We start from the raw sequence: 72089 nt of genomic DNA, 5'->3' as shown, positions 1-72089 counted from the left end.
AGCATCAATAGGGTTTGTATGCTTTCTATGCAGCTTGAGATGTCTATAGGAATTTACGGCTCGTTAGACAGAGTCCGAGTTGATGAGATGATATGGCTTGAGGCCGTTGTAAGTTGCCAGCACTGCTGAGCTGGATAATTTTGGCATCATCTAAGAAGCTAATACAAGCAACAAACAACTGAGTGCGAAGGGAATGCCTTCTAGAAAATGGAATCACATGTACTTGCATCTCAAGGGAAGAGGCATTGTCCAAGATTCGGGCAAGTAAATTCACGATGATATTGTCAGCTAGGAGCTGCTAAAATTAAATGTCGTGCTTAGCACTAAATTGGCCGAAATGTATACCGAATGTTGTGCTTAGCCATGCTTTGGGCGATGTGAATGCCAAATGTGATGCCTTCTATTGTGAAGCAATGCCTTGGACAAAGTGCGAATTCCAAATATGGCGTGTTCATAAGGTCGTCCAAAGGCAAGGCCGCCCATAAGCCCATAAACTAAAGGCTGCCCGCCCATGACCTAAAGAGGGGTTGCCACCCAATTAAGGGGGGGGTAAGTGTGTGTGAAGGGAAAATAAATCAATGGAGAAAGCGTGCAGGCAGCGGGAGAAGAGCGCAGAGGGAAGAGAGTAGCTCGCATTGGGCAGCTCGGGCTTTAGATGGGGTCGTCGTAGAGAAGAAAAGTTATCAGTAGGTCATCGCGGTCCTATTCGATGCCCTCAATGACCACCCTTGTGCACCTTTACATGCAACTGCCACATCATCAAGCACGTTGTCACGCCGTCGTGGCAAGTAATTGAGCGGAGCCATTAAAAAAAAGGAGGAAATTATTTTTAGCAAAAAGAGGAGATCTTTTGAGAAAAAACGAGCAGCAGGACATGAGGAAGGCATGAACGAGTTGCTTGTTGCATGTAAATGAAGGAGAGGAGAAGGAGGAAGGACTGAGCTCTCTTGTGGGCTCGCCAGCTCTCTCTCTCTCTCTCTCTCTCTCTCTCTCTCTCTCTCACACACACACACACACACACACACACACACACACACACAGACATAGAGTGGAGGCACAAGGAAACAAGAGAGGAGTCATAAGAAGGAGAATTATGGCGTGAACAAGGGAACGAGGAGAAGTGATTGTTGAATGAACAAAGGAAAGAGGACGCCAAGACTCAAAGGACCAAGGGATCTTAGAAGGAAGTAAGGGGAACGAACAACCTAGGCGGGAAGCAAGAAGCTCTTGAAGGTGGGCTCTCGAAGCGGCGCTCTGACAACCAAAGCAAGAAGAAGTACTCGAAGCAAGAAGAGGCTCTTGAAGCGGAGCTCTGATGACCAAGAGAGGAAGGATAAATTGACGGCCAAGCAAGAGGATCTTGCTCTCTCTCATGGATCATAAGTAAGAGGAAAGCACAAAGACCAACACAGAGGAGTTCTTCATCATAATCATTAGCTCAAGCTTATTTATCATGTTGATCAATTTTGGAGCCGTTAACGACCCACGTAATCATGTAAAGGGAGCTTAAACTCCTATTTGTCACAAGTGTCGATGTTGCTAACAACTCACCTTGGCTACCGATTAAAATGTACTCAGAGCTTGAATTGATTAATTGAAGATTAAGGTGATTGCCAAAGCCATATGCATTTGTTTTTCTTGTTCTATCTCACCCTCTCATAGCCAGAGGCCCGGCGCCTTCTCGGCTCATGTTTTGAACACATATCCCCCGACAGCGTGAGGGTGATGTACTTCTCATTGTGGTTCTTTATGTAGATGATTTGCTGATCACTGGACCAGATGAGAGACATATTGTTGAATTTAAGGCTAATCGGAATGCTACTTTCAAGATGAAAGATTTGGGGCTGTTGCATTATTACTTGGGTATACAGTTTAAGCAGTATGATGGTGGTATTGCCTTGTGTCAGAAAAGTTACATAGAGACATTGCTATGTATGTTTGGACTTGAGGATTGCAAACCTATTGCCACTCCCATGGAAACAGGTTTGAAATTGAGTCTTCATGATGCTGGAGATCCTGCAGATGTCAATCTTTACCAATATTGCTATTGGATGCCTCATTTATGTATGCAAGACGAGGTAAGATATTTAGTTTGCAGTCTCACAGGTAAGTAGATTTATGCTTAGCCCAGGGTCTAAGCATTGGCAGGCTGTCAAGAGGATTTTTCGAAGCTTCCCACAATTTGGAGGATAAGGCTGTCAAGGGGGGATCATTGCCGCCAGACTTACATGCTTTTTCAGACTCCGATTGGGCTGGTTGTTTTGACACGTGAGTGTCCACAAGTGGTTTTTGTTTCATGCTTGTCAATTCATGTATATCATGGTTGAGCAAGAAGCAACCTACTGTGGCCACTTCGAGTTGTGAGGCTGAGTACAGCGCTGTATTCACAGCTACGGTTGATTGTGTATGGCTCAGACGCCTTATGGCTGATTTGGGTGTTGGATAGGACATTGCCAACACTATCTACACTGACAGTCAGAGCACATTGGCAGTTGCGAGGAACCCAATTTTTCATGCTTGCACAAAGCACATTGAGGTACATTACCACTATGTCACGGAGAGACTCTCAGCAGGAGAGATCAGCTTGGCTTATGTGCCAACACATGACAACCTAGCAGATCTTTTCACAAAGGCATTGTCTTGTGAGAAGTTCGAAGCTTCCCACAAAGTTGTGGGCTTACTCCCCTTTGTGGATTGATCATGTCCTCAGGGCATGGTACTTCCCTTTACTCGTGTGCCAGCTCTCGTTCACCGCATCACTCCATGGGGGATTCGTTACCATATACATGTGGTAGGGCATTTTTTCCCTCACTAGGAGATTTGTTCCCCCGTGCATTGTATATACGTCCATCATTCTAGGGCTATCTATCTTTCCATTGCACACTAAGTAATACACTCTCTGTTGTGTGCCTTGAGCTTCCTTCGTCTTCTCTAAGCTGTGTGTGTTTCCCTGCAACCCTAATTCCAACATTAAAACCACCATGTTATGAAAGATTTGGAAAAAAGAGAAGCTTATCCTAAATAAGCATGAAAAAGTACGATCCTTTTTTGATAACACTGATGTATCTCTCTCATATTTTAGTTGCTTGATTAATCCTCACAATGCTTCCTATGTAAGTCCATCACAACCTTTCTAAGAACAGGGAAGAGCCATTCCACTCCCTTGTCATTTGATCAACCGGATTGAGAACAAACTCTATGTGAGGTTGTGTTACTAGCATACCCAAGATATTGAATCGTAGTACTCTACTGTGAGGTTTTTATGTACGAATAAAAGAGTGTATCTAGTAACAATGTGTATTCTTCATACCATTGGTACTTTCTTATTTGAATTGAGTTTGAGGAATGATTGTATGCAACATTGCATCTCTGTGTACCTAGTGCATGTGAGGTGTTCGGATGAGTTTGACGTGAATTGCCAAACTAGGATGTGATGAATAGTTTTGACACATGGATAAGTTCACTCTCCATAGTGAACTGTTGGACAAAATTGTGAAATATTCGACTAGGTTGTGTTTGGTAATGCTATCTGAATTTTATATAATGCGTGAGAATTCGTGCATAAAGTCGATATCTGATAATTCGTAGTATCTACCGATTTGTATAGTGAGTTGTTTTGACCCATGAATTTGGGGAGGAATACACTTTTTTATTAATTGTTTCAAAGAATTTTTCAAGCATCACAAGGAACAAAGGGCATCTACCTTAAGTGCAAACACTTCTGCAAGGGGAACTCCACCACTCCCGTTGTGCAAGTGACCGTGTATTGCCTCTCTCTCTCTCTCTCTCTCTCTCTCTCTCTCTCTCTCTCTCTCTCTCACACACACACACACACACACACACACACACACACACACACACACACACACACACCTTTGTAAATGTAGCTTGACTAATTTTCATTAACTTTTACACACCCTTATCCAAATCAAATAAGTAATTGAATTAACAAAGAAAACTCTAGAACAATTAGCAAATATTTCGTATTTTCTTTCCTTTTCTTGAAGGGGTGGGGAGGCCTCGTTGCTATGTGACATGGGTGAAGTGAAGGGATCGACGACGGAGATTTGATCCGCCATTGATCAAATCTGATAAAGAAAAATTTTAGGGTTTTCCCCTGAAAGTCCACCTCACGGAGCTCCATCCTGACCATCTGAGCTAGCGCATATTGCTGTGCAGAATGTGAGTCCATGTGTATAAAAGTCTTGCCTCGTCCCCCTCTCGAGAGATCCATCATCCCAAATTCCTTGCACTCCGCCGATCAATCACCCGCCATTGATCCATCCACTCTCATCCTGTGTCACTTATAGGGGGGGGGTGGGTTTGTAAATATTGGATTAAAGGTTTGAAGAGTCCAGTTGCACGTCAGACCATCAAAATCAAAGATCCCTGTTTGGCATGATTGACGTACTTTGCCATCTCCCTCCTCTAGCATAAATTCTCTATAATCTAGATCTCCTCTCAAGAAAGCTGGATTAGAGCACACCCCCACTGCTAACATTACAAAAATCCCAATCTTGACATTAATGAGATGGAACGAGCAGGGGTATTGAAAAGGAACCACGTCATTTTCAACATGATTGGACTGTCAATGTTATACTAGATGCCCACACACACACAAAGAGAGAGAGAGAGAGAGAGAGAGAGAGAGAGAGAGAGAGAGAGAGAGAGAGAGAGAGAGAGAGAGAGAGAGAGAGAGAGAGAGAGAAGAAGAAGAAGAAGAAGAAGAAGAGGATTTTAACGTTGTAGGAAACTATCCCAAGAGACCTCAAAGATCTATCCGATGAGAGTTGAACTCAAGACTTGTTATTCAAGAGGGAAATGGTATAACCAATCTACCACGCTTAGGTGATAAAAAGGTTATACCGTTTTCCTCTTTTTATTACTCTCTCTCTCTCTCTCTCACACACACACACACACACACACACACACACACACACAAAAGAAGAAGAGGATTTTAACTTCGTAGGAAACCATCCCAAGAGACCTCAAAGATCTATCCGACGAGAGTTGAACTCAAGACTTGTTATTCAAGAGGGAAATGGTATAATCATCTACCACACTTGGATGATAGAAAGGTTATACCGTTTTCCTCTTTTTATTACTCTCGCTCTCTCTCTCTCTCTCTCTCTCTCTCTCTCACACACACACACACACACACACACACACACACACACACACACACACACACACAAGAAGAAGAGGATTTTAATGTCGTAGGAAACTATCCCAAGAGACCTCAAAGATCTATCCGACGAGAGTTGAACTAAAGACTTGTTATTCAAGAGGGAAATGGTATAATCAATCTACCACACTTGGGTGATAGAAAAATTATACCGTTTTCCTCTTTTTATTAAACCCCCACCACCCCCCCCCCCCCCCCCCCCCCCCCCCCCCCCCCCCCCCCCCCCAACACACACACACACACAAGAAGAAGAGGATTTTAATGTCATAGGAAACTAACCCAAGAGACCTCAAAGATCTATCAGTTGAACTCAAGACTTGTTATTCAAGAGGGAAATGGTATAACAATTGAACTCAAGACTTGTTATTCAAGAGGGAAATGGTATAACCAATCTGCCACAGTTGGGTAATAGAAAGGTTTTACTGTTTTCCTCTTTTTATTACTCACATCCACACCCACACACACACACACACAAGAAGAAGAGGATTTCAACGTCGCAGGAAACTATCCCAAGAGACCTCAAAGATCTATCCGACGAGAGTTGAACTGAAGACTTGTTATTCAAGAGGGAAATGGTATAACCAATCTACCACACTTGGGTGATAGAAAGGTTATACCATTATACTCTTTTTATTACTCACACACACACACACATACAAGAAGAAGAGGATTTTAACGTCGTAGGAAACTATCCCAAGAGACCTCAAAGATCTATCCGACGAGAGTTGAACTAAAGACTTGTTATTCAAGAGGGAAATGGTATAATCAATCTACTACACTTGGGTGATAGAAAAATTATACCGTTTTCATCTTTTTATTACGCACACCCCCCCCTCCCCCCCACATACACACACACACACACACACACACAAGAAGAAGAGGATTTTAATGTCATAGGAAACTAACCCAAGAGACCTCAAAGATCTATCAGTTGAACTCAAGACTTGTTATTCAAGAGAGAAATGGTATAACCAATCTGCCACAGTTGGGTAATAGAAAGGTTTTACCGTTTTCCTCTTTTTATTACTCACACCCACACACACACACACACACACACACACACACACACACACACACACACACACACACAAAAGAAAAAGAGGATTTCAACGTCGCAAGAAACTATCGCAAGAGATGTCAAAGATCTATCCGACGAGAGTTGAACTCAAGACTTGTTATTCACGAGGGAAATGGTATAACCAATTTACCACACTTGGGTGATAGAAAGGTTATACCGTTATACTCTTTTTATTACTCTCTCTCTCTCTCTCTCACACACACACACACACACACAAGAAGAAGAGGATTTTAACGTCGTAGGAAACTATCCCAAGAGACCTCAAAGGTCTATCCGACGAGAGTTGAACTCAAGACTTGTTATTCAAGAAGGAAATGGTATAATCAATCTACCACACTTGGGTGATAGAAAAATTATACCGTTTTCCTCTTTTTATTACTCACACACCCATCCACCCACACACACACACACACACACACACACACACACACACACACACACACACACACACACACACACACACACAAAGAAGAAGAGGATTTTAACGTCGTAGGAAACTATCCCAAGAGACCTCAAAGATCTATCCAATGAGAGTTGAACTCAAGACTTTTTATTCAAGAGGGAAATGGTATAACCAATCTGCCACGGTTGGGTTATAGAAAGGTTATACCGTTCTCCTCTTTTTATCACTCGCACCCACACACTTTTTTTTTTTTGTAAATCAATTTGATTTAACTATCTGTGGGAAACCTCAAAGAGAGGAAAACCCACCAAAAAGATGTACAAGGAAAGGAACACAACAATGTCCGCCTGTACAAAATATCTAAAAGCATTCATAAGAAAGCTGATGTATCTCTATCGTGATATCACCAACTTCCAAGGCAAACCGCAAAGACTGTCGAAGGGAAATCTTGAAGAAAGGTAGGGGATCCGTATGAATGCTATGGAACATATAGCCATTACGCTGTCGCCACAGGCTCCAGTATGCCCAAAACCTGACCCACATGAAGAAGGCTGCAAAGCACTGCAACGCTGGTGAGAAGATACCAAAAACCCAAAACCGCTTATGGAAGACCGTCGTGGGAAAACGTAGCTGCATACACGCAGATACCCGACGAAGGAATTCTCGAGTAACACAGCAATCCCACAAGAGGTGACAAACATCCTCCTCAGCAGAGAAACAACGGACACATGACGAAGGACGTATACGGCGCTTCCTAAGAAAGGTACCCATTGGGAGCACACCAAGTAAACACCGCCAAAGAAACAAACGCTCTTTCAATGGCAAACGGCTTTCCCATATTACAGATATAATCCTGCGCCACCAAATATCTGATTTATGCATGTGCCAAATAGCGTTGCAATGACCAGCAATCCATGGACGAGGGAGAAGAAGAGCATATGCCCGGCCAGCAGAAATATCTTGAAATGGCATTTCCCCAAGCTTCCAGTCAGACATTCGATCACCATCAGCCAAAGGTGAAACGTGCAAAAAACCTGTCAACATTTGATGTAATTCTCTCCAAAACTGGCCATAGTGCATGCCCAATCCAAAGCGGCGAGCGGCAAATGGAAACTAGAAAGTAAAACCAGCTGCATCCACTACATCCTCAACCACTCGAATTCCATGGCAAGAGAGGAAATACGCCTGGCGAGGCGAGCGGTCGACCAAAGTAAGAGAAAAAGCCCGACTCCAATGAAGGCTCTCCGCACGAAGTGAGTTTCCTTTCCTTCGAGCATTCCATGAGAGATGAATCATAACCTGTTTCCATGCAAAAAGCAAGGTGGAAGAAGGCGAGCATCCAGGAATATGACAATCCATCTTACCAAATACTGCCTCCCACATGGATGATTGCCAGTGACCAAATGAGGATGTAACCACATGCTGACTCAAGTGTGCAAACATAAGAGTCCAAGGCTGAGATTGATGCACAAGTGTAGGCAAAAGCATAGCCTTCCTAGCAATGACATTCCTACGCAGGTCCAAAATATTCAAACCACCAAAGCGCTTTGGTTTTTCCATCGATATCAAGCGCAAACCTTTTTTGTGAGCACGCGTTCGCCACAAATGAGACAAAATGGCCGACATGAGAGAGTCAAGACAATGACGGGGCCAATGCAACAATGGCAAAAAGAACTGAACATATGCCAGGAGGATACTCTGAACAATTCGCAGGCGACATGTAGCGGCAAGGTAGAAAGCTTCCAGTAATGCAATTTAACATTCAAGCGATTCATAACCCAATCCACTTTCTACGTGTGAGGAACATTCCATCCAATTGGATAACCCAAATGCCTAGTGATTACATTTGGAAGAACAATCTCTCCTGGCCACAATAGAGCATGCCAATCTCAAGAACGAAGCGGCAGAAGCTTTGATTTACAAAAATTGACTTTAAGACCAGCCGCAAGCGCAAACAACTCCAAAGCGTTCATAATCTCTTGAACATCGTTTTGCTGATTGCGGGGCATAAATAGCGAGTCATCTGCATAAGCTTGCCCAATAAAAGTATGACCCGACGGTAGCTGCAAACCATGAAGACGCTGCGCAGAGGTCAAGTGATCAAGATACATCAACAAAGGATGAGAAGCAATTGTATATAGCAAAGCACTAATAGGGCAACCTTGCCTAACCGAACAACCAAGCGGCCACGATTCTGTCAATTCCCCGTCCAGGATTCCCGAAGACGTACTACAATCATACAAGAAATAAACCACATTGGCCAACTTAGGACCAAACCCTAGACTTCTCATTGTGGCAGCAATGAAGTCCCAGTGCATAGTGTCAAAGGCCTTTTCAATATCAACTTGCATGACCGACACATCTTGTTGTGCATACTTAGCATATTCCATGCCAATCATAAGATTGGCCAAATTGTCCATGATTTGACAACAAGGAATGAAACCATACTGAGCCTGATGAAGTCCTGTAAACAAATAGTCCTTGATGCAATGGACCAACATTCTAGCCAAAATCTTGTATATCACCGGCATCAAAGTTATGGGCCGCCAATGAGAGAACTGCTCGCAAAGTGCTTGCTTGGGCAACAACTTAAGTAAGCCCTCTTTCCATGAAATTGGTAGATCCTACTTTTCCAATGCCACATTTATCATGAAGATCAGGGGTTGTTTAAGAGAATCCCAAAAAGAGAGGAAAAATTCCATAGTAAGTCCGTCCCAACCAGGAGATCTCCACCGGCCCAATACAAGCAAGGCACCATGCAATTCGGCGACAGAGAAAGGATCCTCAAGGCAGTGTGCCTCCTGCGAAGTCGGGATCGACCGAACATAAGAAAGCAACAATTTACGCACTCAAAAAGTTGTCGAAGACGGCCGAGATGGAGAAGCAAACACCTTACGGTAATGTGAAACCATAACCTCAGCAAGTTCCCGCTTCGAAGAAGTCCAAGTACCCGAGGGAAGCATAACCTGTTTAATTGACTGTGAGACTCTCGAATGATGAAAATGCTTAAAAAATTTCTTCGAAGCACAACCTTTATCCATAAAGGCCTGTTGACGTGCACGCGTCTGCCACTTAGCAAGCTTCCTCTTATCATTTTGCTGAATACACACTTTAGCTTCACATAACTCCGTCATTTCAAAGTCAGACAATGGGCGAAAACCAGCCAACTGTTGTAATCGTTGACTAACCTATTTCGCATCACCGACATTCTCCTGAATGCGGTGCATATGCTGCCTACCATAGTCAGAAATCACATTTTGTACTCTCATGACAAAACGATACCAAGCAACATCCAAATCAATATGCATTTGAGCCAACAGCAGCAGAGGAATAATATCGGCAACCATGTGACGAAAAGCTTCATGAGTAAGATAGGCATTATTAACATGCAACAAACGTTTCCTGTGAAGAGGCTGATCACAAATAGACTGTCCAAAATACAATGACAGCAAAAGAGGATAATGATTCGATAGCTGCAGAGCATAATCTATCCTCATGTCACATACAAATTCTTCATAATGTTGCCCATTAAGCAAATACCAACGATCCAATCGTGCTCTATAAGAGGAATGAGCAGCATGCTGAAAGGTAAAACCAAAGGCATCAGGATGCAAAGAACGCCATATATCAATCATTTGAGCAGAGGCAACAAAAAGATCCCGGTTGTGTTTCTCCGCAAGCAGCATATGCGAATTTCTTGTGGTGCTGTCAAGCAAATCAGGAGTATTATTGAAATCTCCACACAAAAATGCATTCAATGTCCATGGGCGAGACGAGATTTCCCGCCACAAAGCAGCTCTTTGCCCAAAGGCCGTATATGCATATATACCTCCAAATTCATGAACTCGACCATTCAACAAACACTGTACAACCATCCACTGACCATGCGGATCATTGTATAACAAAACAGGCTGAAGCTCATGTCTAATCAGCATCAATACACCAGAGAAATCTTGCGAACCAACATACGCTATCCAATATCCGGCAAAATAGGAACATTGACCAGCAAAATCGTGCTTATTATGCTCTTGCAATACAACTATGTCTGCCCTACATGTATGTACATAGTGCCAGGTCAGCCGCCATTTGTCAAGGTTGCATAACTCACGCACATTATATGAGATGCATTTAATATGACTTTGCATTGGAAACATATTTTCAAAAAGCAACAAGTATCAAAATCAAGTGGAGGTGCCCATACACGTCTCCATCCACTGCATCCGTACGAGGACCCATCCTCTGAGTCAGGACAAGAAACGTATCCACAGTGTTCACATGCAATGTGGAAGCCTCACCAAGGAGTACATCTTTGTAAGAGTGCATCGCTTTGTCCCATGCATCAATCAGCGTGCGATTGTCATCGCATGGAAGTTGCTTAAACAATGCATTCTTGTAAGAATTAACAGAAGGAACGTAATTACGAGAAGAAAGTGACGTGCGAATCTTCAGTGCTTTTTTCGGCACCATTCATGTATTGGCATCAGCAGGTCCAACATTTTTGCCTTTAGCAGCAGTCCCATTCCCAAGATCAGTAACTTGTTGTGCCTTACCTTTCCCTTTGTCCACATTTGAAGCCACTTTAGCAGTAGAAACTCCACTTTGCTTGGCTTCACTTGTGGGTTTTCCAATAGGGATAGAGGTGGACAAAGGAACAGCAGATGGAGGGGGTTGCAAGAGCGGCTCTGGACATTCGAATTGCATATAAACAAACTTACCGCATCGACAACATGAATTCGCAAATTTTTCCCATTTAAGTTTAAAGGGGCGCTTGCCTACCCATGGATCACCTGAGTCAACCATAATACCATCAGGGGTAATCTTATTCGTGTCCCATAGAATACAAAACCTGTTGGTATTCGCCTCTAATTTTGGAGGACAGATAACCTTTCCAAGCTGCGCATCCAACAACGGCAGGAAATGTCTCCACGTGCAGTGGAAATCAACAATTTCCACCCACACCGGGCATTTGTGACGAATAAGACTCTGGTAGTCTTTAGTGAGTGCCCATGGGAGAACATATGTCATCTGTGTATTAAAAAAGAGGGGAGACATCTCAAGCAAAAGATTTCGAACTTCCATATATGCGAGCAAAACTTCCTAAAAGCCACGTGCCCCAAAGTAGACACCTCGGACAGCTTGTTGCTTAAGGAGAAAATCGACCCATTGGCCGACATCTTGCACAGTAGGCATTTTCCCCGGGAAAAACAGAATAACTACATTCATAGCGTACTGCGCAACTGGGTCCATGAGATCCTGTACCGGAATGCGCACCTCAAGGGCAGGCGCCTGACCATTCCACGTTTGTCGAGCCTCCTCAAAGTCCTCATACAAGCATGCCTTGATCTCAGAAGCTGCCTCCGACGTGGGTTCCATCTCTTTCCGACGCTTAAAGACGCACAGTGAGTCAAACATAAATTAAAAGAAACCCCTTCTTCAAACAAAATCGATTGGCGAGAAAATTCCGCAATCTACTGTGAAGAAAACCTTGCAAATAACAAACTAACCACAGCTCTGTAAATACTTCACAGAAAGCAGCAACCAAAACCCATAGCAATATACATCTGCTGAATTCTGCCCAAAGAACTGAGACTCTGACCTGTATACAAACTGCCCTGCTAGTCCTGCACAACGAGACCCGACAGAACAGCACTGGCCACCACTAGGCGTGCAAAACCTGTTGCACTGTCACTAACAGACTTGCTGGGCAATATTGCAGTTCTCAGCAATGATGAGCAGGAGGGCGCGTTGGGTAAAAAACACGCAGCGACAACAATCACTCGAGCTGGCGAGACGAGAGAGGGTTGCTGCGCGCACAGCTTGCAGGAGAACTTCACGACAGAGGAGCAGTTCGCACGCAGAGGAGTAGTCCCACACACACGCACACCCAAAGGCGCTGGCACAGCAAGCTGTAGCAACGTGCAGGAGAATACCGTGACAAAACAGCAAGAGGGTTCGCGCGCAGGCTCCCACACACACACACACTCTCTCTCTCTCTCTCTCTCTCTCTCTCTTGCGCGCACATTCTCAGGAGGGGTGATGGAAGTGTTGTTAGAGGAGCCACTCGCACCCACACCCACACACACACACACACACACACACACACACACACACACACACACACACACACACACACACAAAAGAAGAAGAGGATTTTAACGTCACAAGAAATTATCCCAAGAGACCTCAAAGATCTATCCGACGAAAGTTGAATTCAAGACTTGTTATTCAAGAGGGAAATGGTATAACCAATCTACCACACTTGGGTGATAGAAAAGTTATACCGTTTTCCTCTTTTTATTACTCACACCCACACCCACACACACAAGAAGAAGAGGATTTTAACGTTGTAGGAAAGGGGGGGAGAGAGAGAGAGAGAAATGAAATGTTATATTAACGTCTTCAAAAGGCCAAAGTGACCTATGAGACCAGGAAGTTACAATGCGGTGTATCTGATATCAAGTCAGATTAACAAAATAAATTAAACTAGGGATAACAAGATATAAATACTGCGGAATCCTAAACTAAGCGGATAGGTGTGAAAGGCGAAAGGCGTGAATCGTGTGAACTGAGCTATACAATGTGTAGACAATTTGGGAGGGAAGTAGAAATCTATATGCATAGAGATCCATCTTCATCTGCACTCTGGATGACGAAAAAGTATGGCTCGAATCTTTTGCTGTAGCCTCCTTCGAAACTGTGTAGCTCCTCTCCTCCATCGGGGTCGTCTAGATCTCCCTAGCTCCAATGCACGGTCTATTAGAATGCCAGTAGTGCGGGTAGACCTCTCTACTGTTGGTTGCTCCTCTGTCTGTTCTTCTGGGTGTACAGTATCTAGTGTAAAGAAATCTGTGATCTGTCTCTGGGGTTGTCTCTCTTCAGCTCTCCTCAGTAAAGTTTCTCTATGCCTGTGTAGCTCAAGTAGATATAGCCCAAGACATCTCTGATCCTCATAACTCATGACCCTAGATAGTGGCCCGAAACCTTCTCTAAATAGACAATGAAAACGGCCTCGTATCTCATAGTACACTGTGCAATGACATATGTAGTGTACCTCTGTCTCTGGCTCTAGATGGCATAAGCGGCATATCGTGCTATCTGCTGGTGTCCCTCTGAATCTGCCAGTCTCAATCTCGAGCTGATGTGAGGACGTGCGTATCTGGCCAATGGCACATCGGACACCATGAGAAAGATGCCTATCCATATAGCTAGGTCGAATCACAAACCCATCCTCCGTGAGGTGGAGAAAATGCTCTCTATAGAAAGCCGTCTTTATGCCCAACTCCTGTATCGGCTCTATCCATGTCCTCCTCATGTCCAGGTGAATCAGATCCTGATGAATGAGTCTATTAATCTCTACCCGCGTCAAAGACCTCAAGGGTGCTTGTAGAGAGTATTGAAAAGGAGGCAACTTGTCCATGGTGAAACCATGTGTCTGAAACCATGATGCCATCTGTGCATACCAGCATGATGTATCCCCATTAAGAGCTAATGTCACAAACGGGAGCGCATAACAATATAAAATACATTCGGATAAATAGGATTTATCACTTATTACTGAAGCTAGAGGATATAGAGAGAAATAAATAGAGAGAGAGAGAGAGTGAGAAGATCGACACAGTACTGGGGACCAGAAGATGGGCTGGTCCCTCCCCGTAATAGTATCTTTATTACTGAGGAGAAGTCTATACAAGCACTTGAACCGAACGTATTACCACGTTCGTTCTAGAATAAGACTTGATGGTTCCCGGAAGCCTCAACTTCCGATTCCTAGGGCAAAACCCTATTCCAAGGAACTTCCGTTCCTTATTCCAATTCCTCGAGAATCAAGGTTCTCGCCTCTGGATCTCACCTTCCAGACTCAGGGCATGGCATCCCTGCAACTCTCTTTCCAGAGTCCTCTTCCCACAGAACAACTCTGCTTTCCCGGACACGAAGTCCTTACTTGGGAATCCCAACTTCCATATCACAACTTGAGAGACTACCTCTCTCCGATCCATGGATCTACTTCCCAAACTCGGGTACGAAACCCTTGGGCTGATCTGGCTCTAGTTCCTCAGAGCGCTTTTCTCCTGCAGAGGCTCATGCCTTCCTCTGCTCCTACTCCGTCACGAAGAGGAAGTACACCTGCAATCAAAGACTCAAAGATCAGAACATGAAAATCGTTACCTTCAAAGTCTCGATGCTCGAAATGCAACTCGATTCTCGAAAAGCAATTCCTCGGAAGAGATCTCTCCATAGAAAATCCTCTCTTCCAATCCTACACACAAAAGAGGTGTGTTCTCGGGTTCCTTCTCGTACATCAGCCCCGTCTACGACGTTTATGGGCTGAAAACAGAGAAAAAAAGCAACTTGTTGCGATGGAAACACGCTTCGTAGGCACTTCTTCGCGAGGGAACTCGCGCATTGGGTCTTGGCGACATCTGGTACACTTGGGGCAGCCATGGGCATCACCGGCAACGTCTTCTTTATGGCTGAAATCTGCAGTAGCATCTCCTCCTTGCAAAGATTGGTCCTCCCCTCTGAGTGAGGGCATGTGATGCTTTTATAGCTCCTAGCCACGGGCACGAATAGCTGCTCGCGTAGAGATCGCGGCCGTTTTTTTAATTTTAATTTTATATATATATATATATATATATATATATATATATATATATATATATATATATTTTCCCCCCCGTTCTGCCAGAAAAAGAGAGAGAGAAAACGCTGGCTGATCTGTTGCCTTATTTATCAGATGATTGCCCACTTATTAAGTGGGCGGCCGGCGTATTTTAAAAATAGTATGAACCTGCCCAAAAACTCAATAAAACCTTATAAGTTAAAAACAATGCTTTTACAGCACTTCCCAGGCGTCCCTGGATGCAATCACACGCACAATTGCAATGCAAACATAAACTTCCTCGCGGGAAAGCATCTGCTTTCCCGAAAAGCAATCCCGCTTTCTCAGAAAGCATATGTTTTTCCTCAAAGTTTCCTCTGAACCCATCTTCATTCAAGTGCTTGCTTTTCCTTGTGCACAATTCTAACACAGTTCGGAATTTCCTCCCGAGTATGGATATTCCCTTTCCGATGCACCCGTCACCCACCTTGTGACGCATCAGGAATACCCATCACCTAGTCCTTTCCTACCGAACTTACGGTACAATCTCCTTCACGATGCTCTATGTCACCCATCCTATGACGCATCAGAGATGTCCGTTCCCGGATGGTCGGATACTTCTTTCCGATGCTCCCTGTCACCCATCCGATGTGACGCATCAGAAGTACCCGTTCTTGGTGGCCTTACAGATGTTCCCGTTCACAGTGCTCCCGTCATTACTTTGAATGACGCACCAGGAATACTCTGTACTCGGATGTCTCCAGTGAGAAAAACCCTCACTTAAAATTCCAATAATTCATTTAGAATTATTTTCCCTTTTGTTCCAAGCGAGAAAACCCACTCACTTATAAATCCAATAATTCGTTTAGAATTATTTTTCTGTTAGATAAAGCCAATTTAGCAATAGCTAATTGTCTGGAGGACTCTAGAGCCACCCTGGCATATTTGTCTCTGGTAGTATCCCACAGACTGTGAACAAAGGAGACTGATCTAGTAAGTGCCTCAATCACCATAGGGGGAGCAGCTAATTCCACTCGAATGATATCATGCGGTACGGAAGCCTTGGCTCTAATCAGCCGAGAGATCATAGATACCAGGGGCTTCTCCATACGCCTCCAACCCTCCTGGCCTACAGAAGGTCCCCAAACCTGCACCCCATATAACATAGTAGAGGCAACCAGAGTATCAAAGAGCCATAACTTTGTCCTGGGTTCCTGGAACTGAATTTGCGAACATATCCTCTCCATTCCTCCCAGAGCTGCACCAACTCTGGTTAGTCTAGTCTCTGCCGCTCTTTTCAAGGAAAATCTCGGCCCAATAAAGACTACCCCCAGGTAAGTGTATGCATGTGTATACTCCACAGTCTCTTGACCATACTTGAAAGTAGGTACTGATCTCTTGACCCATTGCGGTGTGGTGTTAAACACCATAACCTTGGTTTTACCTAGGTTTACACACAATCCACTATCCTGTGCAAAACTGCGTAGTGCATCCAACTGTCGTTGCATACCTTCTGGTGAATCAGATATCAGCACAATATCATCAGCATAAAGCAACAATGGGATCCTCGTCCCTGCCAGCTGTGCACCTTTGTCACCCTCTCTGTCGATGTAATCAAACACCTCATCAACATACATACCAAATAGCGTAGGAGACAATGGGTAGCCCTGTTTCACTCCAATAGTAGAGTGAATTAAATCAGATACCCCTTCCGGAGTGCGTACATGTCCCATCACTGATCTGTACAAAGCCATAATCCCCCAAATCACCTCTATGGGAACCCCCATCTCTTGTAATCTGCGCATCAATCGAGCTCTTGGTACCATGTCAAATGCTTTACGAAAATCCACAAAGCTACAATAGATCCGTCTCCCATGTGCTCTACCCTCCTCAATGATGGCCCTGAGTGTCAGAATATGATCAAGAGTGGAGAAACCCCTCCTGAAGCCAGCTTGACCCTTCGCTCGTACACCCTCGCCCTCTGCCCAATTACTCAAGTGTTGCTCCAGGATAGATGCATACAACCGTGCCAATGTGTGTCCAACCATAATAGTGCGGTAGTTCCCAGGCTCTGTAGGGTCACCAGCCTTGAAGATAGGCACAATATTAGACAGCCTCCAAGTCTCAGGTAATCCCTCACACATGGCACGATTGAACAACACTGTGAGAACCTCCATCAGCATATCCCTGGCATGTATAAAGTGCTCCGCTACTAGACCGTCAAGATCATATGCCTTCCCGGTCTTCATCCTGTCGATGGCCCTTTGTACCATCTCAGGTGTAAAGAAAGTGCTCGTAGCTGGGCAAGGCTTGGTAGGGTCTGGAAGGGGTTCCTGTCCAGGAACCGTATATAATGATGTCGCATATTGGCCCCACACCTCAGGTGAAGTAATCACTGGGGGAGGGGAGTGTTCATGGAAGAGTCGCCATGCCTCTCATGAGTCCCTACTCAAGAACATCTGATACAAGTCTCGCTCCATCTGAGCTAGGTAAGCTCGCTTCTTCCGTCGCATAAGGCATCGGAAAGCAATCCGAGACTGTCTGTAAGTGATGACTCCTAAAAGAAGATCCTTCTGAAGCTGGGCTCTCATCTCTCTGCACTCCTCATCATACCAACTATTCTGGGGCATGCTCCCAGAATGTCGTCTCTTGCCCGGCTGAGTGTGTGGGTACGCCACTAATGCAGCCCCATGCAGTGTCTCACTCAATAGAGTGGTGCACTCCTCCACTGAGAGGCATGTACCATTTGTGCCAGCCGTGCCTTCCAATAGACGGTCCCAGATCTCCTCTGAATAAACGAAATCAGTCTCTGGTGTGAATGTATAGCGGGTGTGTGACCTGCCTCCTGATGTCTGGGTTGTACTATACTGAAATTTAATGGATAGTGTCAAGAGAGCATGATCTACTGCTATGCCCATTGGCCTGGCTCCCACTGTGAAATCCTGAATGCAGGGAACAAAGCTCGGTTGTGTCATAACATAATCCACTGTACTGGCCCCATGTCTATGTGGAAAGCATGTGAAACCGGCTGCTCCAGGAAATCGCTGTAAGCCATTAAGTATGGCTAATCCATGTGTAGTCGTCATTTCCATGAGGTATCTCCCATACTCCGTTTGCTCTCTGTCATCTGAGCATCTGTCAAGTCCCAACTCACCCACATCCAGCTCTCTAAGCATCTCATCTGAAGTGTCGTAGAAGACTGTCTGCGAGTTGCCCATTCGGGCATTGAAGTCCCCTAGGAGAATGATATCACCCTCCCTAGAGAACTCCCAAATGTCATCATCTAGGATAGAGAAAGGCGACTGCCCTCTGGATGCGGCATACATTGATGTACTGGGAGGAAAGTAACATATGGCAATATATAGAAACTGGCCTGTGTCAGCTCTCAGTCTCACCCACATATATCTAGCATGATCATCTCTTCGTACAATATGCAGTAATGGTTGTAGTTCCTCTCTGAATAGCACTGCTACTCCTCCTGAGCCTCTACTCCCATGCTCAGATCTCGCATTTGTCCTGTGAGTTGTTTCCCATCTGTATCCCACCACATGTGGCATTACCTGTCCAGGGGCCTGATGAGTCTCTGAGAAGAACACAATATCCTTGTCTTTGAAACTCTCCTCAAATGCACCCACTTCCAATCTCATAGACCCATTACAATTCCAAGTAGCCATCTTCAGTGTGGTCCCATATGTCTCGCACCGTCATGCCGTACGCCGCTCTAAAATCACCACCCTTCCATCTCTGTAGAAGGCTATCTTTCCCTTCTCCCTTGCCGCTGTAATCTCTGGCATTACCTCTCTCATATGTGCAAGCTGTGAGAGAGTCAGATCATCGCCGAGGAAAATACCTATCTTTTTGAGAGTAGGCCTCTTCCTCAAGAATTCCTTCTTCTCTTCCAACGAGGGGAAGCGTAGTATGAGAGCTCTCCCCTTTGAAGACTCTCCCGTGCCATCACTTTTCTTACCTACCCTCCATGCCTTTGTGTGCAAAGGCTTCTCCATCCCCATCATGGATGTAAGGCTTGTGACCTCTTTCTCTACATTGTTTATGTCCTTGAGACCGGTCACTCTCACATGCAATGTTCGCATCCGCTTTCTTTGTTCCTCTTCGAGAGTCATGTTGATAAGCGTCGGTGTACAAGGAGTTTCTTGATCTTTCCCTTTCTTGGCGACCTCAATCCATTTTTCAGCCTCGTCTGCCTTTTCTGTGTCCTTGTTATCATCTCCGCCCATGAAGATATCTTTGCCACACTCAGTTTCTCTTCCTCGGTGATCATCCTTACCTGCTCCTTAATTTCCTTGATTTCATCTATTACCGAGGGTTGAAATTCGCCTTCCTCTAGTCCATTGCTTACTCTATCAACAAGCTCCTGTTTAAGGGCTGAGACATCTTTTTTGAGTGCCCGTATCTCGGCGTTTGGGTTCTCCTATTTGAGGGCTGAGACTTCTTCTTTGAGTGTCTTTATTTCTGCGTTAAGGCTCTCTTTCTCCTTCTTCCACTGTGCGTCTTCATTGAAGACCATCTGAAGGAGGTTGGCCTTCTCCTTCCACCATCCTTCCATCTCTGTTTTCCACTCCTTCATTTCCCTCTCCATCTGCGCCATCAGCTTATTCGTGAGCATGAAGGTTGCCTTCGCTCTTGGCTTGCAAACAGGTGAGACATTGGCAGCTTCCGTGTCGCGTGTAGGGTCTTCTTCAAGTGTGACAGTTTGTGCAACATCCATCAAACACTCATGGCCTTGACGTTGATCCATTACGGTGTGGCTCAAAGAATCATTTTCCATTATAAAATTCAAGCTGGACGTGCAGGGTTGATCTGCTGGGGCTGCGCGCTCTGTACGTCCTCAGTCATAGCAATCCGCCATGTGTTCAAAGATGGGCGCGCTGAGAGAGATTAAAGTCCTGTCGATGCTCTTGCTGTGGTGCCGCACGAACAAAAGGAGGCTGGGCTGTTGCTACAGTCCCGAGAGAGAGAGAGAGAGAGAGAGAGAGAGAGAGAGAGAGAGAGAGAGAGAGAGAGAGAGCACGGGGGGAAGGGGGGCGATAGGCGATAGAGTTAGGAGGGGGGGGCGAGAGATTTGAAAATTTAAAAAGGGGGGGGGGGGGCAAGCAGCGCGAGACACAGAGAGAGAGAGAGAGAGAGAGAGAGAGAGGGCGAGCAGGGCAGGGAGCGCGTGGGAGCAAGGGGGTAGTGGAAGCAGGAGAGCAGGGGCGGCAACAGGTGCAGGGCAGGTACGTAGCGAGCGGGAGCAAGGGGAGAGGGGGGGGGGGGGGGGGGGGGGGGGGGGGGCAGGCAGCGTGATAGACGAAGGGGGGGAGGGGGGGGCAGGCAACGCGAGAGAGAGAGAGAGAGAGAGAGAGAGAGAGAGAGATTTTATCAAATATCTTCTAGAGACCTAGTTTGGCCTGCGTGACAAACCAATATTTTACTTTGATACCTCTTTCATCTCAATACAAAAAGATAACTTGTAGTGGCAAAAACTAGGATGAATGCTAATGAGGAATGGGACGGGGTGACGGACTGGAGTGTACAGTGGATTGGGATGAAAACATGGTAAAGTACAGGGATGGAGATCTGTACCTAGTGGAATGCAGAGTATACGCGTTGTAGGTATGCGAGTATGACCTAACTAGCTGCATCCAGTGCCACAAGGAGAATGCAATATAAGGTGCATCCGTGGTAGGGGTGTCAAGAGCTCCTTGACGAATACGCTTGATTGGAGCTGAACCGATCTCTCTGTGATGTCTGGCTCTCTGTGATGTCTGGCCCTAATCTCTGTCATCTCCCAATGGTAAAAAGAAACTTAGCGTAACCATACAGGAATCCATGCGCCAGTGATGTGAAGCAAATTGGTGTATTCTTATAAGGATACAATAGTCTACCAACAAACGTAGATCCCCAATACAAAGGGAAGGCTGCCTCACAGGGCAGGTGCATCCAGCATACCCAAACAGAGACTTAAGTACCAAGTTAATATTAAGTATCCCGATATACACATGAGACTCAAGCCACTAATTCAAATACATTAAGCAAACACAGGCGAATCAAGAAAGCCTGATTGAACATAATTTACACTCATGCCATGAGCAAGACTTAAGTACTGGAAAAGTCTTGAAAAGTTACCTGTAAGTCAAAAGTGCTAAAATATAATGGGTATAACAAATATGCTTTACGTGAAACTGCCTCAACAGTATGCCCAGTAGGCCAGCTACACCGCTGCCACGCGGAGTGATTCAAGGCATGCTTTATAGGCCAGCCAGTCTTCATGCAATATTGAAAACAGTAAAATAATCCGGTAAAATAATTTTGAGTTTAAATTACTGTGATGACATCTCTTTTGGGAAGACTGTAATTTCCATGTCAGTTGCATGATTTTCGTCTCTGCTTTTTGTACATTGACATGAAACCTTCCCTTGGCCTTCCCCATATCACTATTTCGGACTCTCATCCGCCGCGGTAATAAAAATACATAGCTTCTGCTCTTCATGACTGACCCCATTCAGGGCATACAAGGTGTGTTCTCATAAGAACACGTGTCTCAAAATTGGAGAAAGGGGAGCTCCTTCACCTTCCCTTTTGGATGGTGGCAAGCCAAAAATAAAAGGAAAATTCTACATGCCCATATGTGCGAATCAAGGCTCTGGTATAGACTGCTCTTTAGTGCAACAACAACAAGTCCTCCCGAGAGAAGACGGCTAGAAATGAATTGAAGTTTGAAATGCCTTATTCACCTGATAGGCATCTCTTTATGCTTTCATACGTCATGAACACGATGCCCACACTAGGAACCACCTTCAAGTATTCTGGTAGTATTCCTCTGTAAAGTCCTGCCCAGCCCTCTGTTTTGACAATATGCATAAATGTGCCAACAATACCAGTCTTGTAAACAGGTGCCTTTCCTCCAGCACCCTCAAGCTGCATCCTTCGCCTTACCAAATCAAGAGGAAAGCTCACTGAAACAGGAAATCCCATCAGAAAAAACCAAGTCCAGAAACGACTTACAAGTAATCAAACCAAATCACCTACCTGTAGAGGAGGTAATGCCTGCCACACTACCACAAACCAAGCTCGTCCAAGGGCCTGAATACTCTGACCTGGAATAAAAACACAGAAAAAACAATGCAGGAGTGAGTCACTTATTGCGATCAGGCATTGACTTCCTTATGAAGACTCAAAAGATTTTATTAATGCCTCCTCACTCCCACAACTTGTGTGTATGCCAAAGCTTAACACTAGAGTAACCATTACCTTCCAATAGTTGCAAAGGACTTCAAAGTGTCATACACGCAGAAATTTATTGCAATGTTTGGCCCCACTCCCTAAAATAGAGGCATGCAACAGTTAGTAACTGTACTCGCACTGCACTTTTAAAAAAAAAAAAAAAAAAGTAAAGAGCCACAACATCGCAAGCATAAAGTTCCCCAAACTCTCACAAAAAAAGCTAGCATAGGAAGATGTTAACATGCATGTTATAGGCAGTCAAAGAGCAAATTCAAATTCGATGCCTTTGTGAACAATGCACAAGCAATTGGTATACTCGCTTATAAAAAGAGCAATGAGATGCCAAAAGCCAAGCTTGTCAAATACCAATAATGTGGTGCCCAGTCCTTTATACAGACCCTTCAAGCCCTCATCTCGGACAATAGTTTGGATGGCATGCCCTATACCTTTATAATATCTCTCATTTCTCTGCATCAAAGGGCAAACAGAGAAACATCAGTTACTACAACGGGTCCACGTACCAAAATGACAAAATTCAGTAAAGGATGTTAGCAGAAGTAAGTTCAAGCTGTTGACCTGCTGGTTTTCTTGCCAGCCAAACCAGCAGGTCCAACAATATCAGCCTCTAGAAAAATCCTGGCACACACTTCACGAGGCCATACAATGTGACGTGTGTGCGGTACTGGTCACATCTTTCTCCTTATTATCTGAATAGGGCTGGCCCCTGGATAACAACAGAAAGCAACTGAAGTCCCTATCAAAACACCAATGGGAAGTCTCATGTCTTAAAACAAGGAAACAGAAATACTGCCCGAGGTACTTCCTACTGAGCTTTTGGCAACAAGTCAAGCCTCATAACCAAGTGCTCTCCAGAATCAAGCACCTCCCAACTCAACGCAGTCGGCCACATTTATCATAAACATCCACACAGCAGACAGTGACACTGATGGCACAAATCCCACATGCTTGCATTACCAACTCAAACTTTACACAAGCTCATGCTAATTGGCGGGATTTTCTAAAGTCTTCTTTGCATATCTCATAGAATCTATATGAGACAAAGACCAAGCCACAAAAGCGAATAACCCTCCTTCCTTCAACAGCAGCATCTAAGAAGAAGTTTTCTGAGTTTTCTGCATACCATATAACAATGTTTTCTTTGAAAAATCTCAAGAATATGTAATCCATGGTACCTGAGCAGCTAATCGAGTGCGGATGAGGTCAAGTGGGTATGTTGAAGTTGCAGCTGTCAAACCTGCTCCACCCCCAGCAAGTAAATTTGTGCCCATTCCAACACTCAAGCTTTCTTTCCCATCGATTCCTGCTATACTAAGAAGAAACTGGAAGGCTAAACGTCAGTCTCACAGTTCACCCAAACAATTGGCATGATCACAACTCAAGTGCCATACCCGCTTGTACTTCTCGTACGAGTAGAAACTAATAGCAGAATAAGGGAGGCGGTGCAAAATTGTGACACCATTGCCCTTCCAAAATGCTCTGAATCCTTCTTCAATGGCAATTCTTGAAGCCTCTCGGACAATACTAGGACGACCAAGAGCACCACCTTCTGTCTGCATACCTTGAAGCTGAAAGCAAAAGGATAAATTAGCTCCAACAAGTTTGGCATTCTGTTATATTTTGCATTATTCATCCAGCAAGTAACAGGGGTTGAATATTGCTCAGCACTCAGTTACTAACAAAGGGGGACTTCAGAGAGTTTTCAACACCCATCATGGGCATGAGTCAACCTAGATGAGGAGCATTATCATGCAGTACCCCTGGAAGAGATCTACCGCAGAACTCACGTCTATGATATCGTTCATACTCCACAAACTTCTCCATATAGATAATAGGACCATCTTTGTATGACATAATCCATAAATATCCACTGCATATTGAGATCCTTTTTAACACATTTAAGATCATCAAAAGTTAGAGCAAGAGGAGCAATTCACATACGAGGACTCTGCTTGCTTCACTCTAACAAGAAAAGCCCAAGGCATTTTGATCCGTGCAGTCCATCACCCTTGACAAAGGACCAAAGCCCTCTCTGAAGAGCAAATGAAATTGTCCCCGTATCTCATAATATATGTCACAAGTTTGCGACGTGGCATGCCCAACTTAAAAAAATATGGCCATGAGGACCAGAGAAGAGATGGCCGAGGGGCCTAGGGGAATAGGGTTTTAAAATCTTACGATGACCAACTCATAAAGCATCAGCCGAGGGGCCTAAAAGCCTTACCAGCCTAAAAACCTAACCAGACCAACTTGAAGAGTTTGGCCAAGGGGCCCTAACCCTAGATTAATAAATAAAGTGTGAATATGTTGCTAACATGGCACTATACAGCAGACCCCTAATTTTGCATTGGCTGATGACATGGCATCCGTAAATCACGGAAATTGCTGATGTGGCAGCGCTGGAGGTTCTGAGCTTTTGGGCGCCATGCTTTTGGAAACCAGTGCTTTTGGGGCTTTCCTTTTGGGCATCCCTTGCACTGTTAATAAGAGACTTGGGACCAGTCTTTTGAGGGCATCTGGATGCAGCGTCTCATAAAGCTGGACCCTCGGGGTGTTGTACTTTTGCGAAGCAATAATAAAGAAATATTGGAAGGAGAGCAAGTCTTTGGGATCAATGCATCAGGGGATGGAACTCCGCGGTTCCGTGTCAACTCTCCTCTTGTTGTTAGAGTTCAGGCATCTCTGTGGATTCGTTCAATCAGTCCCAGTTTCCCAGTGTAAGGTGCAACGGAAGTGAATGTTGTCCTTTCTCAAGATGAGTGATCCGATCGTGCTCAAGGTTCCTTTTACTTACGGAAGGGAGAGCCTTCCGTTCCCTTAATGAGTGCGTGTAAGTGATCACAAACAAAGTGAATAGACACTGTGCGTGAAGGTGCTGAGAGAGAGAGAGAGAGAGAGAGAGAGAGAGAGAGAGAGAGAGAATACGGCACCATGAAGTTGTAAACCCTATTCCAAGGGCCCCACTCTCGATGGCGAGAGTGGTCTACTATTGATTGCACAATCTGATACAAGACTCGGATGCTAGCTTGAGAGGCTATGATGCAATGAGTGGCTGACAATGGTGAATCTAATGTTGAAACTGAGTGCTTGAATCGCTGGCTTTTTGGCTCATGAAAACGCTGGCTGCAGGTTCAAAATTGCTGGATGTAATGACCTTTTCTGTCACTGATTTGCTGTCCAAAAAACGCTGTTCTGCAGCCCCTTTTTCTTGCTGAATTAGCCTGCTGAAAACGCTGTTCTGAGGCTGAGATCGCTGCTGTAAAAACGCTTAAGTGGCTGAGTACTGCAGGCGCTACTGAGTGGCCGCTGGCGAGGGGAATGTATGCTGAAAAACGCCAGGCTGCAGGGACTGAAAATGCTGGATTTCCCTTGATGAAAACATCAGGCTGAAGGGGGTTGTTCTTGCTGAGAGCAAGAGAGAGTAGCCTGTTGCAAGTGAATTGCCTGTTGCACCTTCTCCACTTCTGCCAGATAGTGCTAGCCCTGGTTTTCTTATATATTATCTTACTCATTTTGCCCTACCAAGTTTCCCAACAAAAGTCACTTAATAAATAAGTGAAAAATGTCAAAAATAGGAAAATTAGGTTTTATGCACCGGAAACTGCTCCTGATGGATTCTGATGGTAATGCTGATGATCGTGTTGTGTGCAACAAGAGGATATGCATCTACTCTAAGTGCCTGGGCATGCACGGTCTGCGAACAGACTCACAAAAGTGCCGGAACACTTCCTAAGCTAGACTGACTAGACTGACTGAACCCTTGTCATGCTATAGCTTGTCCACGGACACATAGGGTTGGACGTGTCATGTGACACCCAGGGACAGGTGTTAGGGAGTGAGGGCTGTTTTGTGGCTGTGCCCAACGAGTGTGAGGTAGGTTTCTCATGTCGGGTTGTGTGTAGCCATGTTTAGCTCGGGTTTTGGCACGGTTTCATGGTCTCCTGTGGTCCTGCAGGATGGGAATATTCTTCCCCAGCCTTGACACATTTTTCTCGTGTCCCATGGGCATCTAGTGCCCCCTTTTCCACTCTCTCCCTATTTTCCTCATTTACCAGAGTCGTGGGGTGCTGGCTGCCTGGCCGACCTGGACTTCTGGACCTATATAGGTGTGGGCAGGGGCACGGTTAGGACCATCAATGCACAATGTTCTTGTGGTGTACGGCAGGGGTAGGGGCATGGTTAGGAGCATCAGTGCACAGTGTTCCTATGGTGTAGGGCGCCCCTAGTGGGCAGCCCTAGGTGTCACAAACTGGTGACGTGGCACTGCCCCAGATACACACACACTGTCGGACAAATGACACGTGGCAAGCTGGTACGGAAATCCCTGAATTTGCACCGCAAAACGCGATGACATGCTGACGTGGAGTCCGTACGGAATTCTTGCTTTTGCGGAGATGCTGATGATGTGGCAGCGTACGGAATCCCTGATTTTACGCTGGCTGAAAATCCTTGGCAGCTTTTGGGCTTGTTGCTTTATTTTAAGAAGCTTTTAAACTAATGCTTTTGGGGCTCTACTTTTGGGCATCCCTTGTAACAATCAATAAGTGGGCAGGTCCTCACTTCTCAGAGCATCTGGACGCAGAGTCTCAGAGTGAGCACCTACCCACTCTCTTGTACTTTGAACATAGATTAATACAAAAAGAAATACCGAAAGGGGCGCCAATCTTTGGGGCCAATATCTCTAGGCACGGAACTACGCCGGGCCGTGTCGACTCAAGCGTGAATTGTCAACTGTTTTGAAGTGCATCTCTGCTGTGTCGCGGTAGAATCTTGACTTGGAGTGTCCAAGTTTGTTACAGTGGTATCGAAGCACAGAAATATTCTTCGTCTACAGAGGATCCGATCCTTTTTGCAGCGCACACAGCTTTTGGAAAAGAACATTCGTTATCCATCGACCCCGGACTTATTAGCGACTCCCACCCTTCGTACATCGCACATCGGGCGCGCTCCTGTCTTCATCGAGCTGTCTTACAGGGCATAAAGCCATAAAGAATCCCAGATTACACATGGGTTCTCGTGGAGAATCTGACAGAGATGACACTTCTCAGTGGGAAGGCAAAGAAAATTGAAAATCCGGCGCGCGAATTGAAGAAAAGAATGAAGATTTGGGTAAAAAAAAATTCGGACAAGTTTGCCAGAAAGGATACCCCTAGATGAATCCACGATAAGCCCAGATTCACCCTTGAAGGAAAGTGCAAGGTATAGACCCATGGTAGTCACCCACAAGACAATATAACCATCAGCTCCATCATGCATAGTATTGACTAAATACCACGACATCCCCACTAACGTCGTCAGTGCCCAATAGTGGGTGTAGAACTAGGTAGTAACATATACTCCCCAACACAACACACACCAAACGCGCACACACATGAGCATACATCAAAACAAAGCTCAGCGTACTGAGTTTCTGTCATGACTCCGGAGATCAAGGGCAGATTCAGCCATAATGAAGCCTAGCACTAAAAGAACGGAGCACAAACGTCAACTGCAGATTGGCATATGTGTGAACAGATTGATTAAGTACTCCAAGGACCTGAGGTTGGCTAAACATCTGAAGAATTATCCGATTGATAAGATTTACTCGAGATGGCTTGTTTCTCCTCTCAGGTAGGGAGGAAAGCCGAAAAGATAGACGAGTGCAGAACAGTGGAACCTGTATTCGCAGAAAGACATGGACAAGCACTCTTGAAAAGAAGCATTTCTACAGAGCCAACCAATATGACTTCCTAGAAGACAATTTAAAGAAGGTGGACAGTCGATTAAATTTGAATCCTTTTCTGGGTTCCAAGACGCTCCGAGGGCTTTGGCCTTCATTCAGCAGTTTGACATAGCTTTCTTTGGAGGGCATTACTCAGAGCACTCCAAGATTAGGAGGGCTACATCTTTCTTCAAGGGAAATGCTCGAACATGGTGGTCCACTCTTCTTCTGAGGAAGGAAACTCCAATAAAATGGTTGAAATTCAAAAGGCTCTTTATTTCTTCTTGACTGACTCGAGAGTACAAACGAGATATATGAACCGCTTGAAATCATCTTCAGATGACCAAGGGAGACTCTTTGAACGCTTATTGCGAGAGATTTTGGAACTCTTTTCTACCAACCTCTTCATTTACGAAGGTCTCGTTTAAGGAACAGATTGAGTGGTTTTGCTGCGGACTTCCTACAGAGATCCGAGACTACTGCTTGGAACAAAAGTCAAATTCTATTCAAGAATTGATGGGTCATGCGAAACAAGGTTTTGCCGTACATTCGAGAAATTTGACTTACCCAGCTGATGAGATCTTGACTTAGAGAACCCAACAGACCTCTGACAATGAAAGTAGAAAGAGAAAGAGTTCCAGAGTTCCTAGGACAAAGAAAAGAAAGATACATGTCCCCGACAATCTCTTAGAGAAAGGGTTATCTATCTCAAAGAGGGGAAGTGTTTTGGTTGCGGGGAATTTGGACACATCTCCGCAAAGTGCCCCAAAAAGGCACAGCAAGAACAGACTGAAGACAAGCCACAGAGTTCTAGAGCAACAGAGGAACGTGCCAGAAAAGGCAGATGAAAACAGAAACGGTACCACATTGCGTGGGGCCCAAACCAAATCACATGAACGGAAGTACAAAATTTGCCGCACTTTGGGCAAAGTGAAAGATCAAGAAGCCCTCATTTTCTTTGATGAAGGAGCCAAGGCCAACTTCTTTTCACTTGAATTGGCGGCTCGATTTGGAATTTCGCCCAACAGGCTGAGGCCACAGGCGGAGGTAGTTCTAGCAGCACCCAGATGGAATGTTTCCATTACACTGATCATTGGCAAACTTCGTTTGCAATTACATAATGCCCTTAGAAGGTTGTGACGTCCTCCTCAAAATCCCTTGGTACTACAAGAACAACGCCGTGCTTGACTATCGGGCTGAGAAAACGACTTTGACAAATGAAAGGCACAGAGATTGTACTTGATGAAATTCAGTTTCTTTACTCGATTTTCTGGACAGAATTGAATGATGCTTGAAGGTCGAATATGTTTTGACCTTGATAAAGAACGCCAAGATTTTCTCCACACTCATGCCGATTGCTTTTCTGAGGGCCTACCAGGCGAGTTGCCACCAGCTCTTCCTGAGGATCATACCATTGATATGATACTTGGAAGCACACCACTGAACCGGTCACCTTACCGTGTGAGCCGAGCCCAGAATGAAGAGATTATGAACCAAGTTAAAGACCTCTTGGAAAAGGGTCTTATCCAGCCGAGTACTTCACCTTACTGCTCTCCGGTGTTGTTGGTTTTAAAGAAAGACGGATCTTGGAGAATGTGCATTGATTATAGAGCTCTCAATAAAATCACCATCAAGAACAGATTTTCGATTCTGAGGATTGATGATATTCTAGACAGATTACAGGGATCCTCTTATTTCAGTAGGATCGATTTGAAAAGCGGATATCATCAAATCTGAATCGCGCCGGGAGATGTCTACATGACAGCTTTTCGGACGAGCTTCGATTTATATGAATTTTTGGTGATGCCTTTTGGCCTTACCAATGCTCCAATGACTTTTAACCGAATGATGGACAAGATTTTCAAAGAGTATAGATCTCTTGTTGGCACTTTCTTTGATGACATTATAGTCTTCTCCAAGGATGAGACAGAACATAGACGATATCTGCTACTGTCACAAACTGGTGATGTGGCTGCCCAGTGCACACACAAAGTCCAGACCCACCCCGGGCTGGCATACCCGCAGTGATGCTGACGTGGCAAGCAATGTATGGACCTGTCCGGGATTTGCGGCGCAGTCTACGGGACTGTACGAAAGTACTGATGTGGCAGCTGGCATATGAAAAACAACAGGGCAGCTTTGCGGCAGTTTTTGCTTTTGGCTACGCAAGGAGAGAGAGAGAGCTTTAAAATTAAGTGCTTTAATTTACAAGCCTTGAGAGAGAGAGCCTTGCTTTATTTTTGAGGGCTTTTAAATTTATATCTTTTTGGGCTCTGCTTTTGGCATCCCTTGTAATGAATAAATAAGTGGGCAAGCTACCCACTTCTCAGAGCATCTAGACACACAGTCTGAGAGTGACCCTCCCACTCGCTTGTACTTTGCAACAGATTAATAGAAAAAGAAATACCGACAGGGGCGCCAGTCTTTGGGGCCAACATCTCTAGGCACGGAACTCCGTCGGGCCAGTGTTGAATCAATTGTGAACTGTAAATTGTTTTGAAGTGATTTCTTGTTGGTGTCGCGGTAGATTCTCGACTTGGAGTGTCCAAGTCTGTTACAGTGGTATCAGAGCGCGGCCGATTTCTCTTCTGCAGGGAAATCCGATCCTTTTTACACGGCACTTATGGCTTCAGACAAAGATCAGCTAACTTCCTTTGCATCCGGAGATGCGGGAAGAGATCACAACGAAGATTCACGCGAGGAGTAAGGCCCGCCTAGGCCTACTCAGGCGGAGATCAAAGAGATGGAGCGTCGTCAATTGATCGGCGATGCAACAAAGATGATGCTAAATTTTGCGAAGGACCCGAAATTTGCAAAATTTATGAGCCAGACCTTCGACGACGAGGTGTATGCACAGTGGCAGCAGATCACTGAACCACCCCCCAAACCAGTACTCAAGAAACCTCCTACCATAGTAACAAGGAATGGCCGTTTTCAAGTCTCCATTCCTCGTTCCCGTACCGAATCTCCGTTCCGTGTTTCAAACGTGAGTACCCGTAATAACAAGGAATGGCATCTTGTGGCGATTTCCATTCCCAATTTCCCGTTCCCGGTAACTATGCCTCCTACCCCAAGGATGTTTACTGAGCAGGAATTAGAAGAGGTGGTTGATGCACGGATTTCTCAGCTTTTTGACGCGCAGAACAAAGCAGAAGCACACAACAAAAAGCAGAAGAAAGGTGCTGACTTCCCCGGTTATTTGGGTCATCGGTCTACTTTTGCCTCGGCCAAAAAGCAGAAGAAGCGTATGTGGTTTGAAGGATTACCTAGTTCTTCTTTCTCTTCTTCTGATGAGAGTTCTTCTAGCTCTTCCGATTCGAGCGAAGCAGACATAAAAGGCAAAAAGGGAAGTAAATAGCGAAAGGGCAAGAAAAAGGCAAAGAAGTCTAAATCTCGCCCAGTTTCAGACAGTTCTACAGAGGACTCGTCTTCGGATAGTTCAGACTCCGACGACCGCAGATTCTATTCAAGGAAGAAGAATTTTTACAAAGCCAACCAATATGACTTTCTGGAAGATAAAAGCAAGAAAGTCCGAGAGTTCAAAGAAGGTGGACAGTAAGTTAAATTTAACACTTTCTCTGGTTTTAGAGATTCTTCGAAGGCTTTGGCCTTCATATAGCAGTTTGACATAGCTTTCTCTGGAGGGCGTTACTCAGAGCACTCCAAGATTCGGAGGGCTACTTCCTACTTCATGGGGAATGCTCAAACTTGGTGGTCCACGCTTCTATTGAACAGGAAAGCGCCAATTAAATGACTGAAATTTAAAAGGCTTTTTATTTCTTCTTGGCTGACTCGAGAGTACGAACGCGACATACGAACTGCTTGGAACCATCTTCTGATGACCAAGAAGGATACTTTGGACACATATTGCGAGAGATTCTGGAGCTCTTTTCTACCAGCCTCTTCATATAAGAAGATCTCGTTCAGAGAGCAGATTGAGCGGTTTACCTTGGGTCTTCCTACAGAGATCCGAGATCACTGCCTAGGACAAAAGTCAGAGTCCATTTAGGAACTGATGAGTCATGCGAAACGGGGTTTTGCCACACTCTGGCAATTTGAACTACCCTACAGATGAAATCATGACACAAAGGAATGAACAGACTTCAAACAATGAAAGTAGAAAGAAGAAGAGTAACTCTGCAAAGAAAGAAAAGCATGCACGACCCAAGCTTACTCTTTCACAGAGCGCTCTTTACATCAAAGAGAGGAAGTGCTTCAGATGCGGGGAAACTAGGCATATCTCCGCGAAGTGCCCTAAAAGGCACCGAAAGAACAGAACGACAAGGATGAAGACAGGGGAGAATCACATATTCCCACCTCCGCATCTTGCTCCTTACCTTATCCAAGACCCGTAGGAATCTTTGCTTGTGGGTTACATCCACCCCTAGAGGTGCTCTCAAGTGCTAGAATATCTTCCCTTTTGACACTATCTCCCCAATCCACATTCACGGATTGAACGATTTGTTCTTTGAGAGTTAAATCTTTCTTGGTTTTCTATTACTAACTTCAACCTCGATGCTATGGCATATGTTTGCAGAATCTTCGGAGCCTAAAAAGGAACCGAAAGAACAGAACGACAAGGATAAAGATAGGCCAGAGAGTTCGAGAGCAGCTGATGACCGTGGACGAAAAGGCAAGATGAAAGCATGGGTACTGACCCAAGCACGATTGATGAGAGTACAGAACTTTGTCGAGCTTGGGGCATAGTGAAAGACCAAGAAGCCCTGATTTCCTTTGATGGAGGAGCCAAGGCCAACTTCATTTCAACTGAATTGGTGACGCAGCTCAAGATCACACCCGATTGGATGGGACCACTAGCAGAGGCAGTTCTAGCGGGCACCCGGCAGGGACATAGCCATTACACCTGTCATTGGCAAACTTCGGTTGCATTGTCAGGGGTATTTGGGGCATGAGGACTTCTACATAATGCCTTTGGAAGGTTGTGATGTCCTCCTAGGAATTCCTTGGTACCACAAGAACAACGCCGTGGTCGACTATCGGGCGAGAAAAGCGACTTTGACCACCGGGAAGGACAGAACCATTGTACTTGATGTAAAACTTAAGGGGAGTCTGTCCCTATTGTATCGGCTTCGGCCATTTCAAACTTAATGAAATCCAGTCTGTTTGTTTACTTGATCTTCTTGAGAGAGATAAATGATGAGAATAGGACAAATATGTCTAAACTTGATAAAGAACGCCAAGATTTTCTCCAGACTCATGCCGATTGCTTCTCAGGGGTCCTGCCAGGCGAGTTACCACCCGCTCGTCCCGAGGATCATACCATTGATCAGATACCTGGAAGCACACCACCGAATTGGCCACCTTACCGTGTGAGTCGAGCCCAGAACGAAGAAATTCTGAACCAAGTGAAAGACCTCTTGGAAAAGGGTCTTGTCAAGCCTAGTACTTCACCATATTGCTCTCTAGTGTTGGTTTTGAAGAAAGACGGATCTTGGAGAATGTGCATCGATTATAGAGCTCTCAACAAAATCACCATCAAGAACAGATTCCCGATTCCTAGAACCGATGATATACTTGACAGATTACAGGGATCCTCGTGCTTTAGCAGGATCGATTTGAAGAGCAGATATCATCAGATCCGAATGGCGCCGGAGACTTCTACAAGACAGCCTTTCGGGCGACTTTTGGGTTATTTGAGTTTTTGGTGATGCCTTTTGGCTTAACGAATGCTCTTGCGACATTTAACCGGATGATGGGCAGGATTTTTCAAGAGTATAGACTGTTTGTTGACACTTTCTTTGACGATAGCATTGTTTTCTCCAAGGGTGAGGTAAAACATAGAGAACATCTACTTTAGGTCTTTCAGGCATTACGAGATCACAAGTTGGTGATTAATGCGAAGAAAAGTGAAGTTTTCCTACCAGAGATATACTTTTTTGAGACACATTATGTCAGCAATAGGAGTGCAGATGGACCCGGCCAAGATAGAGACTATCCGTGATTGGCCCGATTTGAAGAATGTCCATGAAGTTGGCAGCTTCTTGGGCTTGTGTTCGTACTACAGGCGGTTCATTAGAAAGTTTGCAAAGGTTACTTCCCCTTTGCATATCTTGACACAAAAAGGAGTATCTTTCTCGTGGGGACCCACAGAGGTGACTGCCTTTCAGACATTGAAAGAGAAATTGACTACAGAACCAATTTTGACTTTGCCGAACTTGCAGAAGTCATTTGAAGTATATTGTGATGCTTATGGTCGTAGTCTGGGTGTGGTCTTAATGCAAGAAGGCCATGTCATTGCTTACGAGAGCCGATTGTTCTCAAGGCTGGAATTGACAGCACAGATTTATGAGAGAGAGCTTTTGGCGGTTATCCATGCTCTTACTCAGTAGCGGCACTACCTACTCAGAGCGAATTTTACCGTCTTTACATACCATCAAAGTTTACGCTACTTCTTGTCACAGAAGCAGCTATCGGAAAAGCAAATGCGGTGGACGAACATCTTGTCACAATTTCACTTCCAGATTGTCCATGTTCAGGGACAGAAGAATTTGGTGGCAGATGCTTTGTCTCGGAAGCCGTTGGTTCTGGCTATTTCCGCGATACATCATAGGAGCTTCAAGGATATGATCGATCAGTATGCCACAAATACAAATTTTGCAAACATTTTCACACAAATACGGGATGGGGAGATAGTCAGCTGTGAGGGAAAAGGTTATGACCGAATGCCACTATCCACCTTTTACGGGTCACCCCGGCATTGCTACCACCTTGAAAGGGGTAGAGAGATACTTCTTTTGGCCGACACTCAAAAAGGATGTGGACGAGTTTGTGCGCACGTGCTTGGTATGCCAGAAGGTCAAGTTTGACAGGCATAAAGCACGGGATTGTTATAGCCTTTGCCCATACCCACCCGCCCCTGGGAAAGTATTGCAATGGATTTCATTTTTGATCTCCCGAGAACACAAGAGTGGTCACGATGGTATCTGGTTATTGACAGGTTTAGTAAGCAAGCTCATTTCATTCCAGTGAAAAAAACAGTCAAGCCGGATCACTTAGCGAGACTGTTTGTGGCCAAGATCTTCAGATTACATGGCATGCCCGAGACAATTGTCTCCAACAGGGACCCCAGATTTACGAGTTTGTTTTGGAAGGCAATTTGGGAGAACAGTGGCACATGGTTGCAATTCTCGTCATCTTTCCACCCGCTGACTGACGGGCAATCCGAGATTGCCGATTCAGTGGTTCTAGACTTATTGAAGTCTTACATCTCAAATCAAAAGACTCAATGGGAAAAGTATTTACCTTTGGTGGAATTTGCCTACAATGACACGATACACTCTTCGACGCGGGGAAGGCGCCATTTGAGATTATTGAAGGTGCTACGAAGATTCCACCCTTCCTAAGCACCAAAGATAAGATTTTGAAACCGATGAGTACACGCGCGACTTGGACACGGCTTTTGCCAAGGTCCGCAAGGCTTTGCAAAAATCTCAAGAAAGACAAAAAAAGGCAGCAGATCGCCATCGTCGTGATTTGAAATTGAAGGAGAACGATTGGGTGCTCTTACGTTTTGAGAAGGCACGCCTAAGAAAGAAAAAGAGAAAGGAGAGGCTTTTTCCAAAGCTTAGTATGCGATATTATGGACCTTTCCAGATCTCCAAAAAGATAAATGATGTCTCCTTCCATCTGAAGCTGTCCGAAACTTGGAGGATTCACAATGCTTTTCATGTGAATCTCTTGAGGCCTTTTAAAGGCGATGTGCCCGAAGATGGGGAGCCTGATCAGCAACCCGAAGTGGAAGAAAACGAGGAGATCCTTGTTCCAGGACAGATATTGGCACATAAAGACAGAAAGATTAAGGGTAAAGTGATAAGGTGGTTTTTGGTTAAATTCAAGAACTATCTTGCATTGGATGCGAAGTGGATGGAGGAGGAGGAGCTAGAAGATACTCCTCAGATTGTGAAACTTTACCTTGAAGCTTTCGGTTTAGCGTAGTCTATTCCAATTGGAACCCCGAATTCAGCTTGGCCGGAAATCTGGTGCGGTGGGTATGCACAAGAGGGGAGTTACTCCGCTCCTTTGTCAACAGATGCCACGAATTTTGAATACTAGAGTCATTGATGTCTCTCTGAGCTTCAGAGATACTGAGAGCTGACAATATTCTGTTGTAATGACTTTATGAAATGGAATTCCCGATAATAAGACACTGATTTGTTCTTGACTTGTCTAAGTGCAGGAACTGATAGGCGAAATGACTGCAACATTTTGGTCTCAATGATCTCGATAGACATGGTTGCAATAGGGATTAGTCAATCGGGCATCTACGAGGTCTTGAATAGATCTAGATGCGATTGCTAATTGCATTGCCGATAAATCATGGTCTGAGATCCGAATGAATGTTGAATGTGAGATGTCAAGTGATGTCCGAGATGTCGTGTGATCGCTTGACCAAAGCCAAAGTTCTTTGGATGCCTGGGTGCCCAGCACTAGGAACATCGTGGCATTCGCACAAAATCCTTTGTCAAACCTCATCGATTTCCGGCACGCAAACTTTTTCATTTATGAACAATAGTCCACCTTTAATGGAATATTGTCGCTATCTCGTCTCTTTAGCACGACTCACTTGGGTCTCTAGATCACCCAAGCATGTACACGAGTCATGTGCCGCTTCGACCTCGTTCCATATCTTGCCAAAATGGCCATCGGAACGACATAGCCCTTGGAGAGAGAGATAGAAATCCGTCGAGATTTTAGCCATAGACAAGGCATTAACCTCTCAAGAATCCTGTTGAGCGCATCAACAACTCGATTGCTGGATCCTTTTCTATAACGGATCTCAAAGTCAAACTCTTACATGAGCTCAACCCATCTAGCCTTCCGACCTCTGAGATCACCCTGATCACAAATATAGCACAGGGAGTGATGATCTGTCCATGCAACAAACGTAGAGCCATACAAGTAGTGCCGCCATTTCCTCAAGGCGTGGACTACGGCATAAAGCTCCTTTTCATATGTTGGATAACGCATCTCAGCGTCAGAAAGCTTCTTACTTTCAAACGCAACAGAACGTCCATCCTGGTATAATGCCGCACCAATAGCATAATCACTAGCATTCGTTTCAACCACAAACGGTTTGCTAGGATCCACAATGTGCAATATTGGCGCAGTAGTCACCAAGTGCTTTAGTGTCCGAAAGCTCTTGTCGAGACGCTCATTCCAAACAACAAGGGGATTACCTTTACGGTGAGGACCCAAAGTCTTCGGCTCTTTCACCCCTCCTTTTAAAAGTTGCGTAAGCGGAGTAGCAACTTTAGAGTAATCCTTGATAAACTTGCGAAAGAATCCAGTAAAGCCTAAAAAGGACTTTACTTGGCGCACATTCTTCAGAATGGGCCAGTTTCGCACTTTATCCAATTTTTCAGGGTCAACGCGAATTCCATCGCGAGTAATAATGTGACCCAAGTACAGAAGCTCTTTCTTGAAGAATGCACACTTGGAAGCCTTAGCATAAAGCTTCTCAGTTCTCGGTACTTCGAGAACAACGCGTATATGCGCTAGGTGCTCAGACAAACTTTGGCTGTAGATCAAGATATCATCGAGAAATACAACAACAAAGCTGCCTAAAAATGATCTCAGCAGATCATTCATCATCTGCTGAAATGTAGCTGGATGAATGGTCAAACCAAAAGTCAAGACCAAAAACTCGTAGTGACTATAACGCGTATGGAAGCCTATCTTGGGAACATCTTCTAGTTTGATCCATATCTGGTGATAGCCTGATCGTAGGTCTATCTTCGTAAAATACAGCGCTCTATGGAGCCGATCTATCAGATCGTCCATACGTGGGAGCGGATACTTGTTCTTGACAGTGAGCTTATTCAACCCCTTGTAGTCCACGCAGAAACGCATAGTGTTATCCTTCTTTCGAGAAAGTAACACTGGCACTCCCCACGGAGATTTACTTGGCCGAACAAAACCTCTGTCGAGATAATCTTTCAGCTGCCGCTGAATCTCGTCCTCCTCGGTTTCACTAAACCAATAGGGTTGCTTTGAGAAGGGCTGACTATCAGCCACCAACTCGATGCCATGATCTACTCCTCTCGAAGGCGGCAAGCCAGGAGGTAGATCATCGAGAAAAACATCCTTGAAATCAGTCATGATTTCTCGGATAAGGTTGGATTCGTCGGAATCCCCAAGTTTAACAGAAGAACATGAAACATTTTTACAAAATTCAATGACAGAAGTACTAAGTACTAATGAATCAAACCAAACAGATGGTACACATTGATAAAAGTCAACATTAGAAGACTTTGTATCTTTATACATTTCCAAAGCAGTAACAATTGGTATTGCAAAACCATTATTTACAGACTTTTGATTACAAAGTGAAACAAATACATGAGGCATGTCCTGCTTAACAAAAACAAGAGAGTGATATACATAGTCTATATACAATGAGTCTTGTTTATCATAAAACCAAGAAATTCCTAAAATAACATCTGCTCTGTCCAGGCGGGATGGTGTGGAAATCCAGGTTCTCTTTGTAATTAGCTCGCTCGAGCGACAAATTTGGAACCATCCGATTCCATACATCCGTATCCTCGCCACGAGCCATCTTCACGCGATACTCATGGTCACTGTCTCGCGTCCGCAGGCTCAGTTTCTGCACCAATTTTGCATCCACAAAATTGTGTGAGCTTCCATTATCAAGGAGTACGGTCACGTCGTGACCATTGATCTTCCCGAGGAAACGGAGAAGCTCGTGCTTATTAAACACTTTGGTGCTAAACATACGGTTAGTGCATTAATTGTGCGCTAAATGATGGATTTCAAATTGAAATGAGCTTACCAAAAATTTGGATATTAACTGCTGGAAAGGCTGTCAATGGATGGGTGGGTACAATATTACTTTCTTCTCTTATCTTGTAGAGCATCGTGGCCTTAGCCACGACATCTTCAACATCTGTCGGAGGTTTACCTCTGAGTAATGCCCAACGATACTCCTCACGTAGGCCGAGGATATACATATGGACAGCATGTTCAGAGTCCAACTTAGTAAGGCAGAGGGCTTCCTTGAAGGCGGTAGTATATTGGTCAAATGACATTGTTTTCATCGACAGGCTCTGCAGCCTAGCGTATGCCTTCAACGGATCCTTTCTAGCGAAGTGATCAAAGAACATCGCGCAGAAATCAACCCACGTCGCGAGTTTTTCTGTCATGTTACACCACCAGATGAGTACGGCACCCTTCAAGTACCGAGGAAGCATCTGCATTCTTCATGGAAATCAACATAAGTTGTCCATTGGCGAAGCCAATTATTAACTGCAACCTCTGTACACTCTCTCTCCTCACCAGAGAATTGAGTGATTCGTCCAACTTGTGGACGCGCATTATCGGCAATTTGCATCGGCAATTGTTGACTTTGAAATCGCTCACAGAAAAAGTACAGTCATCGACTGAGCTGTGTTTTCGAAAGCAAAATATGAGTATCAAAAGGCTACGTAAAGCCTATCAAGATGACAAATATTAATGTTGGTATTCCATGGGAATGGCATGCAAAAACAGAAAATAATTTCTTACCTGGAGCGCCCTCGTCTGGTAAATCAAAACTGGAGGACTCCATCGCGGAAAACCCAGAGGAATATTAGAATTCGACTGAATTTGGATTTTTTCGCGTCGCGAAAGGATGAAATTCCACGCTCGACCGCGTCAACGAGGGCATACAGAGGCGTGCAGGTGACGGCGAGAGCGCGTAAACGCGAGCAGATGGGAGAGAGGAAGCTCGAGAGAGAAGCAAGAAACTTGAAAAATAAGCTCTCTATAGGCTTTGAACTTTCTGTAAGTAATTTTTAATAACTTACAGGTTTCAAACTTTTGGCCTCAAAAAAAGTCATGGCCACATAAAAGTAAAAGGGTCACTTGATTAAATAAACCAAGCTTAAGTGGTAGCGTTTAAAAAAAGGACCAGCAGTGTGAATTTATTTGCGAAGGCAGCGTTGGTCAGCTGATGACGCGTGGAGAGAGAGGATCAACGCACGTAGAACCAGAAGGGGAGAGAAATCGCTTGTGCATGCTTGTGCCCAACACGAGACCTTCAAAAAAAACAATCCCACGTTGGTTCCATTCTGGAACCCCATGCTGGCTGCTCCCTCCACGTCAGAAAACAAATCACGCTGGCTGCTTCCGTCTTCAGTGCTACAGCAAAGACCTGCTTCTATACAGAGGAAACAAGGGAGAGGTAATTCTCTCTCTCTCTCTCTCTCTCTCTCTCTCTCTCTCTCTCTCTCTCTCTCTCTGCTTCGCACAGAGGAAGAGTTCAGAGAATATTTTACTGCATGCTGAATTTCAATCTAAAACCAGCAATTTAATAAATAATCCTCCGATGTCCATTGAAAATCAACAGAATTCGCCAAAAAACTCCAGTTTTCAGCACTTGCACCTGCTAGATTGCTGAATTTTATCAAAAATCAGCAAAAAGCACATTAAATTTCACCTGCACACAAGCTTATGAGAAGAAAATAATCGATTAAACAGTTAATTCATCAAAAATTGCATGAAATAATAATTATCCGACTCTAACCAGCCCGTAGGTGTGCACACAGTCCTTTGTGCACCCAAGCTGGCTCTGATACCATGAAACGAACGAGGGGAGTGGATCTCCCGGCTACACGGACCGCCTACAGACGCGTCGGACGAACCACCCGACCATAGCCACCATCCGACAGCTCCCCCGTGCTGGGGCCAACGTCCAAGGACATAGGCGTGCACTTGTAAGACCGAGCGTCCCATACCACCCGGCCTCACCTCGAGGTGACCTCGTGCACTCCTAGCCTCCCGGGCTAACCACTAGCACTCTGCCAATGGGGGTCGATAACTGCAAATGAGGCCTTGGCCTCCCTTTTATAATAATGGCCGTCCACACTCGCCGTGTTCACACTACGTCCACCCGGACACTGGACGCCCATCCCGACGGCGTCTGGGCTAGATTCCCTCTCCTAAGAGCGAGACATAACAGCCGGCTACCTACTTCTCAAAGCATATGGATGCAGAGTCTGAGAGTGAGACTCCCACTCGCTTGTACTTTGCAACAGATTAATGCAAAAAGAGAAAGGGACGCCAGTCTTTGGGGCCAACATCTCTAGGCACAGAACTCCGCCGGGCCAGTGTCAAATCAATTGTAAATTGTGAACTGTTTTGAAGTGATTTATTGTTGGTGTCGCGGTAGATTTCAACTTGGAGTATCCAAGTCTGTTACATCTACAGGTCTTTCAAGCATTGCGAGATCACAAGTTGGTGATCAATGCCAAGAAGAGTGAATTTTTCTTACCAGAGATACACTTTTTGGGACACATCGTCTCAACAACAAGAGTGCAGATGGACCCGGCAAAGATTGAGACTATACATGATTGGCCCGATTTGAAGAATATCCATGAAGTTAAAGCTTCTTGGACTTATGTTCTGTAAGGTGCCGCGGATGTGAATGTTGAACTTTGCTCAAGATGAGTGCTTCGAACTGTGCTCAAGGGTTCCTTTCACTTAAAGAAGGGAGAGCCTTCCGTTCCTTTAGTGAGAGAGTGCAAATGATCACAAACAAAGTGGTAAACACTGTGAATGAAGGTGCTGAGATTGAGAGATAGAGAGAGAAGAATACGACACAAAAATGTTGTCAAACCCTCCTCCAAGGGCCCCTCTCTCGATGGCGAGAGAAGTCTATGCTATTAATTGCACAAATCTCATACAATAGTCTAAATCAATAGACTTGCCGACGATGAGGACGGCGATGAGACGGGCTGAAATCTGAAAACGCTAAGGGCTGAAATCTGTAAATCTTGTATCTGCTGAATTCTGACTCTATGTCGGTGACGACGGCGATGATGACGACGCGACGACGATGCGCTGAAAACGCAGATGCTGAAATCTGCGAATAGTGGGCTGAATCTGCAAACATTGGCTGATCTGACCGTGCAGCGAGGATCTACTGCGGAAAGATGAGATCTGCGAGGTTTGGGGACTGCGGTACGCAGTCTAAGTGCTGAAAGTGCAAAACATTGATGCTCTATGCTGACCTATCGCCGGAAATCTACAAAACGCTAGCTTGGGCTGCAATTTGCAAAAACGCTAGGGAATCTGCTACAAACTGCTAACGCCAGGCTGATCTGCAATCTGCAAAACGCTGGGGCTAATCTGCAATTGCTGAAAACACTAGGCTTCTTGATGGCTGAAAACGCTAGGGATTCTGTCGGTCTTGTTGAGAAGGTGCCTGTGAGTTGGACTCCTGCTGCCTCTTCTGCCTGAAAGTGCTAGCGCTAGGTTTCTTATATAGTGACTTACCAGCATTGCCCTACCCAGTTTCCCAACAAACTCACTTGTTAATAATAAGTGAAAAATGGCTAAAATAGGGAAAATAGGTTCTGTGCATTGTAAAACGCTCCTGATGGAATCTGATGGTAATGCTGATGATCATGTTGTGTGCAACCGGAGGATATGCATCTACTCTAAGTGCCTGGACATGCACGGTCTGCGAACAGACTCACAAAAAGTGCCAGAACACTTCCTAAGCTGAGCTAACCGAACCCATGTCATGAAGTAGCTTGTCCACATGCACATAGGGTTAGATGTGCACGTGACATCCCCTCCTTTTTAAAGTGAGGTACTGGTACCAAACTGTATGGCATCGAGAGAGATCGCCAACAGCGTCTGGAATCCTGGAAAGGACTCTTCGCCGGCCCACTCTGATGCGTGGGTCATGCGATACTTGAACTTCATAAAGGTCTGCAACGCTTGCTTCTTTGGGCCGCGTCGAAAGCAATATACCTAGATGAATCCAAGATAAGCGACACAAAGTCATTTGTGGCTCCTTCAAAGCTTCAACTTCGTCTATAGTCATGTGTCTACCTTCTTCAAAGAATCTTCGAGGATAAAAATTCATGAAACCACTTCCAACACAAAAACATGAACATAGCTATTCCATGTAGAGTGACTGGAAAAATATTAGTCTTCCTAGCAGACTGTGCATGCAATATAGATGAACAAAGAGACGGAGTGCCAAACCGTTCATCAAACACACACAAAAAATGGAAACGTAACTTGTCTTTTTGATCTAAATCTATCAACTATGGCAAATCACAATGAAAATGCCGATGCTTGATGATCAATCTTTCTTGTGCTCTTTCTGAGACTGTGCCATGCCAAGGAAGAGACATAGAATGTGAATTCCTTGAATGCAAACATTACCTTTTCATGAGTAATCCGCATACATCCATTCTCATTCATGAGTAAATCGTGTTCATCATACCATATGGCATGCCTATGAAAAGGGATCACATAAGGACGGTGACTAAAATACAGAAAACCGTCACGAATGAAACACTCGAACAATGCGTACTGACTAATCATGCACATACACAATACTTCCTGTGGAGGTTCTTGGACCTCGACTCGAGAGCCAAGATTGGTTCCTCGTGATTGATCGAATCTGCAATGAGCTTAGCTTCACTAGAAAAAGCATCAACTAAATCATCACCCTTGTGAACAATCACATCATTATCATGCAAATCATCATTCTTGTGAATAAACACATCGTTTTCATGCAAATCATGGGTGTCGTGCTTTGGAGAAGACAAGACTGAGAGAGTCTCCTTCTCCTGATTCTTTTCAATCTTCGCCTGCACATTAGAAATGAGAGATGAAGAATGAACAACTTTCTCCCCACGAATGACAATGGGAGTCACTTTTTGCATTGAAAGTGAAAGTATTGGTTGCGCAATCAATGAGAGGGTTATGCTCACAAAACCATCGAATGCCTAAAAGCGTATCACATCCTGAAAGAGAAGATACTACAAATTTTCTGCGAAAGGACGCTTGTTGAACAGTGAACAAAACATCAAGGCACTCTCCTGTAATGAGAGAGTCCGTATCGGGAGCGAAGCCCGACACCTCGAAAGGAGATGTCTTGCGAACCTCCAAGCGGGTTCTTTCGACAAGAGAGGGACTAATCACATCATACATACTACCAGAATCAAACAAGACAACCATGTGTTGACCATTCACATGACCATAACACTTAATGAGAGACTCATCAATGGGAGGATCATGAGAAACTTGGTGCACACTCGTGTTCTCATTTATGGCATTAACAGAGGATGTGGGTTCTGTGGGTTCTTTACATTCATTAGATTCAATCTTAGGACATGTTCTTTTTATGTGACAATGATAACATCGACCTTGAAAGGCTCTCGGAACTACCGTGAACGATCCTCCGCCCAACCACCCTTTTGATAGCCCCTCGGCTTGCAGTATCCCTTCTCCATTGGGCAGCCGACCCTTGGCCAAGTCCTTGACCTCGAGGGTGGCCCTTGGCCTAACATTACTCCCCCCTTGGAGAAGCGTTTTCGTCCTCGAAAACACAAGTGAGTATCTTCGTAAGAACACTGATGTTTTCCTTATTGGCATCCCTTACGCGGGTCCATTGTCCGGATGACTGATACTTCGTGCACTGAGGAGGTTCAATGAAACCAAGAGCAATATCTTGATTTTCAACATTGTTGTCCTTTTGCAACCACTTGTATCTAAATGGTAACTCAATTTATAACTCACTTGAGTACTTTAAAGGAGTAACCACAACTAAAAGGTATCTACAGACATAACCAATTTTCAGACTTTCTGAAAGATACTGAAAAAATGCAAGAAAACCTTGGCGCAACTTTCCATGAAGTTGTGAGTCAGATTTCCAACTCGCGTGAGTATCTTGAAAAGCTCATAGCTACTGAGGGATAGAATAGAGAGTTTTCCTTATGTCAAACTTCTGAACATTTTGGAACACACAGAATTATCTACTCACCCTTAATGAAGGTTACAGGCCAATGTAACAAACTGCTGACGCGTCGACCTACTATAGAACGAAGCTACCGACCGAGGGGCCTAAACCCTAAGAAGAACAAGTAACAGAAGAAGTGTCACATAGTGATGACGTGGTTGCCCGAGAGCAGAAACCATAACCCTATTTTTTGCCAAAAACCCTAACTGCTGAAACCCTAATTCTGGAAACCCTAACCCTAAAACCTACAAAGCCTAATTTCTGCCAAAAACCCTAACTACTGAAACCCTAATTTTGCAATTCCTAACCCTAAAACCTGCAAACCCTAATTCTGGAAACCCTAACCCTAAAACCTGCAAACCCTAATTTTGTTGCCAGAAACCCTAAAACTGCAAAAACCCTAACCTAACCCTAACCCTAAGGGCAGATTTCCGCGTTTTGCGTTGGCTGATGACGTGGCAAGCTATATGGATTTCCGTGATTTACGCTGGCAGTTTTTGGCATTGCTTTTTGGACCAGAAGCTTTTCAGTTTTAAAGGCTTTTTACTGTAACTGCTTTTCAGGCCAAGGGCCTTTAAATATGAGGCTAGGGCTCATTCTCTGGCATGCTTCCTGGAGAAGATGCACAGTCTGGAGTACTGGCTTGTACTGTCTTGATGCAATATAAGGAAATACCGAAAGGGGCGCCAAGGTTTGGGGCCAATACTCTCTGGGGTGGAATTCCATCACTCCGTGTCGCGGCTGCTCTCTCTCTTTCAGTTCAGTTGTTATTGAAGTGCTAAAAGTATGTCCAACCTGTTCTTTTCTATTGGCACGTGGTGCCCGTCTTGTGACGGCCAACATACTTGTCAGCACACCTACTAAGTCCTTGACGTATGAAACTATTGAATCGGTATTCAACCCCACGACAACAGGTGTTCAAAGTTAAAAACCTAAGCAAATTCTAGAATAGGGAGAGAATCGCCCATTCAAAATGCTTTGTGCTAACGTATGCTCTTAGCAGATCCTTTAGCACTAGAAAAATACTTGTAATCTGCCCATCCACTCGATGAATAGCAGCAATAAGAGTGAGGTACTTTCCCCAACCACTTATAGACAGTCTTCCACGATTGACGATAAACTATGATTCAACCGGTGAGTATCCAGCCATATACTTGATATGGAGTGGAGGCAACCAACTAGGTTTAAAGCGGGTTGGAGTGGAGTAAGCTCATAGAGTATAGACCATCCATTTTGCAGCAAGATCTCATCGCCAGACCTTCTTATCCCTAGCGTTTTTCAGCATCATATAATCGCCCTCATTCATGGCAATTTTCAGCAGATGAAGACCAACAGATTTCAGCCCTAAAGACCAGCAGTTTTCAGCCCTAGAGACCAGCAGAACATTTCAGCCATCAGCATTTTTGGGACAGCAGCAAATTAGCCGCAGAATTCAGCCATTAGCGTTTTTGGACAGCAGTACATAAGCGTCAGTTTTCAGCCCTTAGATCGGTCTGGCCATCCCCGTCGTCGTCGTCGATCTAGCCTAGACTCACATCAGTCACATGCATCCACTTTGTACCAGTTTGTGCAATCAATAGAAGACCACTCTTGCCGACGAGAGTGCGGCCCTTGGAGGAGGGTTTGACAACATCTCCGGTGTCGTATTCTCTTCTCTCTATCTCTCAGTCCCAGCACCTTCATTCACAGTGTTCATCCACTTTGTTTATGATCATTGCACTCTCTCATTAAGAACGGAAGGCTCTCCCTTCCATAAGAACAAAAAGGAACCTTGAGCAGATCACACAAAGACTACATTGAAAAAAACGGATAGCTCGCTGCTGCTGTACTCTCCCGCTGCGCCATCGCCATCGCCCCCCCCCCCCCTCCCCTCCCTCCCTCCCTCACGTGCTGCCCGCTGTCCTCCTCGTGCTGCCCTCAGCCCCCGCTGCCCCCCGCCTGTTGTCCCTCCCGCCTGCCCTCAGCCCCCGCTGCCCCCCCCCCCCCCCCCCCCCCCCCTCGCGCTGCCCTGTTCCAGCCTTTCTGCCTGCCCTCAACCTCATCCCATGCTGCTGCCTCACGCCCTCATCCCTTAGCCCAAACCCGCTTTATCCCCCACCCCCTCTCGGCCCGTTCACCCATCAGTTTGGGCCCCCCGCCTCGGTTGCTCCCTGCAATTTCGGCACTCTCGGCATCTGTTCCAACTCCTTGGAGCAGTGTTTGCGCGCCCTTCTGCAGCATCCTCCCGTCGTCCTCTTCTTACGCCACAGCAGTAGACACAGATGGAGGCTCCAGCTTCGCCACAGAGGGACTCGCCTGAAGCCCCCTCGCCCGACCCCGCTGAGCCCACCATTCGACTTGCTCTTTCGCCGACAGAGCAAGCGAGCCTTGCCGCAGAGGTAGAGCGCTTGCAGGCGACTTCGGTCATCTGCAAGGTTCTCGGCACTCGACCTAGCAGAGGAGAGCTGCGAGACCTTCTCCAGGCCCGCCTTCTCGCAGAGGTGGGCAAGATCTTGGATGTCCAGATTCTCGGACGGGGGTACTACTAGATTGAGTTCGAGACTTCCGAGATGGCCTCCAAGGTCATTGCTATGAGTCCACTGGCCATCCGAGCATCACGCGCCCACTTTCGACAGTGGCGACATGGTTTTGACCCGACTTCGGATGTGCTAGTAGAGGAGGCAGACATCCCCATCTCAGTCTGCTTTCTGGGTTTACGGAGGGAGTACCTTCCACTTCTCTCCAAGATTGGCTCCGCCATCGGGACAGTCCTGGAGACCTCGTACGGCAACATCAATAGCTGCCAAGGCGGCTGGCATCCCTTCAGTTCGAGTTTTGGTCAGAGATACCCACACGCTCCCGAAGGTCATCCTTCTGCCTCGGGTGAGTGGGGGTTGGTTTCGACAGAGTGTGGAGTACTCGGGTCTCCCGAACCAGTGCTTCATTTGCAGACAGATGGGCCACCTAGCGAAGGCCTGTCCACGGAGGAGACCACGACCCGCACCCCAGCCTCAACCCCAACCTGCCAAGGCTGGGCCGCAGCCACAGCCAGCGACACAGAGCACAGATTCAGCGCCACCCTCCGAGCCTGGGGCTCCAACGGAGGAGGGGTGGCAGCAGGCCCGTGGCCGTCGACGCCAGGGGCCACAGCGACAGCCTAGCACTCAGAGTGGCCCCCAGGTGCCTACTCAGCAGCAGTGGGTTCCCACGGGGAACCGCTTTGGGCCTCTTGAGCAGGAGGAGCCTCCTTCGCCAGCCTCCACCTCCGCTTCACCCTCGCCAGCCGCTCCGCCTTCCGATCTCCCCTCCTCCTCCTCATGCCCTCCCCTGCCCTCTGCTACCGCTCACCCCCCACCTCGCCCCCCCCCCCCATGTCTCTGCCGCCCCACCCCGCTTCTCCTCTCCCCCGCCCCCCCCCAGCCCCTTCTCCCCCTCCTCCTGCTTCAGTCCCTCAGTCGGCTCAGGAGACTGGACCCTCGCCGGCGGCTAGGAGATCTCTTGGCAGCGCCTTTGCCACGAGTCGCCTAGCGAGAGAGGGTCAGCCCTTCATGCGGCCCCCTCTGCAAATTCAGACATCTTCTCTAGCAGCTATCCCGCGTGGTTTGACGAGCATTGACCTCCGACGCCGCTGGGATTTCTTCGATTACGGGTTTACTCGTTTTCTTGGCGACTCCGCAGCAGACCACGAGGCAGCCTGCTTCAGAGTCCACGCTTTGTTCCTCGCCGCTAGGGGGACAGAGGCCTTGGACTCAACAGTTGGTTTCTCCTTCCCCCTCTGTGGCAGGACTGAGACAGAGTGGTCCCTCGACTCAGTGGTGGGATGGTTGCATACACAGGTTCTCGAGTTCTCTCACCACATGGGAGAACTTAGCGTTACAGATTTGCTGCAGACGTTGTGGCCACTGGCCAAGTTTGCGGTGACACCCCCAGACTCAGCAGGATGTAGACACATTGTGGTGTACTTTTTTGCTGATACGCAGTGTTTGCCTTGCTATGTATTCATTCATGAGGACTCCTGGACAGAGGAGGTTGCTTTACGCACGGCTCGCTCTGCTTGGGCTTGGACCAGGCACTCACTGCAGTCTCGCCTATCTAGAGGACGCTCGGATGCGGATTACTCCCCATCCAAGCCTGCTTCGAAGATAGCTCGTCTTGCTGCTGCGGCAGCATCTGTTCTCTCTCGCTCCCCATGAGGATCGTCTCGTGGAACGTGCAGGGACTAGGTGGGCCCCAGTTTCAACGACAGCGGGGCCGATTGCGTCAGGAGCTTCAGCGTTGCCTTGTGGGAGGAGAGATTGATCTCCTTATGCTTCAGGAGCACCATTTGTCTGAGAGCCGCATTCGGCGATGTGGTCAGATTTTGCGTGGACGCTATGATACCTTTTGGTCAGCTGCTTTTGGACTTGGAGGCATCCAGGGTGGGGTATGTATGACTATTGCGGACTCACTACAGCAGGCCATTGTGGGCAGAGGGATTATTGTACCAGGCAAGGCTCAGTGGATTACTATGCAGGTTCAGGGTAGCCTTGTGGGTTTCCTGAACATCTATGCACCCAATGTGGCGAGTGCTCGTGCAGAGTTTTGGTCACAGATTGTTGAGTCTTTGCCACAGGTTGACCAGTGGTGTGTAGGAGGGGACTTCAACATGTTGGAGGACCCTTTTGACAGGATCGGAGGCAGCCATGCTACTGTGCATGGAGTCGAGTTAGCAGCTTGGGAGAGGTTTTGTATGACGCTGAGGGTCTCGGATACATGGCAGCATTCTGGCTTTGTGAGGCCTCCAGAGAGTCTTGCCTTCTCTAGATCGGACCGCAGAGTGGGAGGAGTGAATCTATCGCGCATAGATCGCTTCTACACTAGTGACCACTTCAGTGACTTGGGGGGATCAGTGGGCATCCTGGCAGGGACATCCTTCTCGGACCATGCACCAGTGATTCTCACAGTGGCAGATAGGCAGAGGAGTGGGAGCACGATGCTTCGCATCCCAGAGCGGGTCTTGTTGGACTCAGCACTCAGAGAGAGGGTCGAGGCTCTATGGACAGCGGGCATGGACAGCCAGGCTCCACCTGCAGACAGAGTGGCCTCAAGCCTAGCTCAGCTTAGCCACTTCTTTCTCCAGGAGTCTCTGGCTCGACGGGCTGCAGCGAGAGAGGAGGAGCAGCGTCTCAGACGAGGCATTGCTTCACTACAGAGGATGCAGGAGCAGCATCCAGACAGTCCATGGTTGGAGGAGCAGTTACAGCAGGCTCGACAGGAGCTTGCTTGCATAAAGGAGAGGCGCCATGAGTTTGCCTTTCATCGACAGGCATCTCAGTGGACTCAGGTGGGTGACAGGGTGACACGTGGTTTTTTTGAGACAGTGGGACCTCGGCACTCGCATGCCAAGGTCAAACAGTTGAGGAGACCCGATGGGTCAGTTGTTTGTGAGCCTGAGGATATGCGTGCAGTCGCTACTGACTTTTACCGTGAGCTACTGTCAGCTGAGCCCGAGTCAGAGAGGCAGGATGCATGCAGGGAGCAGGTTTGGGCACAGATGCCCTGTCTTGTGACTAAGGAGATGCGGCAGAGGCTTGAGTTACCTCTTCAGCTTGAGGAGCTGCACACGGCTCTTAGGGCCCTCCCTCGTGGTAGTTGTCCAGGTGAGGATGGGCTGACTCCCAGCTTCTTCTTGGAGTACTGGGACTTGCTTGGCCCAGATATTTGTAGTGCCTTTCAGTACATTCTGCACACAGGAGTGATGCCGGATAGCATGAGTGAGGGCCTGATTTACCTCATTCCAAAGGAGGGTGGCTCCTTGGATGAGATTCGACAGTGGCGCCCCATCACCATTCTCAACTCAGCCTACAAAATTCTTGCCAAGGCTCTGAGTTTGAGGATTCAGCCACTTTTGGAGAGCCTTATACATGGGACTCAGACAGGTTTTGTCAAGGAACGCAGTATCCTTGACAACATCTTCACTTTTTGGGAGGCTTCTGCCCTTACACGGCTCCGTGGGGAGGACCTTGTGATTCTTCTTCTCGATTTTGAGAAGGCATACGACAGAGTCGACTGGGACTTTCTAGAGGGCACGCTACGCAGGATGGGCTTCTCAGAGGCTTGGATCAGAGGGGTGTCAGCTTTGTACAAACAGGCTCACAGTCAGGTGCTTTTGGCAGGAGGTAGAGGTGAGCGCTTCATGCTCACACGATCGGTCAGACAGGGTTGTCCTCTTGCCCCCTTTCTCTTTCTGTTCTATGTGGAGGCGATGAGCAGATTTTTGGTGTCACAGCAGGTTGGTTTGAGGGGCTTAGCACTCCCTCTACGGGGAGATGAGCTTCTGGACGCTGAGTTTGCCGACGACTCAGCCTTGTACTTAGAGGGCCAGGAGGCCAATTTACACAGATGTGGGCAGGCTTTGGAGACCTTCTGCTGTGCATCGGGCGCACTGATCAACTGGAGAAAGACAGTGGCTTTCTCGGTTGGTAGTGCTCCTGTGCCAGATTGGATGCCAGGAGAGGGTTTCAGGGGGATTCCTCCAGGGACTGCAGTTCGGTACTTGGGTTGTCAGGTTGGTTTGGATTTGTCTCCCGAGCAGCAGATTGCTCCTCTTCTCCTGTCCATCAGGAGAAAGCTGTTACATTGGAGCTCAGCCCGACTTTCGCTGGCTGGTAGAGTAGTAGTTGCCAACCAGGTGTTGTTGGCGACTATGTGGTACATCACTTCTTGCTGGATCTTCTCGAGTTCTTGCATCAGCCAGGTACAGAGGCTAATCAGGAACTTCCTTTGGTCAGGTCGCGACACTCAGATTGCCCGAGCCAAGGTGGCTTGGTCGGTCATCACACTTCCTTGTTCTCAGGGAGGGCTTGGGATCATTGATCCAGCACAGCAGAGCAGAGCCCTTCTTGGGAAGTTCGTCGTCAGAGGACTTCTTCCAGGCGAGGAGCCCTGGAAGGAGTTCTTGTTGCAGAGGCTTCGTGCCAGGGTGCCTCAATCAGGAGGCCCTTGGCAACCTTCGACCAGATGGATCTTTACAGAGTTGCGTCGAGTTGGTTTGAGCAGGAGACTGGAGGACCGATTCGCTGTGAGTCTGCTTCGTTCTTGGGAGCTATTACGGCGTGGCCTAGAGCAGAGACAGCCGACGTGCACAGAGGAGCGCCTACGGCAGCCCCTCGTATGGAACCCCATGGTTAGCACTCAGCGAGGCCACTTGGTTGGGAGTAGGCCTCATGTGTCTTGGGGTCCCATGGCAGCAGGTCCAACGCGCTCTCTAGGTGACTGGCTAGAGTTCACAGGTTTGTCAGAGGAGGTGCAGGTTGTCCAGCTACAGGGCATGAGAGGGGTTCAGAGCATGTGTCAGGACATCTCAGAGTCAGTTCCAGCTGACTGGCTCACGCCTCTCGAGCCAGTAGCACCCCGGTGGATGGGAGCCTTCACACGACTGGAGGTTCTCATTTCAGTCAGGGCTTGCTCAGAGATTGTCCCAGCCCTGTTCTTCGAGCTTCAGGGTGGGGGACGACTACAGAGAGTCGCAGTAGAGGCCCCGCAGGTAGCAGAGTGTTGTTTCCAGAGGATCCGAGTTGTGGGCATCTGTGGGAGGATTTGCGCCATAGACCCTGACCCAGCAACTCTTGAGACAGGACACTGGAGGCTATGGGCTTGGGAGTGCTGTCCACTGGCACGAGTACAGTGGGACCCTGGTGAGTGGCTATGGAGGGACCCATTCTCTTCTGCAGACCGCCCAGGAGTCCCTTTCTTTCAGTACACTGTTCGGCTTGGACGTCATATACTTGCAGCACAGAGTGAGGCCTGCCCCGCTGCAGCACGTCATTGGCAAGAGGAGGGTCTCACAGTTGAGTTCTTGGCAGCTTTTTGGCAGAGGCTGTGGGACTCCAGACAGCCGAGGCGCGTCACCTTGTTCCAGTGGTTGGTTGCACACAGAGCCACAGCAGTAGGGAGCTGGCTTGTACATAGTGGTCTCTCGGCCGCATGTACAGCCTGTGACCAGTTGGTGGAGAGTCAGCGTCACTGTCTTTGGGACTGTCCCTCGGCCCAGCAGGTGTGGCTACGAGTTCTTCGGCTGATGCCTGCCCTCTCCACGGCTCGACAGTACACTTGGGGGGCAGCGGCTTGGTCCACCCTCACGGGCCCGGCACTTCAGTTTGAGCTATCTTCCACCAGCAGGATGATAGTGATACAGGGGGGTCGACCTACACTCCAGCCTGCTACAAACCTTACTCCACAGGAGTGGAGCAGTGAGAGAGCGGAGTGTTGGGAGCTCATCAGCGGCCTAGCTCTCTGGTTCATCTGGCGGGCCCGTTGTTTCCGCATCTTTGAGGCTCGCCTTGTACCACCAGCAGAGACTGTTCGTGACTTTTGGCTAGAGCTGATCCATACTCTCAGAGGACAGCTTGAGGGACTACAGGGCAGCTCCGACCGCATGCGGGAGCGCCGCGAGGCTTTCCTTCGACTCTGGCGCCCTGGGCCGTTCTACTCCATGGTCCAGGGGGTGCTCAGATGGCACTACTGTCCACCTGTGTGGCTTTTCCCTCCTCCCATCTCTTGATTTAGCCCCATTGTACATATGCTGTTTTTTCATTGGGAGTCTCCCCACCATGCTTGTTGTAGCCCTCTCTTGCAGAGGTGGATGTAGCCCTATGGGCAGTTTTCATTAACTAATAGAAGAATCTTTTTCTCAAAAAAAAAAAAAAAAAGGAACCTTGAGCACAATTCGGAGCACTCATCTTGAGCAAGTTCAAACATTCATTCCGCTGCACCTAACATTGGTATCAAAGCTTTGGCAGTGTTTTGTATCACTCAACGAAAGAACCACAAGAATCACAAGAATTTTTTTTGCTTGTTGAGGTTGCACGAACCCAAGTTCGCTTGGGCGTGTCGATTCCTAATCATGTTTTGAAGAGTGACAGGAATCCCAGGAAAGAAGGGCTTGTCCAGCCTCCCCTTGTGCCTCTTTTCACTCATTGAGAGCGGACCGTGCACTTAGCGGCCGGCCAATCGACGTGAAGTGGGAAAAAGCAACCTTGGTGTGAGCGCAAGGCCGCCAAGGGGTGCGCCCGCGGAAAAGAGCAGAACTCGGGTGAAGAGAAGATCCTTCTCTAACACAGATTGCAAGTGAAAGAAGAACCTCAAGACCCACAAGAACCTCAAGAACTTAAGAACCCAAGACTTCAGTAGATGGTCATCACTCGAAGCGGAATGGATACTTCGCTTGGAGGTGATGAGCATGAGAGAGGCAAAGAAGAATTTTCCCCACCAAGAGGTTTTTCCGACCCTCCCCCTTCCCCATCTACGCCAAGGATTGCACTAACTCCTATGGAGAAGTTGGAGCAGATGTTTATGGACAGGAAGTTAGAACGCGAAGCAAGAAGAGTAGAAAGAATGGCAGAAATGGATCGCAGACACGCAGAAAGAAAAGCAGAAAGAGAAGTAGAAAGAAAGGCAACCATAGAGCGTGAGCATGAGCAAGCGCGACACATGCAAGAGTTGTTGCGACTCTTTTCTCAAGTGCAGCACAGATGCAAGAGATTCTTCTCCCAAGCATGACACGCATGATTTGCATGATGATTTGAATGATAATGATAAGCATGATAATTTGAATGATAATGATGAGCATGATGATTTGGATGACAATGACAAGTATGATGATTTGCATGATCAAGATGTGATTTTCCACAAGCATGATGATTTGCATGAAGATGATGTGATCGTTCACAAGGATGATGTGTTAGTGGATACTTTTATTAGTGAAGCTAACCTCATTGCAGATTCGATCAATCACGAAGAACCGATCTTGGCTCTCGAGCCTAGGTCCAAAGAACCCTTACAGGAAGTACTATATGTTCGCATGATTGGTCAACACGCATTGTTCGAGTGTTTCATTCGTGATCGTTTCCTGTATTTTAGTCAACGTCTTTATGTGATCCCTTTTCCTAGGCATGACATATTGTACATTGAGCACGTTTCGCTCATGAATGAGCACAAATGTATGCGGATTTCTCATGAAAAGCTAAAAAGTATGCATTCAAGGAAGTCACATTCCATGTCTCTTCCTTGGCACGACACAGTTGTAGAACGAGCACATGAGAGTTTGAGCACCAAGCATGGGCATTTTCGTTGTGAATTCCCACAGTTGATTGCTTTAGATCAAAAGAGAAAGATTCGATCTCATTGGTTGCGTGGATGTGGTGAACGGTTTGGCACTCCGTCTCTTTGTTCATCTACATTGCATGCACAATCTTTTAGGACGACGAGATTTTTTCCACTCACTTTACATGGAATAGGTATGTTCATGGTTTTGTGTTCAAAATGGTTTCGGGAATTTTCAGCTATGGAGATTTTTGAAGAAGAAAGAAGCATGACTCTCGACGAAGTTGAAGCATTGAAGGAGCCACAGAAGATTTTGTGTCGCTTTCGGCACGGCCCAAAGAAGCAAGCGTTGCAAACCTTTATGAAATTCAAGTACCGCACGACCCACACATCAGAGTGGGCCGATGAAGAGTCCCTTCGAGGATTTCGGATACTATTGGCGATCTCCCTCGACGCCATACAGTTCGGTACCAGTACCTCACTTAGAAAAGGAGGGGATGTCACGAGACACATCCAACCTTATGTGTCCGTGAACAAGCTATAGCACGACAAGGGTTCCGTCAGTCCAGTCAGTCTAGATTAGAAGTGTTCTGGCACTTTTGTGAGTCTGTTCGCAGACCATGCATGCCCAAGCACTTAGTGTAGATGCATACCCTCTGGTTGCACACAGCATGATCATAAGCATTCCCATCAAAATCCATCAGAATAATTCAGGGGAATTTTCCAGTGTATTTGACCTATTTTCCCTATTTGACATTTTTCACTTATTATTTTTTAAGTGACTTTTGTTGGAAAGTAGGTAGGGCAAATTGAGTAAGTTTGTATATAAGCAAACCTAGACTAGCACTAATTGGCAGAAGAGGCAACAGGAGCACCAGTGCTCGACAGGCAACTTCTCAGCAAGAACCTCCTTTGGTAGCATTTTTCCCTCCAAGCGAGAGTCCCAGTCCCTAGCGTTTTTCATCAACATCACCTTGGCGTTTTCCTCAGCAGATACCCATCGCCAAGAAGACCTCAGCACTCGCGTTTTGTAGCAAGATCTCATCGCCAAACCTTCTCATCCCTAGCGTTTTTCAGCATCATATGATTGCCCTCATTCATGGCGATTTTCAACAGACGAAGACCAGCAGATTTCAGCCCTAGAGACCAGCAGAACATTTCAATCATCAGTGTTTTTGGGACAACAGCAAATCAGCCGCAGAATTCAGCCATTAGCGTTTTTGGACAGCAATACATAAGCGTCAGTTTTCAGCCCTTGGATTGGTCTCGCCATCCCCGTCGTCGTCATCGATCTAGCCTAGACTCGCATCAGTCACATGCATCCACTTTGTACCAGTTTGTGCAATCAATAGTAGACCACTCTCGTAGCCGACGAGTGGGGTCCTTGGAGGAGGGTTTGACATCTCCAGTGTCATATATATATTCTCTTCTCTCTATCTCTCAGTCTCAGCCATAGTTACCGGGGAACGCCCCCTAGCCCCCATTCCGGCGTTCCGGGGGGCAGTTCCCTTCCCGAACGTTCCAGAACGTCTCGGAATGTCTGACATTCCGGGTGGCCAATGCAAACCGGAACGGCCGTTCCGGAACGTTCCGAAACGACCCCGGACCGTTCCGGAATGCCCTTGGAACGGCCAACGGCTACAAACAAATTTGGCAAAAATTGAAAAAATTGAAGTAAATGTTTGGGCTTCTTTTGAAAGTGTGCAAGGCCTCAAGGACTCATAAAATGCACCCCCCTTCCCCTTTCTCTTCACAAGCTAATCCTCAAGGCTCAAGCTCTCTCCCTCTCACTCTCAAGATCTCTCCCTCTCAAGACTCACTCTCTCAAGGCTCAAGGCTTCAAGCCTTCAAGCTCTCTTCCTCTCCCTCCCACTCTCTCAAATCTCTCCCTCTCTCTCTCTCTCTCTCTCTCTCTCTCTCTCTCTCTCTCTCTCTTCATCTAGTCATAGCAAGGTTGAATGGTCTTCAAAACGAGTTTTTTGTGAGTATTAGAGTCAAAGCACTCTAATACTCCTTGTATTTAAACACAAGGAGCTAAAAATTGCACTATTTGGGTGTTTTTTATACCTCCCGTTCCGCGACGTTCCCGTTCCGGACCCCTAGCCGTTCCCCCGTTCCGCGGGGATCCCGTTGCCGTTCCCGTTCCGCGTTCCGGGTAACTATGGTCTCAGCACCTTCATTCGCAGTGTTCATCCACTTTGTTTATGATCATTGCACTCTCTCATTAAGAACGGAAGGCTCTCCCTTCCATAAGAACAAAAAGGAACCTTGAGCACAGTTCGGAGCACTCAAGTTGAGCAAAGTTCAAACATTCATTCCGCTGCACCTAACATTTGGGACTTGTTCTACTGTGTCTAAGTGCTGAAAACTGAAAACGCCGATGCTTCTAATTGTTCCGTCGCGAAGGATCTGCAAAACACTAGGGTGGTATGCTGATCCAAAAACGCTAGGTCTCAAATGGGTCCTGCTGCAAAAACGTTGTGAATTCGCTGGTGCAAACCACTAACGCTAGGGCTGATCTGTCCTCTGAGCGCCAGGCTGATGCAGATGCGAAAACACGGGCTGATATGGGTTCTTGATGGAAAACGCTAGCCTTTGCTATTGTGTTGCAAAAATGCTAGGCCTTGCTAGGCGATCTTGTTGAGAAGGTGCATGTTGAACAAGTTGTTCCTAATGCCTCTTTTGCCAGAAAGTGCTAGCGCTAGGTTTCTATACATACAAACTTAGCAAAATTGCCCTACCTAGTTCCCAACAAAAGTCACTTAAAAATAATGAGTGAAAAATGTCAAAAATAGGAAAAATAGGTCTATGCACTGTAAAAATGCTCCTGATGGGTTCTGATGGAAATCTGATGATCATGTTGTGTGCAACCAGGGAATATGCATCTATTCTAAGTGCCTAGGCATGCGTGGTCTGCGAACAGACTCACAAAAGTGCTAGAACACTTCCTAAGCTAGACTGACTGGACTAACTGAACCTTCGTCATGTTGTAGCTTGTCCACGTACACATAGGGTTAGATGTGCACGTGACATTTTGTGCAAGAGCAATCGCTACCGCCTTGTTGAGATCTACGAGATCAAGGACTTCGACATCAAACCTGATATAGTCGTCCAACCCGAAAATGAAAGCCTCTTTGTGCTCATCATCCGATTTGCGTAATTGGGTGCCGAGCTGCAAAACACGATTAGAGAAAAACATAACTGGCAAATCATACTGCGCCAATCGTCTTTCAACCGTGCGAGGTACTGAGGTGGCATAAACCACGCCTTGAGCTTGTCTTGGAAGTCGGCCCAATTGAAAGAAAGGGAGGCGCCTTCGTCGGCTTCCTCTAGGTGCGCGGCCAACTGTGTCTCTTGCTATGCATGGTACCAATTAATGGCATCACCGGCAAGGTACATGGCTGATCGTCAAAACCTTGCTATTCCATGCCTTCTTAGTTGTCGCAAAATAAGCATTAAATTGATGCAACCAAGAACGCATAACACTAGCATCCATCTTACCGTCATACTTACTGAACGTGATCTTCTCTATGACGGGGTTGTTGGAGTTCGAGTCTCTACTTAATGAACTACCAACATCTTTGACCGGCTCGGGTTTCGAGGTGAGTACTTGCATGACCAACTCTTGCATGCGTTGGTCTGGTCTCTCTGTACCTCACGCTCTAACTCCAAGGCCACTCGTCTTTCTTCGGCCGCCAAGCGCGCTTACTCACGCTCACGCTTCAAGGCTACCCTTCTGTCTTTGGCCGCCAAGCACGCTTGCTCACGCTCACACTTCAAGGCTACCCTTCTGTCTTCGGCCACCAAGCGCGCTTGCTCGCGCTCACGCTCCCGCTCCAAGGCTAACCGTCTTTCTTCGGCCGCCAAGCACGCTTGCTCGCGCTTGCAATCAAAGGTGGCGCAACGTGTTGTAGCATCATGTCCATCATTAACTTGACCAAAGCCTCCATCGGATTTGGTGCAAACCGTGGCGTAGATGGAGAAGGGGGAGGGTCAAAAAAACTTCCTGGTGGGAGAAATTCTTCTTCACCACCTTCATGCTCATCACCTTCATGCAAAGTATCCATTCCACTTCAGGTGATGACCATACACTGAAGTCTTGGGTTCTTAAGTTCACGAGGAACTTGGGTTCTTGTGGTTCTTGGGTTCTTGGGTTCTAGAGTTCTTGAGGTTCTTGAGGTTCGTTCTTTAGCTTGCAATCTGTGTTAGAAAAGCATCTTCACTTACCCGAGCTCTCTCTTTCCCCCGGGCGCACCCCTTGGCGGCCTTGCGCTCACACCAAGGTTGCTTTTTTCCACCTCACGTCGATTGGCCGGCCAGTAAGTGCACGGTCAGCTCTCAATAAGTGAAAAGAGAAACAAGGGAGGCTGGACAAGACCTTCTTTCTTGGGTTTCCTGTCACTCTTCAAAAACACGATTAGGGATCGACACGCCCAAGTGGACTTGGGTTACATGCGACCGCAACAAGCAAAAAAAAATCTTGTGGTTCTTTCCTTGAGTGATATAGAACACTGCCAAAGCTCAGATACCAATGTAAGGTGCAGCGGATGTGAATGTTGAACTTTGCTCAAGATGAGTGCTCCGAACTGTGCTCAAGGGTTCCTTTTACTTACGGAAGGGAGAGCCTTCCGTTCCTTTAGTGAGAGAGTGCAAATGATCACAAACAAAGTGGTAAACACTGTGAATTAAGGTGCTAAGACTGAGAGAGAGAGAGAGAGAAGAAACGACACCAGAATGTTGTCAAACCCTCCTCCAAGGACCCCTCTCTCGATGGCGAGAGAAGTCTATGCTATATTGATTGCACAAATCTCGTACAATGGTCTAAATGCAATGGACTTGCTGACGATGTCCGACGACGATGAGGAGGGGACGAGACAGGCTGAAATCTGAAAACGCTAAGGGTTGAAATTTGCAAATCTTGTATCTCCTGAATTCTGACTCTATGTCGGTGATGACGGAGATGATGACGACGTGAGGACGCGACGACGATGCGCTGAAAACGAAGATGCTGAAATCTGCGAATAGCGGGCTGAATCTGCAAACTTTGGCTGATCTGACCGTGCGGCGAGGATCTGTTGCGGGAATGTGAGATCTGCGAGGTTTGGGCTGCGGTACGGAGTCTAAATGCTGAAAATGCAAAATGCTCTATGATGATCTGTCACCGGGAATCTGCAAAACGCAAGCTTGGGCTGCAATCTGCAAAAAAGCTAGGCATGGTCTGTTGTCTGCTGCAAAAACATTAGGGAATCTGCTACAAACTGCTAACACCAGGCTGATCTGCAATCTATAAAACACTTGGGCTGATCTGCAATTGCTGAAAACGCTAGGGATTCTGCTGATCTTGCTGAGAAGGTGTCTGTGAGTTGGACTCCTGCTGCCTCTTCTGCCAGAAAGTGCTAGCGCTAGGTTTCTTATATAGCGACTTACCAGAATTGCCCTACCTAGTTTCCCAACAAAGTCTGTGAGTTGGACTCCTGCTGCCTCTTCTACCAGAAAGTGCTAGCGCTAGGTTTCTTATATAGCGACTTACCAGAATTGCCCTACCCAGTTTCCCAACAAAGTCACTTTTTAATAATAAGTGAAAAATGGCTAAAATAGGAAAAATAGGTTCTTTGCACTCTAAAATGCTCCTGATGGAATCTAATGGTAATGCTGATGATCATGTTGTGTGCAACCAGAGGATATGCATCTACTCTAAGTGCCTGGATATGCACGATCTACGAACATACTCACAAAAAGTCCCAGAACACTTCCTAAGCTGAGCTAACTGAACCCATGTCATGAAGTAGCTTGTCCACATGCACATAGGGTTAGATGTGCACGTGACATGTTCTTACTACCGGCGGTTCATTAGAAAGTTTGCAGAGGTTGCTTTCCCTTTGCATATCTTGACACACAAAGGAGTCTCGTTCTCGTGGAGACCCACAGAGGTGATTGCCTTTCAGACTTTGCAAGAGAAATTGACTACGGGACCAGTTTTGACTTTGCCGGATCTGCAAAAGTCATTCGAAGTATATTGTGATGCTTGTGGTCATAGTCTGGGTGCGGTCTTAATGCAAAAGGCAATGTCATTGTTTATGAGAGCCGATTGTTTTCGAGGTCGAAATTGATGAAACCGGCCCGTGGGGCAGTAGGCGTTGGCTTTCACCCAAAATTCTTACTTTAGACACACACAGAGAGCACTTTGCAAAGGGAACCTGCGACGGGAATTAACACTTAAGCGCATACACGGCTCGGAAGCAAGAATGCCCGGAGTAGACACTGACAACCTGTAGGCCCCAAAATCGGCGCCCCTTTCAGTATTTCTTTATACTTTGAGAGGGTAAATTTACAAAGTAGAGTCCTGGGAATCCTTTGTCTATATCCAACTAGATACCGCTTGATTTGGCCAAATTTCGACAACGTAACAGCACCAAAACTTGCACGAAACCAATTCCCCTGCTGGAACTCACTTCCACTGGCATAAACCCTTTGATTCCTACCCAAAAACAAAAAATTCAGCACGCTGTATTTACTGGTTTTTGCCCTGTTTTCAGCCCCAAACAGTCCCCTAACTGTCCTCTGCTAGTGGGGCACTATTCCCAATGGTTCTGGCGTCCGTATGGCTGAAAAACAGTCAATTTACAGCGCATACACAGCGTTGAAAACGCACTTGATTTGGCCAAATTTCGATAGCATAACAACCCCAAAACTTGCGCAAAACCAATTCCCCTGCTGGAACTCACTTCCACCCGCATAAACCCTTTGATTCCTGCCCAAAAACAGTAAATTCAGCATGCTGTATTTACTGGTTTTTGCCCTGTTTTCAGCCCCAAACAGTCCCCTAACTGTCCTCTGCTAGTGGGGCAGTCCGTATGGCTGAAAAACAGTCAATTTACAGCGCATACACAGCGTTGAAAACGCACCTATACGGTGAGGTTATGACCCTCACCGGTGCCTGCTTTGGAGTAGCAGTTAGCTACCCCTGTTCCTGCTCAAGGAGGCTCTTGCCTCAACACAAAAGCATGAAACCACGCAGCTGTACGTCAGTCAAATGAAGAGCCCTCTTGTGGGACATCACATAAATGCACGTAGGGGGGAGAGAGAGCAGTGTGTAGTGTGCAGGTCATCACTCTTAGCACCACACTGTACATAGAAAGGAAAGCGAGCACTCCATAGCTATTAACCTATGACAGGTTCTCAATGAAGCATCCCCCCAGCCTAAATCGAGTGCCCCCTCTGCTGCCCTTGACCTGTAATGCATCTGTGAACAAATATATGCAAAAAGGGGAAGATTTCCATGGCTGCCAAAACCTGCGTATCGCTGAAAACGCAGCAAGACAGCCCTGTAAACACGCATCTGATGCCTTCCAATGCTGAAAATGAGCTCATTGGTCCTAGGTAAAGTCATGGGAAGCTTAAAAATGGAGAGAAATGGCTGAAAATCAGAGTTATCAGCCTCCAAAGAGTCAGTTACGAGTTCTCTTCTCCCAGACTTGGTAAATTGGCCAAAAAGTGCCACTTGGCACTCATACATGCAATTTCCCCGCATTGGGCTTCCCGCTTAAAAATCTCTCAACTGGTGCATCAGTTGACTTTGCAGCAAAGTAATAAAATGTTCCCCTTGTCATTCTGATGCTAATAACGCGAACAGATTTCATAGCCCAAAATAGCAGTTTCCTAAACTTTAGCAGATGCTTCCGTTGGGCTCCCACTGGTCTTCTGACCATCTATCCTCATTGGGACCGTATCCAAAAGTGCAATGTGGCCCAACTATCGGATACTTTCCTTTGGTGACCCCACATTGACTTTATGCCTATATTAAGTTCACTTCCTAGTATCCACCAACTTGCCAAGTGCGACGGGGATACCTACATGATCTTGAACTGAGCCTAGACATCCTTTTACTTTACGAGTTTCAGTGCCGACCAACTTTCCGTCTGCGAGTAAAACTACCGTTCACATTGGCCATACAATGTTCGACCATTTGCAACTTCAAAAAGAGGGTCTCAAAAATTAAACAAAAATCATTGGAAAGAAACCAACAACTAAGGTTAGCAGTTGCCACGTCCTCGTGACATACCCCCTTCTTGAAATCGCAAACGTCCTCGATTACATGCCATAAATACATGCCACTGACTCAAGGCTAAAATCTGTTGTTGCTCATCTTGCTAGAAACGCCATGCACAGATGAGGGCGATTTGGGGATTTTGCTAACGCTAGGGGCTGAGGGTCCTTGAGGTGGAGCCTGATGAAAAACGCTAGTAACAAGGGGGCTATGGTGAAGGCTGCTTGCTGCAAACGCCAAGGCTGATGTCTTCTTGCGATGCTAATGCCTGATGATGAAAAACGCTAGGGGTCTGAGTCCTTGCTTGGAGGAGAAACCGCCACCAAGGGTTCTTGCGGAGAAGTTGCCTGTTGAGCACTAGTGCTCCTGCTGCCTCTTCTGCCAATTAGTGCTAGTCTAGGTTTGCTTATATACAAACTTACTCAATTTGCCCTACCTACTTTCCAACAAAAGTCACTTAAAAATAGTGAGTGAAAAATGTTAAAAATAGGAAAAATAGGCTAAATGCACTGAAAAATTCCCCTGAAGGATTTTGATGGGAATGCTTATGATCATGCTGTGTGCAACCAGAGGATATGCATCTACACTAAGTGTCTGAGCATGCACGGTCTGTGAACAGACTCACAAAAGTGCCAGAACACTTCTAAATCTAGACTGACTGGACTGACTGAACCCTTGTCGTACTGTAGCTTGTCCACGAACACATAGGGTTGGATGTGTCACGTGACACAAACCATGCATTGAGAAAAACATCTGTTGTACATTTTATTATATGAGTTCATAAGTTCAGAAGAATAGTCTGAACTCACAAATTATACGAGGGGATAAAGCACTCATAAACTATAAAAGCAAGGGACACAAGAAAAGAAAAGAAAAAATACTAAATCACTTTATTTGCTACAAAACAAAACTAGATAAAGCAAAACATTATTAACTTAAAAATGTTTTTAGAAAAGGCATGCACAAAATAAGTTGATGCGGCTTACTTGGCTAAAACTTAAAACAAGTACTCAACTTTAAACAAAAAAGGATAAGACATCTTAAAAACTTAATCCTAGAAATCAAACTTCACACAACAACTTCTAAAGGAGCAAATTCTTAAGTCCAATATGCAATGGAAAGCATGTGGGGCCCTTGGAATGGTTGGTTTGGTACCCGTAAAGCAAAAGAACCGTTGAAGACCAACCAAGGAAACCATGAAGATTAGGAGAGCAAAGAAGGACGAAATTCCCACTCTAATATACATTCCTTTAAGATCCGTGATGATGAACACATCATATACTCCTTCATTGAAAGGGGAAGAAGGGAGATGGAAGAGGGAGGGGGGGTGGGGGGGGGGGGGGGGGGGGGGGGGGGGGGGGGGGGGGGGAATAATGAGCCCAAGCGATGGTAATTTTGTAGTCCTTCATGATGCTTCTCAGTTGAGAGGGTAGAAGCAATCGCGTGCAATTGCATGATCAGGACTCCCAATATACTATTGCTAACTGAAGCAATATTTGGAATTTAAGTTTTCTGGATCAGTGAAAGAAAAGATAAAAAATACTTGTTATTCATAATGATAATTCTCATGTACAAAACAGTATGACACAGTGCAACCTAGAGTCCTTACCAAACTTTATGATATGCAAAAAGAAAGACAACTATGGTAGCTTTTAGACCTAAAATCTTCACATGATTTGATGCTTGAGAGAGGAGAAGAGGCAGCTTTCACAGCAATGGGGGACTTAGCTAAAACCTAGTAACACAAATAGAGAGTAAAGACAACTATGGCCACATCTTTCTTGAACTTTGCGTTGACTTATTGTCCAACAGAATTGACTCCAAAAGTCTACACATTTGAATCCCACATTCATAGCTGTCTCTTCAAATGATATAAACCAGGGTTAGCACCATTCGCAACAATATGCTTCTCCTTTCAAGCGTAGTATACTCAGGAGCATGTGTGATCTTTGCCCATGACAGGTCGAGATGTTTACTCTATGCTGCATCGGTCATATGAGGCATATGATGCATTCCAATCCAGAAACCAAAACCAATGTAAACTCTGCCAATGCCATTTAGAAGTAAGTTCAACCCGCTCAATAGTTCATGTCACTCTTTGCGCACTACAATGGCAAAGGATAGCCATGTCAAGAAAGACAGGGAGGTAGAGAAGTACCTGGAACAAGATGGTGAGCCGAGCCAAAGGAGCGGTGCAAGTTTTACTGAAAGCACCAGCTATACCTCCAGCGAGTAGGTGCGAAGCGGAACCAGGAACAGACTGACGCTTCACAGCTGCAACGTCTCCTTCTTCATTATTTGCAGGCTGCCGTCCATTAACGCAACAGGTTAGATCTCCATCTGTAGCGGACTCTGTTGCTTGCATTTCAGAATTTCCTAGAGCCGCAGCAACCAGAATAAGACCAAGAACAGAACAGAGAAGCAAGCAATCCTGCAGCTTGGATCGAGAGGCGAAGTGTGCGCAACAGCAAAGTGCTCTGTGAATCCCAACCTTGGTAAAAAAAACTTTACAAAACCACGTGTTTTATTGGCATATGCTTTTGAAGATCCTTTGGTCAAGATCCTTTGGCGTTAAAGTGTTGAAATCTGAAATCAAGACTCTATTGTGGCACAATCTTTTCTTTTTTTTGCAATCTGAGATTCTGATGCTTCTCATCAGATAGTTTTACGAGAGTGCAACCACACACCACATGTGCATGTCGTAGGGGTTGAACCATAGCGGGCGTGCCTAAAGCCCCTCGTCTTCAAACGTAACGATTGGAACCACACATAGTTAATTTAGTGCACACACACACATAGAGACAATGCTTAGACAATTTGATTTGTAGTGTAAATTTCTTGGTTGAAAATGAACTATCCCGAGTGTAATTTCATGGGCCCTTGAATTTTCAAGGTTAAAATTTGGGCGATTTAGTCATTTTACAAGCCCAATATGATGGGGCCTTTGGTTGGAGTTGAAAGGGATTCAAGCTCATTTTTTGCAATGTGACAAGTGCAACCACAATGCTACGTAGGATTAAGGTTTGGCAAGCAATCATCGCCATTGGGAGACGGATGAACTCTGATAAATGGAACATGACGATTGGTGCCACAACGACTGGTTAGTTGATGAGTCCTTTTCAGGGCGAGGTGTTGTCAGCTAAGACTCTATCTGATGCCCTTGTCAATGTCCTGGGGTGGCCCCCCATTCAGCCGATGCATCTGTGGATGTTAGGAGATGTCATGGCTCGTCACGAGCAGGACAAGAATTTGTAATTTATTAGTTTTGTTAATATAATCAACTAACCATTGTGAGTTTTGCAAAAAAACAAAAGGATTAAGGTTTGACAATAATTGTCATCTCCCAATGACTTGGGTCCCATAGACATAGCTCATCACATCACGAGCCAAAGTCTACGAAGGAGAAAACGTACACTACAAAGGCTTGGTAGGTCCAATGTAATTGCTAACGTTACGTATATATGCTTGAAATAAAATTTTGACTTTGTGCAATGTTCTCTAGCATATGTGGGCATTAAGAAGAGAGTAAATTGTGTGAAGACATCCACATGAACAAGAATCTCTTGGTCTGTGCACACCTAAAGGTAAAGAATTTCCCTTGTCCAACTCAAATCTGTATAAACAAAAGTTTCTCCAACAGTAGCGAAGAAGAATACTTCTCCCTTCAAATTGGAGGGAGACAACTAGTAGGCGACGAAGGGCATGTTTTCGACAAATGAGTTTAACACCCAACCTAACACAAATGCTTCACTCAGGCTCAAGTAGATCTTTAAAGCACTAGAAGAGAAGGACATGGCATGCTCTTTTCAAGAGCAATAGCAAAGGAGATGAGAGGAGGTGCACAAGCCACAAGCTCTAGCCAAATGAAGCGCAAAAATTGCCATGGCAACTAAAGGAGAGGGAGCATGGGCTATCCCTAAAACTGGACACCCAAAGAAAATAGGGTTGTTTAATCTCATAGAAATAATACCAATATACCTGAACACACAACAAGAAGAAAATGAAGAGAATTTTTAACATCATAAGAGAGAGAGAGAGAGAGAGAGAGAGAGAGAGAGAGTGGGCCTACTCATGGATCTCATAGTTGCAACCTTCGCTTTTGCTATGTGTGGATGAATCACTTTCTTGTTCAATAATAATATTTCAATACTAGGAAAAGATATTTTTAGTACTAGGCTACAACGGGCACTGGCCTTTAAAGAAATCAAGGAAAACTAGTTTAAAATATGGTCTCTCATAAAATCCTTATAACTAAAATCTCTAACACTTTGCTTCGGGCTTGTTCACATTGCCCATTATTTAATCTTGTAGTTTGTCTCTCCATAACCTTTACTTGATGCACTTTTAATGTTGTCGGCAAGAAGACTCAGTCAAGAGTATTGAGAGCACTGAAGATTTATATTTTGTTGCACGATCGTGTATGGCTCAAGCATATATGTAAAACTTAGGTGCTACCAGTAGCATGTCAAGTGACTTGCATGTGCTAATTTTTTGGTGGTGTTGTCTAGTGTGTACATTGGGTTTTGCAAAGGCCACATAGCTAGTGCAAAAACCTTGGCGAATTATTCACAAAGACCTTTAAAAATTATTTCTCTGATTAAGATAATCTACTTGGTGAGCATTTCCTTAGTTATCAAAATCCTACAAAACCATTAGATGTGTGTGTGTGTGTGTGTGTGTGTGTGTGAGAGAGAGAGAGAGAGGGTACTTCAATTTAGTACTGGTGTTCCAAGCCAAGAATCAAAAGTCCAACACCCTAATCAAAAACACCACTAATAGTAGGCAATCCTGAGTTATGCACTATCAATATAAGCAAAAAACCTTCATTTTACAACCAACCAGTCAATCAATAGAAAGATCAGAGATTCCTAGTAGAATCCTAAGTTAGGAAAACCATATCAAAGTTCTAGCCCAAGCCAAACCTTATCCTTATCAATAAACACCAAAAGCATCTGAGTGCCATGACTTCCTCTTGCTAGTTTATTATTATTAAAACCAGGGCTAGTAAAGATAAAATTTGAATGGCAAAAATTTGATCAGAGAGCAACAACCTCTCCCATAGGTAAGCTCAAGTACTACATTCATTATTTCCTTTTAGGTGAGGTAATCCATTTTTAGTGATCCTAGCCATATAATCGAGATACACACCCTTGTGAGGCCTCTATGATATCTGAGCAAGTCGGTAAATCCCAAACATAAGAACATAAACTATTTTTTTATCTTCAGCTGGTCAAACAAAGTCAGAGTGAGTAAGCTGCTAATAAGTAATATACTCAATCTAATGTAAAACCAATTCTGTAAAGCAAAAACAAACATAAGCATCAATTTTTTAATATCAAGCCAGAATAAAGACCCATTTAACTAAAGAATTCCCACAAAAGTACAGCCGATAAGTTTATAGCAAGCAAAGAGCAGCTCAATATAGGAACCAGTCAAGTCTTGCAAATAATCGGGAGGAAATCATAGCTATTTTTGTTATCTTGACAAATTAGTTTCATATAGGTTCCAGATATAACTGCATCAACTCATCAGCACATAGTGATCTGACCGAAGAAAACCAAAACATTATAACCAAAAACCCTTCATTCTGTAAGCCCAAAAAGTATAATAACCACGGCTTATAAGCCACACTAGCAACAAAAAACATTATGATAATCAAAATTGATAGTCAATAATAGTAAGTGTTGTGCAATCATCATAAGCACTCAAACATATCAGTAACATGGGAGGCCCCAGGTTACCATCAATTTTCCAGAATTTTAGGTTGTGTAGTATATCAACATCACTATTATGCCCAAAGAGACTAGTTTTGTGACCAAAACAGTTAAACACCCTAGCAGTAGTGGCCAAAAAAAGTTATAAACCCTAGGTAAACACATCATTTTTTTCGAAAAAAGATTGGAGGACTATCAACATCATTTTGTTATCAAAATCTACGAGTTCCAATTTCAAAAAGGTACATACACATTCAAAAATTTGTTAATGTTCTTAGATGTATCATTTAAACATAGCGGTAAGCATTATATTCAACCATCAGTAAAGCAAATATTTCTTTTAGTAACCAATAAAATCAACGTGGCAAGTAAGCCTCATAAGCATTAGAGGTTTTTTTTTTTTTTGAAAAACCATTATGTCAATCAAATGACGTGCTGATAACAATGTAGCAACCAGTGGGCTTTGAAAACCTATGAAGAGGTAGTGTATCCAACAAGCTCCATGTTATAATAGAGAACTTTTTCCATAACATTCCTTATACTCACTCACTCTCTCAATATTGCAAGACGCAAAGATGCACAACCACCATCATACTCATTCACTCAAATAGTATTACAAGGCTAATTGAGGGGAAAATACCCCTCACCTTTTATATATATGCCAACAACAGGTTGTAAGTAGATTCTAGCTGGATACCAAATCCCAAGCAGACTCGATATAAGCAGAAGATCCTGCAAGTATGCTAAGGGGTCCATGAGTAGGGCCATTTTTTCAAGGAGAGAGCTCATCTACAGGTGATGTTAGTAGTCCATCGTAGGAGGGGACACACTTAAAGGCATAAAAATCACCACTAATATAGGGATAGAGGGGAGAGAGTGGGCCATGGGCCGTTGAGAACACAAGTTCATGCACCATCCACACATCTTTGAGAGTATGTGCATGTGTCAATGTCAGGCCAAGGGCTATAAGTAGGGAGGTTGGGAGGATATCGTTATGTCGGACCATCCTTTGGTCTTAGATCGGTTTCAGAGCCTCACAAGGGGCATGGTCTCTATACACTTGCATCATTTGCATGCATGCACCGTGGGTATGGAAGCTTGGCAGGCGAGGATGAAGCAACTCTCGACCGTGTGCAGGGATGCTTAACAGGGGGAGTGGCCTCAGACGCTCGATGGGTTTGCGTCGACTTGAGGACTAGAGTTTGTCTCTATGGCAACCTGAGCCAAGCAGTGCAGCGGCCGCCATCTCTCTTGCTCTCTTCGGCATCGTTGTGGGCCCACCATCACCACATTTTTTCGGAGGTGTTTTTATATGGGAGTGCCCAAGGCCTCCAAGGCCTATCCAATTACAACTAAGGGTGCGTTCCCACTTCAGACACACACCCTTCAACAATTATCCTAAGCCACCAAGGCAAAGTACGCCATTCGAATCGAGGGTAGTTTGTTAAGAGGTCAAATGTGGCTGGAATTTTGTGATTTTGTAGAAAATTATAGAATTTTCTAAAGTTTTCAAAGCAATTGAAGTTGTTGAATGACGATCGTATTGGATGGCAACTCATAGCAGTTCCATATTGACTTTTCTTCCTAATTTGACAAATCAATTAGCACGGCTAGTTCACTTGTCTTACGAGGGTCCTTAGGTAGTTACAAACCGTTCTCAATCGATACTCTTATGCATCAAAATTAGATGATAAGCAAGGTTACATAGCAGTACAACAAGTTGAATACAACAAGCATCCGAAAGGTTCGGAGTAGTGTTCCTGAGTCGGGGGAACTACAAGATGTGCACGGCATTTTAATGAAAATTTGACTAACACCATGATCATCGGGATTCTATGGAGATCTCTTTGAAAGTTAAAGTTTGATGCAAAGGCAAGGTTGCATAGCATTCAAGGAATGTGGGTACATGCAAGGCTTGTGCTTGTAAGGCAACCAATGTAATTGGCAATGGTCATGATCAACCCATTGTCGGCAACCAAGATCCGACGGGCTTGCAAGGTCTCTCTCTCATTGGAAATGTGGAGAAAATGTATGGATTCACAAGGTTCTTTGCTTGATTGAAATTCATTCAAGTTCTACGGTACGCAATTGATTTTTATTTTTATTGCAAATGTACTCTATTGATATGGCATGCAACGGACATGTGTGCTACCATGGAAGTTTTTCCATCATTGTGCAATATAAGCACTCAAAGATATGATTAGCAAAGACCACAGAGATTGATTTGACGACCACAGTCAAGCAAGGCTTGAGTAAGAACCGGTCTCGATAAGAAGCACGGCTTATCCCCATGCAAGGTCAGAGCACCTTGACTAAGTACGATTATCAGGCTTGAGATTTTCTAATTTTCATGATTTTTTAGCTTTATGTATGATTTAATATTCTCAAAGTTTTCCAAGAGGTTAACTTTTGCTACAAAAGCAAGGTCAACTGGCAAGGCTTCAATATCTCAAGGAGATAGCTCTTGATCCAAGGAGATCATAGAAACTTGCCAATTGTCAATACGGCAAGGCCTGTTAGTAGAATTTCTGTTAGTCACAAAGGTGTTCAACATGGCCGTCTCTTAGTACTTTAAGAAGCCGCGTATAGCAACCATAAACCAACCATACCAAGGGGAATACGGATTCCGATGATGCAAAAAAATTGATTGGGTAATTTAAGGATTTTCAATTAGATGTATGCTTTGGCAAGGCTGATTCTCTCTATGGACACTCGACAAGCTCGATTTTCTTTCACTTTGACAGCTCTGTGTCAATAAGAGCACCTGTTACCTAAGAGCATTCATATTCCGTTCTTCTCGTTTTCTAGATGAACTTATGCGAAGCAAGGCTTCTATTTAGGGCATATTGCATAGAAGTTTCCCAAGTTTAGAATATGCTACTAGCATACGGACTTTGGGAAACTTGGCACCATGTCTATCTGGTTTTCTCTTAGAGGTTGGTATGACCCCATCCACGATGGCATGTCGGGTACATCCGATAGCTCTAACTTTCTCACCATACACGGCTATGAGCCAACTTCAAGTGAAGACACCCACCCTCAGAGGGGCAACAAGGTTAGTACATTTCAAGTTATACTTATTTTTCTGTATTTAATCGTTCATTCACAAAAGATTTCGCTACTATGCAAAGCAAAGTGCTTTTCCAGACTTCATGCAAGGCAAGACTTCTCTTATGTGCCCAAACTTCAAATCAAGGATAATGGCACACATATTTGGCACTATGTGAACATAAGCTCACAATTTACACACAGACACACTATGATGTATCCATGCCAGTGTA

General features: G+C 45.6%; 1 protein-coding gene across 2 annotated transcripts; it reads right to left on the bottom strand.

Annotated features, from left to right (window-relative positions):
• Positions 1–21366: 21366 nt before the first annotated feature.
• LOC147453206 (uncharacterized) lies at positions 21367–65594 on the bottom strand. 2 transcript variants are annotated; one of them, XM_086518670.1, is made up of 8 exons: positions 65253–65388; positions 65071–65138; positions 23899–24075; positions 23683–23829; positions 22856–22957; positions 22517–22587; positions 22295–22362; positions 21367–22221 (listed from the first exon to the last, which is right to left on the bottom strand). In XM_086518670.1, the coding sequence occupies exons 2-8, from the start codon at positions 65080–65082 to the stop codon at positions 21992–21994; spliced, it is 807 nt and encodes a 268-aa protein (XP_086374796.1). In that variant the 5' UTR covers positions 65083–65138; positions 65253–65388; the 3' UTR covers positions 21367–21991. The 2 variants fall into 2 exon arrangements, with proteins under 2 accessions (XP_086374796.1, XP_086374795.1); XM_086518669.1 differs by lacking the exon at positions 65071–65138 and having other exon boundaries at positions 65253–65594.
• Positions 65595–72089: the final 6495 nt, after the last annotated feature.

The sequence above is a fragment of the Adiantum capillus-veneris genome, chromosome 8, assembly GCF_014529385.1.
Source record: "Adiantum capillus-veneris isolate H3 chromosome 8, ASM1452938v2, whole genome shotgun sequence".
NCBI classification, from domain to species: Eukaryota; Viridiplantae; Streptophyta; class Polypodiopsida; order Polypodiales; family Pteridaceae; genus Adiantum; species Adiantum capillus-veneris.
Note: the sequence above shows the minus strand (reverse complement) of the source record. Positions and strands in the feature narration are given on the sequence as shown.

Bases quoted from the DNA above. Each gene is read 5' to 3' on its own strand.
- LOC147453206 (XM_086518669.1), bottom strand. From the start codon at position 65,459: ATGCAAGCAACAGAGTCCGCTACAGATGGAGATCTAACCTGTTGCGTT. The intron at 23,830-23,898 runs GTATGGCACTTG...TTAGCCTTCCAG, and splicing joins CGTACGAGAAGTACAAGCGG to TTTCTTCTTAGTATAGCAGG. The intron at 22,222-22,294 runs GTAGGTGATTTG...TTCCTGTTTCAG, and splicing joins AGGCATTACCTCCTCTACAG to TGAGCTTTCCTCTTGATTTG.